Source organism: Anser anser (genome assembly GCF_964211835.1).
Source record: "Anser anser genome assembly, chromosome: 3".
Lineage (NCBI taxonomy): Eukaryota > Metazoa > Chordata > Aves > Anseriformes > Anatidae > Anser > Anser anser.
In genome coordinates this window covers 112,158,661-112,230,749 of record NC_139722.1, presented here as the reverse complement: position 1 = coordinate 112,230,749, position 72,089 = coordinate 112,158,661, and positions in this window count along the sequence as shown.

The following is a 72,089-nucleotide window of genomic DNA, read 5'->3' as shown; positions in this document are numbered from 1 at the left end:
CCCAGTGGTGCCAGTGCCCTCTCTGGACTCACTGCAGTGCATCCCCAGTGGTGCCAGTGCACTCTCTGGACTCAGTGCACTGCAGGCCCAGTGGTGCCAGTGCACTCTCTGGACTCACTGCACTGCATTACCAGTGGTGCCAGTGCACTCTCTGGACTCACTGCAGTGCATCCCCATTAGTGCCATTGCACTCTCTGGAGTCACTGCAGTGCAACCCCAGTGGTGCCAGTGCACTCTCTGGAGTCACTGCAGTGCATCCCCAGTGGTGCCAGTGCACTCTCTGGACTCACTGCACTGCATGCCCAGTGGTGCCAGTGCACTCTCTGGACTCACTGCAGTGCATCCCCAGTGGTGCCAGTGCACTCTCCGGACTCACTGCAGTGCATCCCCTGTGGTGAGAGTGCACTCTCTGGACTCACTGCACTGCATCCCCAGTGGTGCCAGTGCACTCTCTGCACTCACTGCACTGCATCCCCAGTGGTGCCAGGGCACTCTCTGGACTCACTGCACTGCACCCCCATTGGTGCCAGTGTACTCTCTGGACTCACTGCACTGCATCCCCAGTGGTGCTAGGGCACTCTCTGGACTCACTGCAGTGCATCCCCAGTGGTGCCAGTGCACTCTCTGGACTCACTGCACTGCATCCACAGTGGTGCCAGTGCACTCTCTGGACTCACTGCATTGCATCCCCTGTGGTGCCAGTGCGCTCTCTGGACTCACTGCACTGCATCCCCACTGGTGCCAGTGCACTCTCTGGACTCACTGCACTGCATCCCCACTGGTGCCAGTGCAGTCTCTGGACTCACTGCAGTGCATCTCCAGTGGTGCCAGTGCACTCTCTGGACTCACTGCAGTGCATCCCCAGTGGTGCCAGTGCACTCTCTGGACTCACTGCAGTGCATCCCCAGTGGTGCCAGTGAACTCTCTGGACTCACTGCACTGCAACCCCAGAGGTGCCACTAAACTCTCTGGACTCACTGCACTGCATCCCCAGTGGAGCCACTAAACTCTCTGGACTCACTGCAGTGCATCCCCAGTGGTGCCAGTGCACTCTCTGGACTCACTGAAGTGCATCCCCAGTGGTACCAGTGTACTCTCTGGACTCACCGGGGAGCATCCCCGTGGTGCCAGTGCACTCTATGGACTCACTGCACTGCATCCCCAGTGGTGCCAGTGCACTCTCCGGACTCACTGCACTGCATCCCCAGTGGTGCCATTGCACTCTCTGGACTCACTGCACTGCATCCCCAGTGGTGCCAGTGCACTCTCTGGAGTCACTGCAGTGCATCCCCAGTGGTGCCAGTGCACTCTCTGGACTCACTGCAGTGCATCTCCATTGGTGCCAGTGCACTCTCTGGAGTCACTGGGGTGCATCCCCCGTGGTGCCAGTGCACTCTCTGGACTCACTGCAGTGCATCCCCAGTGCTGCCAGTGCACTCTCTGGACTCACTGCACTGCATCCCCAGTGGTGCCAGTGCACTCTCTGGACTCACTGCACTGCATCCCCAGTGGAGCCAGTGCACTCTCTGGACTCACTGCACTGCATCCCCAGTGGTGCCAGTGCACTCTCTGGACTCACTGCACTGCATCCCCAGTGGTGCCAGTGCACTCTCTGTATTCACTGTACTGCATCCCCAGTGGTGCCAGTGCACTCTCTGCAGTTCCTGCACTGCATCCCCTGTGGTGCCAGTGCACTCTCTGGTCTCACTGCACTGCATCCCCAGTGGTGCCAGTGCACCCTCTGGAGTCACTGCAGTGCATCCCCAGTGGTGCCAGTGCACTCTCTGGACTCACTGCACTGCATCCCCAGTGGTGCCAGTGCACTCTCTGGACTCATTGCAGTGCATACCCTGTGGTGCCAGTGCACTCTCTGGACTCACTGCACTGCATCCCCAGTGGTGCCAGTGCACTCTCTGGACTCACTGCACTGCATCCCCAGTGGTGCCAGTGCACTCTCTGGACTCACCGGGGAGCATCCCCAGTGGTGCCAGTGCACTCTATGGACTCACAGCACTGCATCCCCCAGTGGTGCCTGTGCAGTCTCTGGACTCACTGCACTGCATCACCAGTGGTGCCATTGCACTCTCTGGACTCACTGCACTGCATCCCCAGTGGTGCCAGTGCACTCTCTGCAGTCACTGCAGTGCATCCCCAGTGGTGCCAGTGCACTCTCTGGACTCATTGAACTGCATCCAAAGTGGTGCCAGTGCACTCTCTGGACTCACTGGGGTGCATCCCCCGTGGTGCCAGTGCACTCTCTGGACTCACTGCACTGCATTACCAGTGGTGCCTGTGCACTCTCTGGACTCACTGAAGTGCATCCCCAGTGGTGCCAGTGCACTCTCTGGACTGACTGCACTGCATCCCCAGTGGTGACAGTGCACTCTCTGGACTCACTGAAGTGCATCCCCAGTGGTGCCAGTGCACTCTCTGGAGTCACTGCAGTGCATCCCCAGTGGTGCCAGTGCACTCTCTGGAGTCACTGCAGTGCATCCCATTTGGTGCCAGTGCACTCTCTGGACTCACTGCAGTGCATCCCCAGTGGTGCCAGTGCACTCTCTGGAGTAACTGCACTGCATCCCCAGTGGTGCCAGTGCACTCTCTGGACTCACTGCACTGCATCCCCAGTGGTGCCAGTGCACTCTCTGGACTCACTGCAGTGCATCCCCAGTGGTGCCAGTGCACTCTCTGGACTCACTGCACTGCATCCCCAGTGGTGCCAGTGCACTCTCTGGACTCACTGCACTGCATCCCCATTGGTGCCAGGGCACTCTCTGGACTCACTGCACTGCATCCCCAGTGGTGCCAGTGCACTCTCTGGACTCACTGCAGTGCATCCCCAGTGTTGCCAGTGCACTCTCTGGACTCACTGCAGTGCATCCCCAGTGGTGCCAGTGCACTCTCTGGACTCACCGGGGTGCATCCCCAGTGGTGCCAGTGCACTCTCTGGACTCACTGCAGTGCACTGCATCCCCAGTGGTGCCAGTACACTCTCTGGACTCAGTGCAGTGCATCCCCAGTGGTGCCAGTGCACTCTCTGGACTCACTGCAGTGCATCTCCAGTGGTGCCAGTGCACTCTCTGGACTCAGTGCACTGCATGCCCAGCGGTGCCAGTGCACTCTCTGGACTCACTGCACTGCATTACCAGTGGTGCCAGTGCACTCTCTGGACTCTCTGCAGTGCATCCCCAGTGGTGCCAGTGCACTCTATGGACTCACGGCACTGCATCCCCAGTGGTGCCAGTGCACTTTCTGCAGTCACTGCAGTGCATCCCCAGTGGTGCCAGTGCACTCTCTGGACTCACTGCACTGCATCCCAAGTGGTGCCAGTGCACTCTCTGGAGTCACTGTACTGCATCCCCAGTGGTGCCAGTGCACCCTCTGGAGTCACTGCAGTGCATCCCCAGTGGTGCCAGTGCACCCTCTGGAGTCACAGCAGTGCATCCCCAGTGGTGCCAGTGCACTCTCTGGAGTCACTGCAGTGCATCCACAGTGGTGCCAGTGCACTCTCTGGACTCACTGCAGTGCATCCCCAGTGGTGCCAGTGCACTCTCTTAACTCACTGCAGTGCATCTCCATTGGTGCCAGTGCACTCTCTGGTCTCACTGCAGTGCATCCCCAGTGGTGCCAGTGCACCCTCTGGAGTCACTGAAGTGCATCCCCAGTGGTACCAGTGTACTCTCTGGACTCACCGGGGAGCATCCCCGTGGTGCCAGTGCACTCTATGGACTCACTGCACTGCATCCCCTGTGGTGCCAGTGCACTCTCCGGACTCACTGCACTGCATCACCAGTGGTGCCATTGCACTCTCTGGACTCACTGCACTGCATCCCCAGTGGTGCCAGTGAACTCTCTGGACTCACTGCAGTGCATCCCCAGTGGTGCCAGTGCACTCTCTGGACTCACTGAACTGCATCCAAAGTACTGCCAGTGCACTCTCTGGAGTCACCGGGGTGCATCCCCTGTGGTGCCAGTACACTCTCTGGACTCACTGCACTGCATCCCCAGTGGTGCCTGTGCACTCTCTGGACTCACTGCAGTGCATCCCCAGTGCTGCCAGTGCACTCTCTGGACTCACTGCACTGCATCCCCAGTGGTGCCAGTGCGCTCTCTGGACTCACTGCACTGCATCCCCACTGGTGCCAGTGCACTCTCTGGACTCACTGCACTGCATCCCCACTGGTGCCAGTGCAGTCTCTGGACTCACTGCAGTGCATCTCCAGTGGTGCCAGTGCACTCTCTGGACTCACTGCAGTGCATCCCCAGTGGTGCCAGTGCAGTCTCTGGACTCACTGCAGTGCATCTCCAGTGGTGCCAGTGCACTCTCTGGACTCACTGCAGTGCATCCCCAGTGGTGCCAGTGCACTCTCTGGACTCACTGCAGTGCATCCCCAGTGGTGCCAGTGAACTCTCTGGACTCACTGCACTGCAACCCCAGTGGTGCCACTAAACTCTCTGGACTCACTGCACTGCATCCCCAGTGGAGCCACTAAACTCTCTGGACTCACTGCAGTGCATCCCCAGTCGTGCCAGTGCACCCTCTGGAGTCACTGAAGTGCATCCCCAGTGGTACCAGTGTACTCTCTGGACTCACCGGGGAGCATCCCCGTGGTGCCAGTGCACTCTATGGACTCACTGCACTGCATCCCCAGTGGTGCCAGTGCACTCTCCGGACTCACTGCACTGCATCCCCAGTGGTGCCATTGCACTCTCTGGACTCACTGCACTGCATCCCCAGTGGTGCCAGTGCACTCTCTGGAGTCACTGCAGTGCATCCCCAGTGGTGCCAGTGCACTCTCTGGACTCACTGCAGTGCATCTCCATTGGTGCCAGTGCACTCTCTGGAGTCACTGGGGTGCATCCCCCGTGGTGCCAGTGCACTCTCTGGACTCACTGCAGTGCATCCCCAGTGGTGCCAGTGCACTCTCTGGACTCACTGCACTGCATCCCCAGTGGTGCCAGTGCACTCTCTGGACTCACTGCACTGCATCCCCAGTGGAGCCAGTGCACTCTCTGGACTCACTGCACTGCATCCCCAGTGGTGCCAGTGCACTCTCTGGACTCACTGCACTGCATCCCCAGTGGTGCCAGTGCACTCTCTGTATTCACTGTACTGCATCCCCAGTGGTGCCAGTGCACTCTCTGCAGTTCCTGCACTGCATCCCCTGTGGTGCCAGTGCACTCTCTGGTCTCACTGCACTGCATCCCCAGTGGTGCCAGTGCACCCTCTGGAGTCACTGCAGTGCATCCCCAGTGGTGCCAGTGCACTCTCTGGACTCACTGCACTGCATCCCCAGTGGTGCCAGTGCACTCTCTGAACTCATTGCAGTGCATACCCTGTGGTGCCAGTGCACTCTCTGGACTCACTGCACTGCATCCCCAGTGGTGCCAGTGCCCTCTCTGGACTCACTGCAGTGCATCCCCAGTGGTGCCAGTGCACTCTCTGGACTCACCGGGGAGCATCCCCAGTGGTGCCAGTGCACTCTATGGACTCACAGCACTGCATCCCCCAGTGGTGCCTGTGCAGTCTCTGGACTCACTGCACTGCATCACCAGTGGTGCCATTGCACTCTCTGGACTCACTGCACTGCATCCCCAGTGGTGCCAGTGCACTCTCTGCAGTCACTGCAGTGCATCCCCAGTGGTGCCAGTGCACTCTCTGGACTCATTGAACTGCATCCAAAGTGGTGCCAGTGCACTCTCTGGACTCACTGGGGTGCATCCCCCGTGGTGCCAGTGCACTCTCTGGACTCACTGCACTGCATTACCAGTGGTGCCTGTGCACTCTCTGGACTCACTGAAATGCATCCCCATTGGTGCCAGTGCACTCTCTGGACTCACTGCACTGCATCCCCAGTGGTGACAGTGCACTCTCTGGACTCACTGAAGTGCATCCCCAGTGGTGCCAGTGCACTCTCTGGAGTCACTGCAGTGCATCCCCAGTGGTGCCAGTGCACTCTCTGGAGTCACTGCAGTGCATCCCATTTGGTGCCAGTGCACTCTCTGGACTCACTGCAGTGCATCCCCAGTGGTGCCAGTGCACTCTCTGGAGTAACTGCACTGCATCCCCAGTGGTGCCAGTGCACTCTATGGACTCACTGCACTGCATCCCCAGTGGTGCCAGTGCACTCTCTGGACTCACTGCACTGCATCCCCAGTGGTGCCAGTGCACTCTCTGGACTCACTGCACTGCATCCCCATTGGTGCCAGGGCACTCTCTGGACTCACTGCACTGCATCCCCAGTGGTGCCAGTGCACTCTCTGGACTCACTGCAGTGCATCCCCAGTGTTGCCAGTGCACTCTCTGGACTCACTGCAGTGCATCCCCAGTGGTGCCAGTGCACTCTCTGGACTCACCGGGGTGCATCCCCAGTGGTGCCAGGGCACTCTCTGGACTCACTGCAGTGCACTGCATCCCCAGTGGTGCCAGTACACTCTCTGGACTCAGTGCAGTGCATCCCCAGTGGTGCCAGTGCACTCTCTGGACTCACTGCAGTGCATCTCCAGTGGTGCCAGTGCACTCTCTGGACTCAGTGCACTGCATGCCCAGCGGTGCCAGTGCACTCTCTGGACTCACTGCACTGCATTACCAGTGGTGCCAGTGCACTCTCTGGACTCTCTGCAGTGCATCCCCAGTGGTGCCAGTGCACTCTATGGACTCACGGCACTGCATCCCCAGTGGTGCCAGTGCACTCTCTGGAGTCACTGTACTGCATCCCCAGTGGTGCCAGTGCACCCTCTGGAGTCACTGCAGTGCATCCCCAGTGGTGCCAGTGCACCCTCTGGAGTCACAGCAGTGCATCCCCAGTGGTGCCAGTGCACTCTCTGGACTCACTGCAGTGCATCCACAGTGGTGCCAGTGCACTCTCTGGACTCACTGCAGTGCATCCCCAGTGGTGCCAGTGCACTCTCTGGACTCACTGCAGTGCATCTCCATTGGTGCCAGTGCACTCTCTGGTCTCACTGCAGTGCATCCCCAGTGGTGCCAGTGCACCCTCTGGAGTCACTGAAGTGCATCCCCAGTGGTACCAGTGTACTCTCTGGACTCACCGGGGAGCATCCCCGTGGTGCCAGTGCACTCTATGGACTCACGGCACTGCATCCCCAGTGGTGCCAGTGCACTCTCCGGACTCACTGCACTGCATCACCAGTGGTGCCATTGCACTCTCTGGACTCACTGCACTGCATCCCCAGTGGTGCCAGTGAACTCTCTGGACTCACTGCAGTGCATCCCCAGTGGTGCCAGTGCACTCTCTGGACTCACTGAACTGCATCCAAAGTACTGCCAGTGCACTCTCTGGAGTCACCGGGGTGCATCCCCCGTGGTGCCAGTACACTCTCTGGACTCACTGCACTGCATCCCCAGTGGTGCCTGTGCACTCTCTGGACTCACTGCAGTGCATCCCCAGTGCTGCCAGTGCACTCTCTGGACTCACTGCACTGCATCCCCAGTGGTGCCAGTGCACTCTCTGGAGTCACTGCAGTGCATCCCCAGTGGAGCCAGTGCACTCTCTGGACTCACTGCAGTGCATCCCCAGTGGTTCCAGTGCACCCTCTGGAGTCACAGCAGTGCATCCCCAGTGGTGCCAGTGCACTCTCTGGAGTCACTGCAGTGCATCCCCAGTGGTGCCAGTGCACTCTCTGGACTCACTGAAGTGCATTCTCAGTGGTGCCAGTGCACTCTCTGGACTCACTGAACTGCATCCCCAGTGGAGCCACTAAACTCTCTGGACTCACTGCACTGCATCCCCAGTGGTGCCAGTGCACCCTCTGGCGTCACTGCAGTGCATCCCCAGTGGTGCCAGTGCACCCTCTGGAGTCACAGCAGTGCATCCCCAGTGGTGCCAGTGCACTCTCTGGACTCATTGAACTGCATCCAAAGTGTTGCCAGTGCACTCTCTGGACTCACTGGGGTGCATCCCCCGTGGTGCCAGTGCACTCTCTGGACTCACTGCACTGCATTACCAGTGGTGCCTGTGCACTCTCTGGACTCACTGCAGTGCATCCCCAGTGGTGCCAGTGCACTCTCTGGACTCACTGCACTGCATCCCCAGTGGTGCCAGTGCACTCTCTGGAATCACTGCAGTGCATCCCCAGTGGTGCCAGTGCACTCTCTGGACTCACTGCAGTGCATCCCATTTGGTGCCAGTGCACTCTCTGGAGTCACTGCAGTGCATCCCCAATGGTGCCAGTGCACTCTCTGGAGTAACTGCACTGCATCCCCAGTGGTGCCAGTGCACTCTCTGGAGTCACTGCACTGCATCCCCAGTGGTGCCAGTGCACTCTCTGGACTCACTGCAGTGCATCCCCAGTGGTGCCAGTGCACTCTCTGGACTCACTGCACTGCATCCCCAGTGGTGCCAGTGCACTCTCTGGACTCACTGCACTGCATCCCCATTGGTGCCAGGGCACTCTCTGGACTCACTGCACTGCATCCCCAGTGGTGCCAGTGCACTCTCTGGACTCACTGCAGTGCATCCCCAGTGTTGCCACTGCACTCTCTGGACTCACTGCAGTGCATCCCCAGTGGTGCCAGTGCACTCTCTGGACTCACCGGGGTGCATCCCCAGTGGTGCCAGTGCACTCTCTGGACTCACTGCAGTGCACTGCATCCCCAGTGGTGCCAGTACACTCTCTGGACTCACTGCAGTGCATCCCCAGTGGTGCCAGTGCACTCTCTGGACTCAGTGCACTGCATGCCCAGTGGTGCCAGTGCACTCTCTGGACTCACTGCACTGCATTACCAGTGGTGCCAGTGCACTCTCTGGACTCTCTGCAGTGCATCCCCAGTGGTGCCAGTGCACTCTATGGACTCACTGCACTGCATCCCCAGTGGTGCCAGTGCACTTTCTGCAGTCACTGCAGTGCATCCCCAGTGGTGCCAGTGCACTCTATGGACTCACTGAACTGCATCCCAAGTGGTGCCAGTGCACTCTCTGGAGTCACTGCACTGCATCCCCAGTGGTGCCAGTGCACCCTCTGGAGTCACTGCAGTGCATCCCCACTGGTGCCAGTGCACCCTCTGGAGTCACAGCAGTGCATCCCCAGTGGTACCAGTGCACTCTCTGGAGTCACTGCAGTGCATCCACAGTGGTGCCAGTGCACTCTCTGGACTCACTGCAGTGCATCCCCAGTGGTGCCAGTGCACTCTCTGGACTCACTGCAGTGCATCTCCATTTGTGCCAGTGCACTCTCTGGTCTCACTGCAGTGCATCCCCAGTGGTGCCAGTGCACCCTGTGGAGTCACTGAAGTGCATCCCCAGTGGTACCAGTGTACTCTCTGCACTCACCGGGGAGCATCCCCGTGGTGCCAGTGCACTCTATGGACTCACTGCACTGCATCCCCAGTGGTGCCAGTGCACTCTCCGGACTCACTGCACTGCATCCCCAGTGGTGCCAGTGGAGTCTCTGGACTCACTGCACTGCATCCCCAGTGGTGCCAGTGAACTCTCTGGACTCACTGCAGTGCATCCCCAGTGGTGCCAGTGCACTCTCTGGACTCACTGAACTGCATCCAAAGTGCTGCCAGTGCACTCTCTGGAGTCACCGTGGTGCATCCCCCGTTGTGCCAGTGCACTCTCTGGACTCACTGCACTGCATCCCCAGTGGTGCCTGTGCACTCTCTGGACTCACTGCAGTGCATCCCCAGTGCTGCCAGTGCACTCTCTGGACTCACTGCACTGCATCCCCAGTGGTGCCAGTGCACTCTCTGGACTCACTGCAGTGCATCCCCAGTGGAGCCAGTGCTCTCTCTGGACTCACTGCAGTGCATCCCCAGTGGTTCCAGTGCACCCTCTGGAGTCACAGCAGTGCATCCACAGTGGTGCCAGTGCACTCTCTGGAGTCACTGCAGTGCATCCCCAGTGGTGCCAGTGCACTCTCTGGACTCACTGCAGTGCATCCCCTGTGGTGCCAGTGCACTCTCTGGACTCACTGCAGTGCATCCCCAGTGGTGCCAGTGCACTCTCTGGACTCACTGCACTGCATCCCCAGTGGTGCCAGTGCACTCTCTGGACTCACTGCAGTGCATCACCAGTGGTGCCAGTGCACTCTCTGGACTCATGGCAGTGCATCCCCAGTGGTGCCAGGGCACTCTCTGGACTCATTGCACTGCATCCCCAGTGGTGCCATTGCACTCTCTGGACTATCTGCACTGCATCCCCAGTTGTGCCAGTGCACTCTCTGCAGTCACTGCAGTGCATCCCCAGTGGTGCCAGTGCACTCTCTGGACTCACTGAACTGCATCCCAAGTGGTGCCAGTGCACTCTCTGGAGTCACTGCAGTGCATCCCCAGTGGTGCCAGTGCACTCTCTGCAGTCACTGCAGTGCATCCCCAGTGGTGCCAGTGCACTCTCTGGACTCACGGCAGTGCATCCCCAGTGGTGCCAGTGCACTCTTTGCAGTCACTGCAGTGCATCCCCAGTGGTGCCAGTGCACTCTCTGGACTCACGGCAGTGCATCCCCAGTGGTGCCAGGGCACTCTCTGGACTCACTGCCCTGCATCCCCAGTGGTGCCATTGCACTCTCTGTACTCACTGCACTGCATCCCCAGTGGTGCCAGTGCACTCTCTGGATTCACTGCACTGCATCCCCAGTGGTGCCAGTGCATTCTCTGGACTCACTGCAGTGCATCCCCAGTGGTGCCAGTGCACCCTCTGGAGTCACTGCAGTGCATCCCCAGTGGTGCCAGTGCACTCTCTGGACTCACGGCACTGCATCTCCATTGGTGTCAGGGCACTCTCTGGACTCACTGCACTGCATCCCCAGTGGTGACAGTGCACTCTCTGTATTCACTGTACTGCATCCCCAGTGGTGCCATTGCACTCTCTGGACTCACTCAACTGCATCCCCAGTGGTGCCAGTGCACTCTCTGTAGTCACTGCAGTGCATCCCCAGTGGTGCCAGTGCACTCTCTGGACTCATTGAACTGCATCCAAAGTGGTGCCAGTGCACTCTCTGGACTCACTGGGGTGCATCCCCCGTGGTGCCAGTGCACTCTCTGGACTCACTGCACTGCATCCCCAGTGGTGCCAGTGCACTCTCTGGAGTCACTGCACTGCATCCCCAGTGGTGCCAGTGCACTCTCTGGACTCACTGCAGTGCATCCCCAGTGGTGCCAGTGCACTCTCTGGACTCACTGCACTGCATTCCCAGTGGTGCCAGTGCACTCTCTGGACTCACTGCACTGCATCCCCATTGGTGCCAGGGCACTCTCTGGACTCACTGCACTGCATCCCCACTGGTGCCAGTGCACTCTCTGGACTCACTGCAGTGCATCCCCAGTGGTGCCAGTGCACTCTCTGGACTCACTGCAGTGCACTGCATCCCCAGTGGTGCCAGTACACTCTCTGGACTCAGTGCAGTGCATCCCCAGTGGTGCCAGTGCACTCTCTGGACTCACTGCACTGCATCCCCAGTGGTGCCAGTGCACTCTCTGGACTCACTGCAGTGCATCCCCAGTGGTGCCAGTGCACTCTCTGGACTCAGTGCACTGCAGGCCCAGTGGTGCCAGTGCACTCTCTGGACTCACTGCACTGCATTACCAGTGGTGCCAGTGCACTCTCTGGACTCACTGCAGTGCATCCCCATTAGTGCCATTGCACTCTCTGGAGTCAGTGCAGTGCAACCCCAGTGGTGCCAGTGCACTCTCTGGAGTCACTGCACTGCATCCCCAGTGGTGCCAGTGCACTCTCTGGACTCACTGCACTGCATGCCCAGTGGTGCCAGTGCACTCTCTGGACTCACTGCAGTGCATCCCCAGTGGTGCCAGTGCACTCTCTGGACTCACTGCACTGCATCCCCAGTGGTGCCAGTGCACTCTCTGCACTCACTGCACTGCATCCCCAGTGGTGCCAGGGCACTCTCTGGACTCACTGCACTGCACCCCCATTGGTGCCAGTGCACTCTCTGGACTCACTGCACTGCATCCCCACTGGTGCTAGGGCACTCTCTGGACTCACTGCAGTGCATCCCCAGTGGTGCCAGTGCACTCTCTGGACTCACTGCACTGCATCCACAGTGGTGCCAGTGCACTCTCTGGACTCACTGCATTGCATCCCCTGTGGTGCCAGTGCGCTCTCTGGACTCACTGCACTGCATCCCCACTGGTGCCAGTGCACTCTCTGGACTCACTGCACTGCATCCCCACTGGTGTCAGTGCAGTCTCTGGACTCACTGCAGTGCATCTCCAGTGGTGCCAGTGCACTCTCTGGACTCACTGCAGTGCATCCCCAGTGGTGCCAGTGCACTCTCTGGACTCACTGCAGTGCATCCCCAGTGGTGCCAGTGAACTCTCTGGACTCACTGCACTGCAACCCCAGTGGTGCCACTAAACTCTCTGAACTCACTGCACTGCATCCCCAGTGGAGCCACTAAAGTCTCTGGACTCACGGCAGTGCATCACCAGTGGTGCCAGTGCACTCTCTGGACTCACTGCAGTGCATCCCCAGTGGTGCCAGTGCACTCTCTCGACTCACTGCAGTGCATCCCAAGTGGTGACAGTGCACTCTCTGGACTCACTGCACTGCATCCCCAGTGGTGCTAGTGCACTCTCTGGAGTCACTGCAGTGCATCCCCAGTGGTGCCAGTGCACTCTCTGGACTCACTGCACTGCATCCCCAGTGGTGCCAGTGCACTCTCTGGACTCACTGCAGTGCATCCCCTGCGGTGCCAGTGCACTCTCTGGACTCACTGCAGTGCATCCCCACTGGTGCCAGTACACTCTCTGGACTCACTGCACTGCATTCCCAGTGGTGCCAGTGCACTCTCTGGACTCACTGCAGTGCATCCCCAGTGGTGCCAGTGCACTCTCTGGACTCTCGGCAGTGCATCACCAGTGGTGCCAGGGCACTCTCTGCAGTCACTGCAGTGCATCCCCAGTGGTGCCAGTGCACTCTCTGGACTCACTACACTGCATCCCAAGTGGTGCCAGTGCACTCTCTGGACTCACTGCACTGCATCCCCAAGTGGTGCCAGTGCACTCTCTGGACTCACTGCACTGCATTCCCAGTGGTGCCAGTGCACTCTCTGGACTCTCTGCAGTGCATCCCCAGTGGTGCCAGTGCACTCTATGGACTCACGGCACTGCATCCCCAGTGGTGCCAGTGCACTTTCTGCAGTCACTGCACTGCATCCCCAGTGGTGCCAGTGCACTCTCTGGACTCACTGAACTGCATCCCAAGTGGTGCCAGTGCACTCTCTGGAGTCACTGCACTGCATCCCCAGTGGTGCCAGTGCACTCTCCGGACTCACTGCACTGCATCCCCAGTGGTGCCAGTGCACTCTCTGGACTCACTGCAGTGCATCGCCAGTGGTGCCAGTGCACTCTCTGGACTCACTGCACTGCATCCCCAATGGTGCCAGTGCACTCTCTGGACTCACTGCAGTGCATCGCCTGTGGTGCCAGTGCACTCTCTGGACTCACTGCACTGCATCCCCACTGGTGCCAGTGCACTCTCTGGACTCACTGCAGTGCATCCCCAGTGGTGCCAGTGCACTCTCTGGACTCACGGCAGTGCATCCCCAGTGGTGCCAGTGCACTCTCTGGACTCATTGCACTGCATCCCCAGTGGTGCCATTGCACTCTCTGGACTATCTGCACTGCATCCCCAGTGGTGCCAGTGCACTCTCTGCAGTCACTGCAGTGCATCCCCAGTGGTGCCAGTGCACTCTCTGGACTCACTGAACTGCATCCCCAGTGGTGCCAGTGCACTCTCTGGAGTCACTGCACTGCATCCCCAGTGGTGCAAGTGGACTCTCTGGACTCACTGCACTGCATCCCCAGTGGTGCCAGTGCACTCTCTGGACTCACTGCACTGCATCCCCAGTGGTGCCAGTGCACTCTCTGCAGTCACTGCAGTGCATCCCCAGTGGTGCCAGTGCACTCTCTGGACTCACTGCACTGCATCCCCAGTGGTGCCAGTGCACTCTCTGGACTCACTGCAGTGCATCCCCAGTGGTGCCAGGGCACTCTCTGGACTCACTGCCCTGCATCCCCAGTGGTGCCATTGCACTCTCTGTACTCACTGCACTGCATCCCCAGGGGTGCCAGTGCACTCTCTGGACTCACTGCACTGCATCCCCAGTGGTGCCAGTGCATTCTCTGGACTCACTGCAGTGCATCCCCAGTGGTGCCAGTGCACTCTCTGGACTCACTGCAGTGCATCCCCAGTGGTGCCAGTGCACTCTCTGGACTCACGGCAGTGCATCTCCATTGGTGCCAGGGCACTCTCTGGACTCACTGCAGTGCATCCCCAGTGGTGCCATTGCACTCTCTGTATTCACTGTACTGCATCCCCAGTGGTGCCAGTGCACTCTCTGCAGTTCCTGCAGTGCATCCCCTGTGGTGCCAGTGCACTCTCTGGTCTCACTGCAGTGCATCCCCAGTGGTGCCAGTGCACCCTCTGGAGTCACTGCAGTGCATCCCCAGTGGTGCCAGTGCACTCTCTGGACTCACCGGGGTGCATCCCCAGTGGTGCCAGTGCACTCTCTGGACTCATTGCAGTGCATACCCTGTGGTGCCAGTGCACTCTCTGGACTCACTGCACTGCATCCCCAGTGGTGCCAGTGCACTCTCTGGACTCATTGCAGTGCATCCCCAGTTGTACCAGTGCACTCTCTGGACTCACCGGGGAGCATCCCCAGTGGTGCCAGTGCACTCTATGGACTCACAGCACTGCATCCCCGAGTGGTGCCTGTGCAGTCTCTGGACTCACTGCAGTGCATCCCCAGTGGTGCCATTGCACTCTCTGGACTCACTGCAGTGCATCCCCAGTGGTGCCAGTGCACTCTCTGCAGTTACTGCAGTGCATCCCCTGTGGTGCCAGTGCACTCTCTGGACTCACGGCAGTGCATCCCCAGTGGTGCCAGTGCACTCTCTGCAGTCACTGCAGTGCATCCCCAGTGGTGCCAGTGCACTCTCTGGACTCACTGCAGTGCATCCCCAGTGGTGCCAGGGCACTCTCTGGACTCACTGCCCTGCATCCCCAGTGGTGCCATTGCACTCTCTGTACTCACTGCACTGCATGCCCAGTGGTGCCAGTGCACTCTCTGGACTCACTGCACTGCATCCCCAGTGGTGCCACTGCACTCTTTGCAGTCACTGCAGTGCATCACCACTGGTGCCAGTGCACTCTCTGGACTCACGGCAGTGCATCCCCAGTGGTGCCAGGGCACTCTCTGGACTCATTGCCCTGCATCCCCAGTGGTGCCATTGCACTCTCTGGACTCACTGCAGTGCATCCACAGTGGTGCCAGTGCACTCTCTGGACTCACTGAACTGCATCCCCAGTGGTGCCAGTGCATTCTCTGGACTCACTGCAGTGCATCCCCAGTGGTGCCAGTGCACTCTCTGGACTCACTGCAGTGCATCCCCAGTGGTTCCAGTGCACTCTCTGGACTCACGGCAGTGCATCTCCATTGGTGCCAGGGCACTCTCTGGACTCACTGCACTGCATCCCCAGTGGTGACAGTGCACTCTCTGTATTCACTGTACTGCATCCCCAGTGGTGCCAGTGCACTCTCTGCAGTTCCTGCAGTGCATCCCCTGTGGTGCCAGTGCACTCTCTGGTCTCACTGCAGTGCATCCCCAGTGGTGCCAGTGCACCCTCTGGAGTCACTGCAGTGCATCCCCAGTGGTGCCAGTGCACTCTCTGGACTCACCGGGGTGCATCCCCAGTGGTGCCAGTGCACTCTCTGGACTCATTGCAGTGCATACCCTGTGGTGCCAGTGCACTCTCTGGACTCACTGCACTGCATCCCCAGTGGTGCCAGTGGAGTCTCTGGACTCACTGCACTGCATCCCCAGTGGTGCCAGTGGAGTCTCTGGACTCACTGCAGTGCATCCCCAGTGGTACCAGTGCACTCTCTGGACTCACCGGGGAGCATCCCCAGTGGTGCCAGTGCACTCTATGGACTCACAGCACTGCATCCCCCAGTGGTGCCTGTGCAGTCTCTGGACTCACTGCACTGCATCACCAGTGGTGCCATTGCACTCTCTGGACTCACTGCACTGCATCCCCAGTGGTGCCAGTGCACTCTCTGGACTCACTGGGGTGCATCCCCCGTGGTGCCAGTGCACTCTCTGGACGTACTGCACTGCATCCCCAGTGGTGCCAGTGCACTCTCTGGACTCACTGCACTGCATCCCCAGTGGTGCCAGTGCACTCTCTGGACTCACTGCAGTGCATCCCCAGTGGTGCCAGTGCACTCTCTGGACTCACTGCACTGCATCCCCAGTGGTGCCAGTGCACTCTCTGGACTCACTGCACTGCATCCCCAGTGGTGCGAGGGCACTCTCTGGACTCACTGCTGTGCATCCCCAGTGGTGCCATTGCACTCTCTGGACTCACTGCAGTGCATCCCCAGTGTTGCCAGTGCACTCTCTGGACTCACTGCAGTGCATCCCCAGTGGTGCCAGTGCACTCTCTGGACTCACTGCACTGCATGCCCAGTGGTGCCAGTGCACTCTCTGGACTCACTGCACTGCATTACCAGTGGTGCCAGTGCACTCTCTGGACTCACTGCAGTGCATCCCCATTAGTGCCATTGCACTCTCTGGAGTCACTGCAGTGCAACCCCAGTGGTGCCAGTGCACTCTCTGGAGTCACGGCAGTGCATCCCCAGTGGTGCCAGTGCACTCTCTGGACTCACTGCACTGCATGCCCAGTGGTGCCAGTGCACTCTCTGGACTCACTGCAGTGCATCCCCAGTGGTGCCAGTGCACTCTCTGGACTCACTGCAGTGCATCCCCTGTGGTGACAGTGCACTCTCTGGACTCACTGCACTACATCCCCAGTGGTGCCAGTGCACTCTCTGCACTCACTGCACTGCATCCCCAGTGGTGCCAGGGCACTCTCTGGACTCACTGCACTGCACCCCCATTGGTGCCAGTGCACTCTCTGGACTCACTGCACTGCATCCCCACTGGTGCCAGTGCACTCTCTGGACTCACTGCAGTGCATCCCCAGTGCTGCCAGTGCACTCTCTGGACTCACTGCACTGCATCCCCAGTGGTGCCAGTGCACTCTCTGGACTCACTGCAGTGCATCTCCAGTGGTGCCAGTGCACTCTCTGGACGCACTGCACTGCAACCCCAGTGGTGCCACTAAACTCTCTGGACTCACTGCAGTGCATCCCCAGTGGAGCCACTAAACTCTCTGGACTCACTGCACTGCATCCCCAGTGGTGCCAGTGCACTCTCTGGACTATCTGCACTGCATCCCCAGTGGTGCCAGTGCACTCTCTGGACTCACTGCAGTGCATCCCAAGTGGTGCCAGTGCACTCTCTGGACTCACTGCAGTGCATCCCCAGTGGTGCCAGTGCACTCTCTGGACTCACTGCAGTGCATCCCCAGTGGTGCCAGTGCACTCTCTGGACTCACTGCACTGCATCCCCAGTGGTGCCAGTTCACTCTCTGGACTCACTGCAGTGCATCCCCTGTGGTGACAGTGCACTCTCCGGACTCACTGCAGTGCATCCCCAGTGGTGCCAGTGCACTCTCTGGACTCACTGCACTGCATCCCCAGTGGTGCCAGTACACTCTCTGGACTCACTGCTGTGCATCCCCAGTGGTGCCACTGCACTCTCTGGACTCACTGCAGTGCATCCCCAGTGGTGCCAGTGCACTCTCTGGACTCACGGCAGTGCATCCCCAGTGGTGCCAAGGCACTCTCTGCAGTCACTGCAGTGCATCCCCAGTGGTGCCTTTGCACTCTCTGGACTCACTGAACTGAATCCCAAGTGGTGCCAGTGCACTCTCTGGAGTCACTGCACTGCATCCCCAGTTGTTCCCGTGCACTCTCTGGTCTCACTGCACTGCATTACCTCTGGTGCCAGTGCACTCTCTGGACTCACTGCAGTGCATCCCCAGTGGTGCCAGTGCACTCTCTGGACTCACGGCACTGCATTCCCAGTGGTGCCAGTGCACTCTCTGGACTCACTGCACTGCATCCCCTGTGGTGCCAGTGCACTCTCTGGACTCACTGCAGTGCATCACCAGTGGTGCCAGTGCACTCTCTGGTCTCACTGCAGTGCATCCCCAGTGGTGCCAGTGCACCCTCTGGACTCACTGCACTGCATCCCCAGTGGTGCCAGTGCACTCTCTGGACTCACCGGGGTGCATCCCCAGTGGTGCCAGTGCACTCTCTGGACTCACTGCAGTGCATCCCCACTGGTGCCAGGGCACTCTCCGGACTCACTGCAGTGCATCCCCAGTGGTGCCAGGGCACTCTCTGGTCTCACTGCAGTGCATCCCCAGTGGTGCCAGTGCACCCTCTGGAGTCACAGCAGTGCATCCCCAGTGGTGCCAGTGCACTCTCTGGACTCACTGCAGTGCATCCCCAGTGGTGCCAGTGCACTCTCCGGACTCACTGCACTGCATCCCCAGTGGTGCCAGTGCACTCTCCGGACTCACTGCACTGCATTCCCAGTGGTGCCAGTGCACTCTCTGCAGTCACTGCAGTGCATCCCCAGTGGTGCCAGTGCACTCTCTGGACTCACGGCACTGCATCCCCAGTGGTGCCAGTGCACTCTATGCAGTCACTGCAGTGCATCCCCAGTGGTGCCAGTGCACTCTCTGGACTCGCTGAACTGCATCCCAAGTGGTGCCAGTGCACTCTCTGGACTCACTGCACTGCATCCCCAGTGGTGCCAGTGCACTCTCTGGACTCACTGCACTGCATCTCCATTGGTGCCAGTGCACTCTCTGGTCTCACTGCAGTGCATCCCCAGTGGTGCCAGTGCACCCTCTGGAGTCACTGCAGTGCATCCCCAGTGGTGCCAGTGCACTCTCTGGACTCACTGCAGTGCATCCCCAGTGGTGCCAGTGCACTCTCTGGACTCACGGCAGTGCATCCCCAGTGGTGCCAGGGCACTCTCTGGACTCACTGCCCTGCATCCCCAGTGGTGCCATTGCACTCTCTGTACTCACTGCACTGCATCCCCAGTGGTACCAGTGCACTCTCTGGATTCACTGCACTGCATCCCCAGTGGTGCCAGTGCATTCTCTGGACTCACTGCAGTGCATCCCCAGTGGTGCCAGTGCACCCTCTGGAGTCACTGCACTGCATCCCCAGTGGTGCCAGTGCACTCTCTGGACTCACGGCACTGCATCTCCATTGGTGCCAGGGCACTCTCTGGACTCACTGCACTGCATCCCCAGTGGCGACAGTGCACTCTCTGTATTCACTGTACTGCATCCCCAGTGGTGCCATTGCACTCTCTGGACTCACTCAACTGCATCCCCAGTGGTGCCAGTGCACTCTCTGTAGTCACTGCAGTGCATCCCCAGTGGTGCCAGTGCACTCTCTGGACTCATTGAACTGCATCCAAAGTGGTGCCAGTGCACTCTCTGGACTCACTGGGGTGCATCCCCCGTGGTGCCAGTGCACTCTCTGGACTCACTGCACTGCATCCCCAGTGGTGCCAGTGCACTCTCTGGAGTCACTGCACTGCATCCCCAGTGGTGCCAGTGCACTCTCTGGACTCACTGCACTGCATTCCCAGTGGTGCCAGTGCACTCTCTGGACTCACTGCACTGCATCCCCATTGGTGCCAGGGCACTCTCTGGACTCACTGCACTGCATCCCCAGTGGTGCCAGTGCACTCTCTGGACTCACTGCACTGCATCCCCAGTGGTGCCAGTGCACTCTCTGGACTCACTGCAGTGCATCCCCAGTGGTGCCAGTGCACTCTCTGGACTCACTGCACTGCATTCCCAGTGGTGCCAGTGCACTCTCTGGACTCACTGCACTGCATCCCCATTGGTGCCAGGGCACTCTCTGGACTCACTGCACTGCATCCCCAGTGGTGCCAGTGCACTCTCTGGACTCACTGCACTGCATCCCCAGTGGTGCCAGTGCACTCTCTGGACTCACTGCAGTGCATCCCCAGTGGTGCCAGTGCACTCTCTGGACTCACCGGGGTGCATCCCCAGTGGTGCCAGTGCACTCTCTGGACTCACTGCAGTGCACTGCATCCCCAGTGGTGCCAGTACACTCTCTGGACTCAGTGCAGTGCATCCCCAGTGGTGCCAGTGCACTCTCTGGACTCACTGCACTGCATCCCCAGTGGTGCCAGTGCGCTCTCTGGACTCACTGCAGTGCATCCCCAGTGGTGCCAGTGCACTCTCTGGACTCAGTGCACTGCAGGCCCAGTGGTGCCAGTGCACTCTCTGGACTCACTGCACTGCATTACCAGTGGTGCCAGTGCACTCTCTGGACTCACTGCAGTGCATCCCCATTAGTTCCATTGCACTCTCTGGAGTCAGTGCAGTGCAACCCCAGTGGTGCCAGTGCACTCTCTGGAGTCACTGCAGTGCATCCCCAGTGGTGCCAGTGCACTCTCTGGACTCACTGCACTGCATGCCCAGTGGTGCCAGTGCACTCTCTGGACTCACTGCAGTGCATCCCCAGTGGTGCCAGTGCACTCTCTGGACTCACTGTACTGCATCCCCAGTGGTGCCAGTGCACTCTCTGCACTCACTGCACTGCATCCCCAGTGGTGCCAGGGCACTCTCTGGACTCACTGCACTGCACCCCCATTGGTGCCAGTGCACTCTCTGGACTCACTGCACTGCATCCCCACTGGTGCTAGGGCACTCTCTGGACTCACTGCAGTGCATCCCCAGTGGTGCCAGTGCACTCTCTGGACTCACTGCACTGCATCCACAGTGGTGCCAGTGCACTCTCTGGACTCACTGCATTGCATCCCCTGTGGTGCCAGTGCGCTCTCTGGACTCACTGCACTGCATCCCCACTGGTGCCAGTGCACTCTCTGGACTCACTGCACTGCATCCCCACTGGTGTCAGTGCAGTCTCTGGACTCACTGCAGTGCATCTCCAGTGGTGCCAGTGCACTCTCTGGACTCACTGCAGTGCATCCCCAGTGGTGCCAGTGCACTCTCTGGACTCACTGCAGTGCATCCCCAGTGGTGCCAGTGAACTCTCTGGACTCACTGCACTGCAACCCCAGTGGTGCCACTAAACTCTCTGAACTCACTGCACTGCATCCCCAGTGGAGCCACTAAAGTCTCTGGACTCACTGCAGTGCATCACCAGTGGTGCCAGTGCACTCTCTGGACTCACTGCAGTGCATCCCCAGTGGTGCCAGTGCACTCTCTCGACTCACTGCAGTGCATCCCAAGTGGTGACAGTGCACTCTCTGGACTCACTGCAGTGCATCCCCGGTGGTGCCAGTGCACTCTCTCGACTCACTGCAGTGCATCCCAAGTGGTGACAGTGCACTCTCTGGACTCACTGCACTGCATCCCCAGTGGTGCTAGTGCACTCTCTGGAGTCACTGCAGTGCATCCCCAGTGGTGCCAGTGCACTCTCTGGACTCACTGCACTGCATCCCCAGTGGTGCCAGTGCACTCTCTGGACTCACTGCAGTGCATCCCCTGTGGTGCCAGTGCACTCTCTGGACTCACTGCAATGCATCCCCACTGGTGCCAGTACACTCTCTGGACTCACTGCACTGCATTCCCAGTGGTGCCAGTGCACTCTCTGGACTCACTGCAGTGCATCCCCAGTGGTGCCAGTGCACTCTCTGGACTCTCGGCAGTGCATCACCAGTGGTGCCATTGCACTCTCTGCAGTCACTGCAGTGCATCCCCAGTGGTGCCAGTGCACTCTCTGGACTCACTGCACTGCATTCCCAGTGGTGCCAGTGCACTCTCTGGACTCTCTGCAGTGCATCCCCAGTGGTGCCAGTGCACTCTATGGACTCACGGCACTGCATCCCCAGTGGTGCCAGTGCACTTTCTGCAGTCACTGCAGTGCATCCCCAGTGGTGCCAGTGCACTCTCTGGACTCACTGAACTGCATCCCAAGTGGTGCCATTGCACTCTCTGGACTCACTGCACTGCATCCCCAGTGGTGCCAGTGCACTCTCTGGACTCACTGCAGTGCATCGCCAGTGGTGCCAGTGCACTCTCTGGACTCACTGCACTGCATCCCCAGTGGTGCCAGTGCACTCTCTGGACTCACTGCACTGCATCCCCAGTGGTGCCAGTGCACTCTCTGGACTCACTGCACTGCATCCCCACTGGTGCCAGTGCACTCTCTGGACTCACTGCAGTGCATCCCCAGTGGTGCCAGTGCACTCTCTGGACTCACGGCAGTGCATCCCCAGTGGTGCCAGTGCACTCTCTGGACTCATTGCACTGCATCCCCAGTGGTGCCATTGCACTCTCTGGACTATCTGCACTGCATCCCCAGTGGTGCCAGTGCACTCTCTGCAGTCACTGCAGTGCATCCCCAGTGGTGCCAGTGCACTCTCTGGACTCACTGAACTGCATCCCCAGTGGTGCCAGTGCACTCTCTGGAGTCACTGCACTGCATCCCCAGTGGTGCAAGTGGACTCTCTGGACTCACTGCAGTCCATCTCCATTGGTGCCAGTGCACTCTCAAGTCTCACTGCAGTGCATTCCCCAGTGGTGCCAGTGCACCCTCTGGAGTCACTGCAGTGCATCCCCACTGGTGCCAGTGCACTCTCTGCAGTCACTGCAGTGCATCACCAGTGGTGCCAGTGCACTCTCTGGACTCACTGCAGTGCATCCCCAGTGGTGCCAGTGCACTCTCTGGACTCACTGCACTGCATCCCCAGCGGTGCCAGTGCACTCTCTGGACTCACTGCAGTGCATCCCCAGTGGTGCCAGTGCACTCTCTGGACTCACTGCACTGCATCCCCAGTGGTGCCAGTGCACTCTCTGGACTCACGGCAGTGCATCCCCAGTGGTGCCAGGGCACTCTCTGGACTCACTGCCCTGCATCCCCAGTGGTGCCATTGCACTCTCTGTACTCACTGCACTGCATCCCCAGGGGTGCCAGTGCACTCTCTGGACTCACTGCACTGCATCCCCAGTGGTGCCAGTGCATTCTCTGGACTCACTGCAGTGCATCCCCAGTGGTGCCAGTGCACTCTCTGGACTCACTGCAGTGCATTCCCAGTGGTGCCAGTGCACTCTCTGGACTCACGGCAGTGCATCTCCATTGGTGCCAGGGCACTCTCTGGACTCACTGCAGTGCATCCCCAGTGGTGCCATTGCACTCTCTGTATTCACTGTACTGCATCCCCAGTGGTGCCAGTGCACTCTCTGCAGTTCCTGCAGTGCATCCCCTGTGGTGCCAGTGCACTCTCTGGTCTCACTGCAGTGCATCCCCAGTGGTGCCAGTGCACCCTCTGGAGTCACTGCAGTGCATCCCCAGTGGTGCCAGTGCACTCTCTGGACTCACCGGGGTGCATCCCCAGTGGTGCCAGTGCACTCTCTGGACTCATTGCAGTGCATACCCTGTGGTGCCAGTGCACTCTCTGGACTCACTGCACTGCATCCCCAGTGGTGCCAGTGCACTCTCTGGACTCACTGCACTGCATCCCCAGTGGTGCCAGTGCACTCTCTGGACTCACTGCAGTGCATCCCCAGTTGTACCAGTGCACTCTCTGGACTCACCGGGGAGCATCCCCAGTGGTGCCAGTGCACTCTATGGACTCACAGCACTGCATCCCCGAGTGGTGCCTGTGCAGTCTCTGGACTCACTGCACTGCATCCCCAGTGGTGCCATTGCACTCTCTGGACTCACTGCAGTGCATCCCCAGTGGTGCCAGTGCACTCTCTGCAGTCACTGCAGTGCATCCCCTGTGGTGCCAGTGCACTCTCTGGACTCACGGCAGTGCATCCCCAGTGGTGCCAGTGCACTCTCTGCAGTCACTGCAGTGCATCCCCAGTGGTGCCAGTGCACTCTCTGGACTCACGGCAGTGCATCCCCAGTGGTGCCAGGGCACTCTCTGGACTCACTGCCCTGCATCCCCAGTGGTGCCATTGCACTCTCTGTACTCACTGCACTGCATGCCCAGTGGTGCCAGTGCACTCTCTGGACTCACTGCACTGCATCCCCAGTGGTGCCACTGCACTCTCTGCAGTCACTGCAGTGCATCACCACTGGTGCCAGTGCACTCTCTGGACTCACGGCAGTGCATCCCCAGTGGTGCCAGGGCACTCTCTGGACTCATTGCCCTGCATCCCCAGTGGTGCCATTGCACTCTCTGGACTCACAGCAGTGCATCCACAGTGGTGCCAGTGCACTCTCTGGACTCACTGAACTGCATCCCCAGTGGTGCCAGTGCATTCTCTGGACTCACTGCAGTGCATCCCCAGTGGTGCCAGTGCACTCTCTGGACTCACTGCAGTGCATCCCCAGTGGTTCCAGTGCACTCTCTGGACTCACGGCAGTGCATCTCCATTGGTGCCAGGGCACTCTCTGTATTCACTGCACTGCATCCCCAGTGGTGACAGTGCACTCTCTGCAGTTCCTGCAGTGCATCCCCTGTGGTGCCAGTGCACTCTCTGGTCTCACTGCAGTGCATCCCCAGTGGTGCCAGTGCACGCTCCGGACTCACTGCAGTGCATCCCCAGTGGTTCCAGTGCACTCTCTGGACTCACGGCAGTGCATCTCCATTGGTGCCAGGGCACTCTCTGTATTCACTGTACTGCATCCCCAGTGGTGCCAGTGCACTCTCTGCAGTTCCTGCAGTGCATCCCCTGTGGTGCCAGTGCACTCTCTGGTCTCACTGCAGTGCATCCCCAGTGGTGCCAGTGCACCCTCTGGAGTCACTGCAGTGCATCCCCAGTGGTGCCAGTGCACTCTCTGGACTCACCGGGGTGCATCCCCAGTGGTGCCAGTGCACTCTCTGGACTCATTGCAGTGCATACCCTGTGGTGCCAGTGCACTCTCTGGACTCACTGCACTGCATCCCCAGTGGTGCCAGTGCACTCTCTGGACTCACTGCACTGCATCCCCAGTGGTGCCAGTGGAGTCTCTGGACTCACTGCAGTGCATCCCCAGTGGTACCAGTGCACTCTCTGGACTCACCGGGGAGCATCCCCAGTGGTGCCAGTGCACTCTATGGACTCACAGCACTGCATCCCCCAGTGGTGCCTGTGCAGTCTCTGGACTCACTGCACTGCATCACCAGTGGTGCCATTGCACTCTCTGGACTCACTGCACTGCATCCCCAGTGGTGCCAGTGCACTCTCTGTAGTCACTGCAGTGCATCCCCAGTGGTGCCAGTGCACTCTCTGGACTCATTGAACTGCATCCAAAGTGGTGCCAGTGCACTCTCTGGACTCACTGGGGTGCATCCCCCGTGGTGCCAGTGCACTCTCTGGACGTACTGCACTGCATCCCCAGTGGTGCCAGTGCACTCTCTGGAGTCACTGCACTGCATCCCCAGTGGTGCCAGTGCACTCTCTGGACTCACTGCAGTGCATCCCCAGTGGTGCCAGTGCACTCTCAGGACTCACTGCACTGCATGCCCAGTGGTGCCAGTGCACTCTCTGGACTCACTGCACTGCATCCCCATTGGTGCGAGGGCACTCTCTGGACTCACTGCACTGCATCCCCAGTGGTGCCAGTGCACTCTCTGGACTCACTGCAGTGCATCCCCAGTGGTGCCAGTGCACTCTCTGGACTCACTGCACTGCATGCCCAGTGGTGCCAGTGCACTCTCTGGACTCACTGCACTGCATTACCAGTGGTGCCAGTGCAGTCTCTGGACTCACTGCAGTGCATCCCCATTAGTGCCATTGGACTCTCTGGAGTCACTGCAGTGCAACCCCAGTGGTGCCAGTGCACTCTCTGGAGTCACTGCAGTGCATCCCCAGTGGTGCCAGTGCACTCTCTGGACTCACTGCACTGCATGCCCAGTGGTGCCAGTGCACTCTCTGGACTCACTGCAGTGCATCCCCAGTGGTGCCAGTGCACTCTCTGGACTCACTGCACTGCATCCCCTGTGGTGACAGTGCACTCTCTGGACTCACTGCACTGCATCCCCAGTGGTGCCAGTGCACTCTCTGCACTCACTGCACTGCATCCCCAGTGGTGCCAGGGCACTCTCTGGACTCACTGCACTGCACCCCCATTGGTGCCAGTGCACTCTCTGGACTCACTGCACTGCATCCCCACTGGTGCCAGTGCACTCTCTGGACTCACTGCAGTGCATCCCCAGTGGTGCCAGTGCACTCTCTGGAGTCACTGCACTGCATCCCCAGTGGTGCCAGTGCACTCTCTGGACTCACTGCAGTGCATCCCCAGTTGTACCAGTGCACTCTCTGGACTCACCGGGGAGCATCCCCAGTGGTGCCAGTGCACTCTATGGACTCACAGCACTGCATCCCCGAGTGGTGCCTGTGCAGTCTCTGGACTCACTGCACTGCATCCCCAGTGGTGCCATTGCACTCTCTGGACTCACTGCACTGCATCCCCAGTGGTGCCAGTGCACTCTCTGCAGTCACTGCAGTGCATCCCCTGTGGTGCCAGTGCACTCTCTGGACTCACGGCAGTGCATCCCCAGTGGTGCCAGTGCACTCTCTGCAGTCACTGCAGTGCATCCCCAGTGGTGCCAGTGCACTCTCTGGACTCACGGCAGTGCATCCCCAGTGGTGCCAGGGCACTCTCTGGACTCACTGCCCTGCATCCCCAGTGGTGCCATTGCACTCTCTGTACTCACTGCACTGCATGCCCAGTGGTGCCAGTGCACTCTCTGGACTCACTGCACTGCATCCCCAGTGGTGCCACTGCACTCTCTGCAGTCACTGCAGTGCATCACCACTGGTGCCAGTGCACTCTCTGGACTCACGGCAGTGCATCCCCAGTGGTGCCAGGGCACTCTCTGGACTCATTGCCCTGCATCCCCAGTGGTGCCATTGCACTCTCTGGACTCACAGCAGTGCATCCACAGTGGTGCCAGTGCACTCTCTGGACTCACTGAACTGCATCCCCAGTGGTGCCAGTGCATTCTCTGGACTCACTGCAGTGCATCCCCAGTGGTGCCAGTGCACTCTCTGGACTCACTGCAGTGCATCCCCAGTGGTTCCAGTGCACTCTCTGGACTCACGGCAGTGCATCTCCATTGGTGCCAGGGCACTCTCTGGACTCACTGCACTGCATCCCCAGTGGTGACAGTGCACTCTCTGTATTCACTGTACTGCATCCCCAGTGGTGCCAGTGCACTCTCTGCAGTTCCTGCAGTGCATCCCCTGTGGTGCCAGTGCACTCTCTGGTCTCACTGCAGTGCATCCCCAGTGGTGCCAGTGCACTCTCTGGACTCACTGCAGTGCATCCCCAGTGGTGCCAGTGCACTCTCTGGACTCACCGGGGTGCATCCCCAGTGGTGCCAGTGCACTCTCTGGACTCATTGCAGTGCATACCCTGTGGTGCCAGTGCACTCTCTGGACTCACTGCACTGCATCCCCAGTGGTGCCAGTGCACTCTCTGGACTCACTGCACTGCATCCCCAGTGGTGCCAGTGGAGTCTCTGGACTCACTGCAGTGCATCCCCAGTGGTACCAGTGCACTCTCTGGACTCACCGGGGAGCATCCCCAGTGGTGCCAGTGCACTCTATGGACTCACAGCACTGCATCCCCCAGTGGTGCCTGTGCAGTCTCTGGACTCACTACACTGCATCACCAGTGGTGCCATTGCACTCTCTGGACTCACTGCACTGCATCCCCAGTGGTGCCAGTGCACTCTCTGTAGTCACTGCAGTGCATCCCCAGTGGTGCCAGTGCACTCTCTGGACTCATTGAACTGCATCCAAAGTGGTGCCAGTGCACTCTCTGGACTCACTGGGGTGCATCCCCCGTGGTGCCAGTGCACTCTCTGGACGTACTGCACTGCATCCCCAGTGGTGCCAGTGCACTCTCTGGAGTCACTGCACTGCATCCCCAGTGGTGCCAGTGCACTCTCTGGACTCACTGCAGTGCATCCCCAGTGGTGCCAGTGCACTCTCAGGACTCACTGCACTGCATGCCCAGTGGTGCCAGTGCACTCTCTGGACTCACTGCACTGCATCCCCATTGGTGCGAGGGCACTCTCTGGACTCACTGCACTGCATCCCCAGTGGTGCCAGTGCACTCTCTGGACTCACTGCAGTGCATCCCCAGTGGTGCCAGTGCACTCTCTGGACTCACTGCACTGCATGCCCAGTGGTGCCAGTGCACTCTCTGGACTCACTGCACTGCATTACCAGTGGTGCCAGTGCAGTCTCTGGACTCACTGCAGTGCATCCCCATTAGTGCCATTGGACTCTCTGGAGTCACTGCAGTGCAACCCCAGTGGTGCCAGTGCACTCTCTGGAGTCACTGCAGTGCATCCCCAGTGGTGCCAGTGCACTCTCTGGACTCACTGCACTGCATGCCCAGTGGTGCCAGTGCACTCTCTGGACTCACTGCAGTGCATCCCCAGTGGTGCCAGTGCACTCTCTGGACTCACTGCACTGCATCCCCTGTGGTGACAGTGCACTCTCTGGACTCACTGCACTGCATCCCCAGTGGTGCCAGTGCACTCTCTGCACTCACTGCACTGCATCCCCAGTGGTGCCAGGGCACTCTCTGGACTCACTGCACTGCACCCCCATTGGTGCCAGTGCACTCTCTGGACTCACTGCACTGCATCCCCACTGGTGCCAGTGCACTCTCTGGACTCACTGCAGTGCATCCCCAGTGGTGCCAGTGCACTCTCTGGAGTCACTGCACTGCATCCCCAGTGGTGCCAGTGCACTCTCTGGACTCACTGCAGTGCATCTCCAGTGGTGCCAGGGCACTCTCTGGACTCACTGCACTGCAACCCCAGTGGTGCCACTAAACTCTCTGGACTCACTGCAGTGCATCCCCAGTGGAGCCACTAAACTCTCTGGACTCACTGCACTGCATCCCCAGTGGTGCCAGTGCACACTCTGGACTATCTGCACTGCATCCCCAGTGGTGCCAGTGCACTCTCTGGACTCACTGCAGTGCATCCCAAGTGGTGCCAGTGCACTCTCTTGACTCACTGCAGTGCATCCCCAGTGGTGCCAGTGCACTCTCTGGACTCACTGCAGTGCATCCCCAGTGGTGCCAGTTCACTCTCTGGACTCACTGCACTGCATCCCCAGTGGTTCCAGTTCACTCTCTGGACTCACTGCACTGCATCCCCTGTGGTGACAGTGCACTCTCCGGACTCACTGCAGTGCATCCCCAGTGGTGCCAGTGCACTCTCTGGACTCACTGCACTGCATCCCCAGTGGTGCCAGTACACTCTCTGGACTCACTGCTGTGCATCCCCAGTGGTGCCAGTGCACTCTCTGCACTCACTGCAGTGCATCCCCAGTGGTGCCAGTGCACTCTCTGGACTCACGGCAGTGCATCCCCAGTGGTGCCAAGGCACTCTCTGCAGTCACTGCAGTGCATCCCCAGTGGTGCCATTGCACTCTCTGGACTCACTGAACTGAATCCCAAGTGGTGCCAGTGCACTCTCTGGAGTCACTGCACTGCATCCCCAGTTGTTCTCGTGCACTCTCTGGTCTCACTGCACTGCATTACCAGTGGTGCCAGTGCACTCTCTGGACTCACTGCAGTGCATCCCCAGTGGTGCCAGTGCACTCTCTGGACTCACGGCACTGCATTCCCAGTGGTGCCAGTGCACTCTCTGGACTCACTGCACTGCATCCCCAGTGGTGCCAGTGCACTCTCTGGACTCACTGCAGTGCATCACCAGTGGTGCCAGTGCACTCTCTGGTCTCACTGCAGTGCATCCCCAGTGGTGCCAGTGCACCCTCTGGACTCACTGCACTGCATCCCCAGTGGTGCCAGTGCACTCTCTGGACTCACCGGGGTGCATCCCCAGTGGTGCCAGTGCACTCTCTGGACTCACTGCAGTGCATCCCCACTGGTGCCAGGGCACTCTCCGGACTCACTGCAGTGCATCCCCAGTGGTGCCAGGGCACTCTCTGGTCTCACTGCAGTGCATCCCCAGTGGTGCCAGTGCACCCTCTGGAGTCACAGCAGTGCATCCCCAGTGGTGCCAGTGCACTCTCTGGAGTCACTGCAGTTCATCCCCAGTGGTGCCAGTGCACTCTCTGGACTCACTGCAGTGCATCCCCTGTGGTGCCAGTGCACTCTCTGGACTCACTGCACTACATCCCCAGTGGTGCCAGTGCACTCTCTGCACTCAATGCAGTGCATCCCCAGTGGTGCCAGTGCACTCTCTGGACTCACTGCAGTGCATCCCCAGTGGTGCCAGTGCACTCTCTGGACTATCTGCACTGCATCCCCAGTGGTGCCAGTGCACTCTCTCGACTCACTGAACTGCATCCAAAGTGCTGCCAGTGCACTCTCTGGACTCACTGCACTGCATCCCCAGTGGTGCCAGTGCACTCTCTGGACTCACTGCACTGCATCCCCAGTGGTGCCAGTGCACTCTCTGGACTCACGGCAGTGCATCCCTAGTGGTGCCAGTGCACTCTCTGGACTCACTGCACTGCATCCCCAGTGGTGACAGTGCACTCTCTGGACTCACTGCACTGCATCCCCAGTGGTGCCAGTACACTCTCCGGACTCACTGCAGTGCATCCCCAGTCGTGCCAGTGCACTCTCTGGACTCACTGCACTGCATCCCCAGTGGTGCCAGTGCACCCTCTGGAGTCACTGCAGTGCATCCCCACTGGTGCCAGTGCACTCTCTGGACTCACTGCACTGCATCCCCAGTGGTGCCAGTGCACTCTCTGGACTCACTGCATTGCAATCCCAGTGGTGGCAGTGCATTCTCTGGACTCACTGCAGTGCATCCCCAGTGGTGCCAGTGCACTCTCTGGACTCACTGCACTGCAATCCCAGTGGTGGCAGTGCATTCTCTGGACTCACTGCAGTGCATCCCCAGTGGTGACAGTGCACTCTCTGGACTCACTGCACTGCATCCCCAGTGGTGCCAGTGCACTCTCTGGACTCACGGCAGTGCATCCCCAGTGGTGCCAGTGCACTCTCTGCAGTCACAGCAGTGCATTCCCAGTGGTGCCAGTGCACTCTCTGGACTCACGGCAGTGCATCCCCAGTGGTGCCAGGGCACTCTCTGGACTCACTGCCCTGCATCCCCAGTGGTGCCATTGCACTCTCTGTACTCACTGCACTGCATCCCCAGTGGTGCCAGTGCACTCTCTGGACTCAATGCACTGCATCCCCAGTGGTGCCAGTGCATTCTCTGGACTCACTGCAGTGCATCCCCAGTGGTGCCAGTGCACTCTCTGGACTCACTGCAGTGCATCCCCAGTGGTGCCAGTGCACTCTCTGGACTCACGGCAGTGCATCTCCATTGGTGCCAGGGCACTCTCTGGACTCACTGCACTGCATCCCCAGTGGTGCCATTGCACTCTCTGTATTCACTGCAGTGCATCCCCAGTGGTGCCAGTGCACTCTCTGCAGTTCCTGCAGTGCATCCCCTGTGGTGCCAGTGCACCCTCTGGAGTCACTGCAGTGCATCCCCAGTGGTGCCAGTGCACTCTCTGGACTCACTGCACTGCATCCCCAGTGGTGCCAGTGCTCTCTCTGGACTCATTGCAGTGCATACCCTGTGGTGCCAGTGCACTCTCTGGACTCACTGCACTGCATCCCCAGTGGTGCCAGTGCACTCTCTGGACTCACTGCAGTGCATCCCCAGTGCTGCCAGTGGAGTCTCTGCACTCACTGCAGTGCATCCCCAGTGGCACCAGTGCACTCTCTGGACTCACCGGGGAGCATCCCCAGTGGTGCCAGTGCACTCTATGGACTCACAGCACTGCATCCCCCAGTGGTGCCTGTGCAGTCTCTGGACTCACTGCACTGCATCACCAGTGGTGCCATTGCACTCTCTGGACTCACTGCACTGCATCCCCAGTGGTGCCTGTGCACTCTCTGGACTCACTGCAGTGCATCCCATTTGGTGCCAGTGCACTCTCTGGACTCACTGCAGTGCATCCCCAGTGGTGCCAGTGCACTCTCTGGAGTAACTGCACTGCATCCCCAGTGGTGTCAGTGCACTCTCTGGAGTCACTGCACTGCATCCCCAGTGGTGCCAGTGCACTCTCTGGACTCACTGCAGTGCATCCCCAGTGGTGCCAGTGCACTCTCTGGACTCACTGCACTGCATCCCCAGTGGTGCCAGTGCACTCTCTGGACTCACTGCAGTGCATCCCCATTGGTGCCAGGGCACTCTCTGGACTCACTGCACTGCATCCCCAGTGGTGCCAGTGCACTCTCTGGACTCACTGCACTGCATCCCCAGTGGTGCCAGTGCACTCTCTGCACTCACTGCAGTGCATCCCCAGTGGTGCCAGTGCACTCTCTGGACTCACCGGGGTGCATCCCCAGTGGTGCCAGTGCACTCTCTGGACTCACGGCAGTGCATCCCCAGTGGTGCCAGGGCACTCTCTGGACTCACCGGGGTGCATCCCCAGTGGTGCCAGTGCACTCTCTGGACTCACTGCACTGCATCCCCAGTGGTGCCAGTGCACTCTCTGGACTCACTGCAGTGCATCCCCAGTGGTGCCAGTGCACTCTCTGGACTCAGTGCACTGCATGCCCAGTGGTGCCAGTGCACTCTCTGGACTCACTGCACTGCATTACCAGTGGTGCCAGTGCACTCTCTGGACTCACTGCAGTGCATCCCCATTAGTGCCATTGCACTCTCTGGAGTCACTGCAGTGCAACCCCAGTGGTGCCAGTGCACTCTCTGGAGTCACTGCAGTGCATCCCTGTGGTGCCAGTGCACTCTCTGGACTCACTGCACTGCATGCCCAGTGGTGCCAGTGCACTCTCTGCACTCACTGCAGTGCATCCCCAGTGGTGCCAGTGCACTCTCTGGACTCACTGCACTGCACCCCCATTGGTGCCAGTGCACGCTCTGGACTCACTGCACTGCATCCCCACTGGTGCTAGGGCACTCTCTGGACTCACTGCAGTGCATCCCCAGTGGTGCCAGTGCACTCTCTGGACTCACTGGACTGCATCCACAGTGGTGCCAGTGCACTCTCTGGACTCACTGCATTGCATCCCCTGTGGTGCCAGTGCGCTCTCTGGACTCTCTGCACTGCATCCCCAGTGGTGCCAGTGCACTCTCTGGACTCACTGCAGTGCATCCCCAGTGGTGCCAGTGCACTCTCTGGACTCACTGCAGTGCATCCCAAGTGGTGCCAGTGCACTCTCTGGACTCACTGCACTGCATCCCCAGTGGTGCCAGTGCACTCTCTGGACTCACTGCACTGCATCCCCAGTGGTTCCAGTTCACTCTCTGGACTCACTGCACTGCATCCCCTGTGGTGACAGTGCACTCTCCGGACTCACTGCAGTGCATCTCCAGTGGTGCCAGTGCACTCTCTGGACTCACTGCACTGCATCCCCAGTGGTGCCAGTGCACTCTCTGGACTCACTGCTGTGCATCCCCAGTGGTGCCAGTGCACTCTCTGGACTCACTGCAGTGCATCCCAGGTGGTGCCAGTGCACTCTCTGGACTCACGGCAGTGCATCCCCAGTGGTGCCAGGGCACTCTCTGCAGTCACTGCAGTGCATCCCCAGTGGTGCCATTGCACTCTCTGGACTCACTGAACTGAATCCCAATTGGTGCCAGTGCAGTCTCTGGACTCACTGCAGTGCATCCCCAGTTGTGCCAGTGCAGTCTCTGGTCTCCCTGCACTGCATTACCAGTGGTGCCAGTGCACTCTCTGGACTCACTGCAGTGCATCCCCACTGGTGCCAGTGCACTCTCTGGACTCACGGCACTGCATTCCCAGTGGTGCCAGTGCACTCTCTGGACTCACCGGGGTGCATCCCCAGTGGTGCCAGTGCACTCTCTGGACTCACTGCAGTGCATCTCCATTGGTCCCAGTGCACTCTCTGGTCTCACTGCAGTGCATCCCCAGTGGTGCCAGTGCACCCTCTGGACTCACTGCACTGCATCCCCAGTGGTGCCAGTGCACTCTCTGGACTCACCGGGGTGTATCCCCAGTGGTGCCAGTGCACTCTCTGGACTCACTGCAGTGCATCCCCAGTGGTGCCAGGGCACTCTCCGGACTCACTGCAGTGCATCCCCAGTGGTGCCAGGGCACTCTCTGGTCTCACTGCAGTGCATCCCCAGTGGTGCCAGTGCACCCTCTGGAGTCACAGCAGTGCATCCCCAGTGGTGCCAGTGCACTCTCTGGAGTCACTGCAGTTCATCCCCAGTGGTGCCAGTGCACTCTCTGGACTCACTGCAGTGCATCCCCTGTGGTGCCAGTGCACTCTCTGGACTCACTGTACTACATCCCCAGTGGTGCCAGTGCACTCTCTGCACTCACTGCAGTGCATCCCCAGTGGTGCCAGTGCACTCTCTGGACTCACTGCAGTGCATCCCCAGTGGTGCCAGTGAACTCTCTGCACTCACTGAAGTGCATCCCCAGTGGTGCCAGTGCACTCTCTGGACTCACTGCAGTGCATCCCCAGTGGTGCCAGTGCACACTCCGGACTCAATGCACTGCATCCCCAGTGGTGCCAGTGCACTCTCCGGACTCACTGCACTGCATTCCCAGTGGTGCCAGTGCACTCTCTGGTCTCACTGCAGTGCATCCCCAGTGGTGCCAGTGCAATCTCTGGACTCACGGCACTGCATCCCCAGTGGTGCCAGTGCACTCTCTGCAGTCACTGCAGTGCATCCCCAGTGGTGCCAGTGCACTCTCTGGACTCACTGAACTGCATCCCAAGTGGTGCCAGTGCACTCTCTGGACTCACTGCACTGCATCTCCATTGGTGCCAGTGCACTCTCTGGAGTCACTGCAGTGCATCCCCAGTGGTGCCAGTGCACTCTCAGGACTCACTGCAGTGCATCCCCAGTGGTGCCATGGCAATCCCTGGACTCACTGCACTGCATCCCCAGTGGTGCCAGTGCACTCTCTGGACTCACTGCACTGCATCCCCAGTGGTGCCAGTGCACTGTCTGGACTCACTGCACTGCATCCCCATTGGTGCCAGTGCACTCTCTGGACTCACTGAACTGCATCCCAAGTGGTGCCAGTGCACTCACTGGACTCACTGCACTGCATACCCTGTGGTGTCAGTGCACTCTCTGGACTCACTGCACTGCATCCTCAGTGGTGCCAGTACACTCTCTGGACTAACTGCACTGCATCCCCAGTGGTGCCAGTGCACTCTCTGCAATCACTGCAGTGCATCCCCAGTGGTGCCAGTGCACTCTCTGGACTCACTGCACTGCATCCCGAGTGGTGCCACTAAACTCTCTGGACTCACTGCACTGCATCCCCAGTGGAGCCACTAAACTCTCTGGACTCACTGCACTGCATCCCCAGTGGTGCCAGTGCACTCTCTGGACTCACTGCACTGCATCCCCAGTGGTGCCAGTGCACTCTCTCGACTCACTGCAGTGCATCCCCAGTGGTGCCAGTGCGCTCTCTGGACTCACTGCACTGCACCCCAGTGGTGCCAGTGCACTCTCTGGAGTCACAGCACTGCATCCCCAGTGGTGCCAGTGCACTCTCTGGACTCACTGTACTGCATCCCCAGTGGTGCCAGTCCACTCTCCGGACTCACTGCAGTGCATCCCCAGTGGTGCTAGTGCACTCTCTGGAGTCACAGCACTGCATCCCCAGTGGTGACAGTGCACTCTCTGGACTCACTGAAGTGCATCCCCAGTGGTGCCAGTGCACTCTCCGGACTCACTGCAGTGCATCCCCAGTGGTGCCAGTGCACTCTATGGACTCACTGCACTGCATCCCCAGTGGTGCCAGTGCACTCTCTGGACTCACTGCAGTGCATCACCAGTCGTGCCAGTGCACTCTCTGGACTCACTGTACTGCATCCCCAGTGGTGCCAGTGCACTCTCTGGAGTCACAGCACTGCATCCCCAGTGGTGCCAGTGCAATCTCTGGACTCACTGCACTGCATCCCCATTGGTGCCAGTGCACTCTCCGGACTCACTGCAGTGCATCCCCAGTGGTGCCAGTGCAGTCACTGGACTGACTGCACTGCATCCCCAGTGGTGCCAGTGCGCTCTCCGGAGTCACAGCACTGCATCCCCATTGGTGCCAGTGCACTCACTGGACTCACTGTACTGCATCACAGGTGGTGCCAGTGCACTCTCTGGACTCACTGCAGTGAATCCCCGGTGGTGCCAGTGCACTCTCTGGACTCACTGCACTGCATCCCCAGTGGTGCCAGTGCAATCTCTGGACTCACTGCAGAGCATCCCCAGTGGTGCCAGTGCACTCTGTGGACTCACTGTACTGCATCCCCAGTGGTGCCAGTGCACTCTCTGGACTCACTGCAGGGCATCCCCAGTGGTGCCAGTGCACTCTCTGGACTCACTGCACTGCAGCCCCAGTGGTGCCAGTGCACTCTCTGGACTCACTGCAGTGCATCCCCAGTGGTGCCAGTGCACTCACTGAACTGACTGCACTGCATCCCCAGTGGTGCCAGTGCGCTCTCTGGAGTCACAGCACTGAATCCCCAGTGGTGCCAGTGCACTCACAGGACTCACTGTACTGCATCCCCAGTGGTGCCAGTGCACTCTCTGGACTCACTGCAGTGAATCCCCGGTGGTGCCAGTGTACTCTCAGCACTCACTGCACTGCATCCCCAGTGGTGCCAGTGCACTCTCTGGACTCACTGCACTGCATCCCCGGTGGTGCCAATGCACTCTCTGGATTCACTGCACTGCATCCCCAGTGGTGCCAGTGTACTCTCTGGACTCACTGCAGTGCATCCCCAGTGGGGCCAGAGCACTCTCTGGACTCACTGCACTGCATCCCCAGTGGTGCCTGTGCACTCTCTGGACTCACTGCACTGCATCCCCAGTGGTGTCAGTGCACTCTCTGGACTCACTGCAGTGCATCCCCAGTGGTGCCAGTGCATTCTCTGCACTCACTGCACTGCATCCCCACTGCTGCCAGTGCACTCTCTGGACTCACTGCAGTGCATCCCCAGTGGTGCCAGTGCACGCTCTGGACTCACTGCAGTGCATCCCCAGTGGTGCCAGTGCACTCTCTGGACTCACTGCAGTGCATCCCCAGTGGTGCCAGTGCACTCTCTGCAGTTACTGCAGTGCATCCCCTGTGGTGCCAGTGCACTCTCTGGACTCACGGCAGTGCATCCCCAGTGGTGCCAGTGCACTCTCTGCAGTCACTGCAGTGCATCCCCAGTGGTGCCAGTGCACTCTCTGGACTCACGGCAGTGCATCCCCAGTGGTGCCAGGGCACTCTCTGGACTCACTGCCCTGCATCCCCAGTGGTGCCATTGCACTCTCTGTACTCACTGCACTGCATGCCCAGTGGTGCCAGTGCACTCTCTGGACTCACTGCACTGCATCCCCAGTGGTGCCACTGCACTCTTTGCAGTCACTGCAGTGCATCACCACTGGTGCCAGTGCACTCTCTGGACTCACGGCAGTGCATCCCCAGTGGTGCCAGGGCACTCTCTGGACTCATTGCCCTGCATCCCCAGTGGTGCCATTGCACTCTCTGGACTCACTGCAGTGCATCCACAGTGGTGCCAGTGCACTCTCTGGACTCACTGAACTGCATCCCCAGTGGTGCCAGTGCATTCTCTGGACTCACTGCAGTGCATCCCCAGTGGTGCCAGGGCACTCTCTGGACTCACTGCAGTGCATCCCCAGTGGTTCCAGTGCACTCTCTGGACTCACGGCAGTGCATCTCCATTGGTGCCAGGGCACTCTCTGGACTCACTGCACTGCATCCCCAGTGGTGACAGTGCACTCTCTGTATTCACTGTACTGCATCCCCAGTGGTGCCAGTGCACTCTCTGCAGTTCCTGCAGTGCATCCCCTGTGGTGCCAGTGCACTCTCTGGTCTCACTGCAGTGCATCCCCAGTGGTGCCAGTGCACCCTCTGGAGTCACTGCAGTGCATCCCCAGTGGTGCCAGTGCACTCTCTGGACTCACCGGGGTGCATCCCCAGTGGTGCCAGTGCACTCTCTGGACTCATTGCAGTGCATACCCTGTGGTGCCAGTGCACTCTCTGGACTCACTGCACTGCATCCCCAGTGGTGCCAGTGGAGTCTCTGGACTCACTGCACTGCATCCCCAGTGGTGCCAGTGGAGTCTCTGGACTCACTGCAGTGCATCCCCAGTGGTACCAGTGCACTCTCTGGACTCACCGGGGAGCATCCCCAGTGGTGCCAGTGCACTCTATGGACTCACAGCACTGCATCCCCCAGTGGTGCCTGTGCAGTCTCTGGACTCACTGCACTGCATCACCAGTGGTGCCATTGCACTCTCTGGACTCACTGCACTGCATCCCCAGTGGTGCCAGTGCACTCTCTGGACTCACTGGGGTGCATCCCCCGTGGTGCCAGTGCACTCTCTGGACGTACTGCACTGCATCCCCAGTGGTGCCAGTGCACTCTCTGGACTCACTGCACTGCATCCCCAGTGGTGCCAGTGCACTCTCTGGACTCACTGCAGTGCATCCCCAGTGGTGCCAGTGCACTCTCTGGACTCACTGCAGTGCATCCCCAGTGGTGCCAGTGCACTCTCTGGACTCACTGCACTGCATCCCCATTGGTGCGAGGGCACTCTCTGGACTCACTGCTGTGCATCCCCAGTGGTGCCAGTGCACTCTCTGGACTCACTGCAGTGCATCCCCAGTGTTGCCAGTGCACTCTCTGGACTCACTGCAGTGCATCCCCAGTGGTGCCAGTGCACTCTCTGGACTCACTGCACTGCATGCCCAGTGGTGCCAGTGCACTCTCTGGACTCACTGCACTGCATTACCAGTGGTGCCAGTGCACTCTCTGGACTCACTGCAGTGCATCCCCATTAGTGCCATTGCACTCTCTGGAGTCACTGCAGTGCAACCCCAGTGGTGCCAGTGCACTCTCTGGAGTCACTGCAGTGCATCCCCAGTGGTGCCAGTGCACTCTCTGGACTCACTGCACTGCATGCCCAGTGGTGCCAGTGCACTCTCTGGACTCACTGCAGTGCATCCCCAGTGGTGCCAGTGCACTCTCTGGACTCACTGCAGTGCATCCCCTGTGGTGACAGTGCACTCTCTGGACTCACTGCACTACATCCCCAGTGGTGCCAGTGCACTCTCTGCACTCACTGCACTGCATCCCCAGTGGTGCCAGGGCACTCTCTGGACTCACTGCACTGCACCCCCATTGGTGCCAGTGCACTCTCTGGACTCACTGCACTGCATCCCCACTGGTGCCAGTGCACTCTCTGGACTCACTGCAGTGCATCCCCAGTGCTGCCAGTGCACTCTCTGGACTCACTGCACTGCATCCCCAGTGGTGCCAGTGCACTCTCTGGACTCACTGCAGTGCATCTCCAGTGGTGCCAGTGCACTCTCTGGACTCACTGCACTGCAACCCCAGTGGTGCCACTAAACTCTCTGGACTCACTGCAGTGCATCCCCAGTGGAGCCACTAAACTCTCTGGACTCACTGCACTGCATCCCCAGTGGTGCCAGTGCACTCTCTGGACTATCTGCACTGCATCCCCAGTGGTGCCAGTGCACTCTCTGGACTCACTGCAGTGCATCCCAAGTGGTGCCAGTGCACTCTCTGGACTCACTGCAGTGCATCCCCAGTGGTGCCAGTGCACTCTCTGGACTCACTGCAGTGCATCCCCAGTGGTGCCAGTGCACTCTCTGGACTCACTGCACTGCATCCCCAGTGGTGCCAGTTCACTCTCTGGACTCACTGCAGTGCATCCCCTGTGGTGACAGTGCACTCTCCGGACTCACTGCAGTGCATCCCCAGTGGTGCCAGTGCACTCTCTGGACTCACTGCACTGCATCCCCAGTGGTGCCAGTACACTCTCTGGACTCACTGCTGTGCATCCCCAGTGGTGCCAGTGCACTCTCTGGACTCACTGCAGTGCATCCCCAGTGGTGCCAGTGCACTCTCTGGACTCACGGCAGTGCATCCCCAGTGGTGCCAAGGCACTCTCTGCAGTCACTGCAGTGCATCCCCAGTGGTGCCATTGCACTCTCTGGACTCACTGAACTGAATCCCAAGTGGTGCCAGTGCACTCTCTGGAGTCACTGCACTGCATCCCCAGTTGTTCCCGTGCACTCTCTGGTCTCACTGCACTGCATTACCAGTGGTGCCAGTGCACTCTCTGGACTCACTGCAGTGCATCCCCAGTGGTGCCAGTGCACTCTCTGGACTCACGGCACTGCATTCCCAGTGGTGCCAGTGCACTCTCTGGACTCACTGCACTGCATCCCCAGTGGTGCCAGTGCACTCTCTGGACTCACTGCAGTGCATCACCAGTGGTGCCAGTGCACTCTCTGGTCTCACTGCAGTGCATCCCCAGTGGTGCCAGTGCACCCTCTGGACTCACTGCACTGCATCCCCAGTGGTGCCAGTGCACTCTCTGGACTCACCGGGGTGCATCCCCAGTGGTGCCAGTGCACTCTCTGGACTCACTGCAGTGCATCCCCAGTGGTGCCAGTGCACTCTCCGGACTCACTGCAGTGCATCCCCAGTGGTGCCAGGGCACTCTCTGGTCTCACTGCAGTGCATCCCCTGTGGTGCCAGTGCACCCTCTGGAGTCACAGCAGTGCATCCCCAGTGGTGCCAGTGCACTCTCTGGACTCACTGCAGTGCATCCCCAGTGGTGCCAGTGCACTCTCCGGACTCACTGCACTGCATCCCCAGTGGTGACAGTGCACTCTCCGGACTCACTGCACTGCATTCCCAGTGGTGCCAGTGCACTCTCTGCAGTCACTGCAGTGCATCCCCAGTGGTGCCAGTGCACTCTCTGGACTCACGGCACTGCATCCCCAGTGGTGCCAGTGCACTCTATGCAGTCACTGCAGTGCATCCCCAGTGGTGCCAGTGCACTCTCTGGACTCGCTGAACTGCATCCCAAGTGGTGCCAGTGCACTCTCTGGACTCACTGCAGTGCATCCCCAGTGGTGCCAGTGCACTCTCTGGACTCACGGCAGTGCATCCCCAGTGGTGCCAGGGCACTCTCTGGACTCACTGCCCTGCATCCCCAGTGGTGCCATTGCACTCTCTGTACTCACTGCACTGCATCCCCAGTGGTGCCAGTGCACTCTCTGGATTCACTGCACTGCATCCCCAATGGTGCCAGTGCATTCTCTGGACTCACTGCAGTGCATCCCCAGTGGTGCCAGTGCACCCTCTGGAGTCACTGCAGTGCATCCCCAGTGGTGCCAGTGCACTCTCTGGACTCACGGCACTGCATCTCCATTGGTGCCAGGGCACTCTCTGGACTCACTGCACTGCATCCCCAGTGGTGACAGTGCACTCTCTGTATTCACTGCACTGCATCCCCAGTGGTGCCATTGCACTCTCTGGACTCACTCAACTGCATCCCCAGTGGTGCCAGTGCACTCTCTGTAGTCACTGCAGTGCATCCCCAGTGGTGCCAGTGCACTCTCTGGACTCATTGAACTGCATCCAAAGTGGTGCCAGTGCACTCTCTGGACTCACTGGGGTGCATCCCCCGTGGTGCCAGTGCACTCTCTGGACGTAACGCACTGCATCCCCAGTGGTGCCAGTGCACTCTCTGGACTCACTGCACTGCATCCCCAGTGGTGCCAGTGCACTCTCTGGACTCACTGCACTGCATCCCCAGTGGTGCCAGTGCACTCTCTGGACTCACTGCACTGCATGCCCAGTGGTGCCAGTGCACTCTCTGGACTCACTGCACTGCATCCCCATTGGTGCGAGGGCACTCTCTGGACTCACTGCTGTGCATCCCCAGTGGTGCCAGTGCACTCTCTGGACTCACTGCAGTGCATCCCCAGTGTTGCCAGTGCACTCTCTGGACTCACTGCAGTGCATCCCCAGTGGTGCCAGTGCACTCTCTGGACTCACTGCACTGCATGCCCAGTGGTGCCAGTGCACTCTCTGGACTCACTGCACTGCATTACCAGTGGTGCCAGTGCACTCTCTGGACTCACTGCAGTGCATCCCCATTAGTGCCATTGCACTCTCTGGAGTCACTGCAGTGCAACCCCAGTGGTGCCAGTGCACTCTCTGGAGTCACTGCAGTGCATCCCCAGTGGTGCCAGTGCACTCTCTGGACTCACTGCACTGCATGCCCAGTGGTGCCAGTGCACTCTCTGGACTCACTGCAGTGCATCTCCAGTGGTGCCAGTGCACTCTCTGGACTCACTGCACTGCAACCCCAGTGGTGCCACTAAACTCTCTGGACTCACTGCAGTGCATCCCCAGTGGAGCCACTAAACTCTCTGGACTCACTGCACTGCATCCCCAGTGGTGCCAGTGCACTCTCTGGACTCACTGCACTGCATCCCCAGTGGTGCCAGTGCACTCTCTGGACTCACTGCAGTGCATCCCAAGTGGTGCCAGTGCACTCTCTGGACTCACTGCAGTGCATCCCCAGTGGTGCCAGTGCACTCTCTGGACTCACTGCAGTGCATCCCCAGTGGTGCCAGTGCACTCTCTGGACTCACTGCACTGCATCCCCAGTGGTGCCAGTTCACTCTCTGGACTCACTGCAGTGCATCCCCTGTGGTGACAGTGCACTCTCCGGACTCACTGCAGTGCATCCCCAGTGGTGCCAGTGCACTCTCTGGACTCACTGCACTGCATCCCCAGTGGTGCCAGTACACTCTCTGGACTCACTGCTGTGCATACCCAGTGGTGCCAGTGCACTCTCTGGACTCACTGCAGTGCATCCCCAGTGGTGCCAGTGCACTCTCTGGACTCACGGCAGTGCATCCCCAGTGGTGCCAAGGCACTCTCTGCAGTCACTGCAGTGCATCCCCAGTGGTGCCATTGCACTCTCTGGACTCACTGAACTGAATCCCAAGTGGTGCCAGTGCACTCTCTGGAGTCACTGCACTGCATCCCCAGTTGTTCCCGTGCACTCTCTGGTCTCACTGCACTGCATTACCAGTGGTGCCAGTGCACTCTCTGGACTCACTGCAGTGCATCCCCAGTGGTGCCAGTGCACTCTCTGGACTCACGGCACTGCATTCCCAGTGGTGCCAGTGCACTCTCTGGACTCACTGCACTGCATCCCCAGTGGTGCCAGTGCACTCTCTGGACTCACTGCAGTGCATCACCAGTGGTGCCAGTGCACTCTCTGGTCTCACTGCAGTGCATCCCCAGTGGTGCCAGTGCACCCTCTGGACTCACTGCACTGCATCCCCAGTGGTGCCAGTGCACTCTCTGGACTCACCGGGGTGCATCCCCAGTGGTGCCAGTGCACTCTCTGGACTCACTGCAGTGCATCCCCACTGGTGCCAGGGCACTCTCCGGACTCACTGCAGTGCATCCCCAGTGGTGCCAGGGCACTCTCTGGTCTCACTGCAGTGCATCCCCAGTGGTGCCAGTGCACCCTCTGGAGTCACAGCAGTGCATCCCCAGTGGTGCCAGTGCACTCTCTGGACTCACTGCAGTGCATCCCCAGTGGTGCCAGTGCACTCTCCGGACTCACTGCACTGCATCCCCAGTGGTGCCAGTGCACTCTCCGGACTCACTGCACTGCATTCCCAGTGGTGCCAGTGCATTCTCTGCAGTCACTGCAGTGCATCCCCAGTGGTGCCAGTGCACTCTCTGGACTCACGGCACTGCATCCCCAGTGGTGCCAGTGCACTCTATGCAGTCACTGCAGTGCATCCCCAGTGGTGCCAGTGCACTCTCTGGACTCGCTGAACTGCATCCCAAGTGGTGCCAGTGCACTCTCTGGACTCACTGCACTGCATCCCCAGTGGTGCCAGTGCACTCTCTGGACTCACTGCACTGCATCTCCATTGGTGCCAGTGCACTCTCTGGTCTCACTGCAGTGCATCCCCAGTGGTGCCAGTGCACCCTCTGGAGTCACTGCAGTGCATCCCCAGTGGTGCCAGTGCACTCTCTGGACTCACTGCAGTGCATCCCCAGTGGTGCCAGTGCACTCTCTGGACTCACGGCAGTGCATCCCCAGTGGTGCCAGGGCACTCTCTGGACTCACTGCCCTGCATCCCCATTGGTGCCATTGCACTCTCTGTACTCACTGCACTGCATCCCCAGTGGTGCCAGTGCACTCTCTGGATTCACTGCACTGCATCCCCAGTGGTGCCAGTGCATTCTCTGGACTCACTGCAGTGCATCCCCAGTGGTGCCAGTGCACCCTCTGGAGTCACTGCAGTGCATCCCCAGTGGTGCCAGTGCACTCTCTGGACTCACGGCACTGCATCTCCATTGGTGCCAGGGCACTCTCTGGACTCACTGCACTGCATCCCCAGTGGCGACAGTGCACTCTCTGTATTCACTGTACTGCATCCCCAGTGGTGCCATTGCACTCTCTGGACTCACTCAACTGCATCCCCAGTGGTGCCAGTGCACTCTCTGTAGTCACTGCAGTGCATCCCCAGTGGTGCCAGTGCACTCTCTGGACTCATTGAACTGCATCCAAAGTGGTGCCAGTGCACTCTCTGGACTCACTGGGGTGCATCCCCCGTGGTGCCAGTGCACTCTCTGGACTCACTGCACTGCATCCCCAGTGGTGCCAGTGCACTCTCTGGAGTCACTGCACTGCATCCCCAGTGGTGCCAGTGCACTCTCTGGACTCACTGCACTGCATTCCCAGTGGTGCCAGTGCACTCTCTGGACTCACTGCACTGCATCCCCATTGGTGCCAGGGCACTCTCTGGACTCACTGCACTGCATCCCCAGTGGTGCCAGTGCACTCTCTGGACTCACTGCACTGCATCCCCAGTGGTGCCAGTGCACTCTCTGGACTCACTGCAGTGCATCCCCAGTGGTGCCAGTGCACTCTCTGGACTCACTGCACTGCATTCCCAGTGGTGCCAGTGCACTCTCTGGACTCACTGCACTGCATCCCCATTGGTGCCAGGGCACTCTCTGGACTCACTGCACTGCATCCCCAGTGGTGCCAGTGCACTCTCTGGACTCACTGCACTGCATCCCCAGTGGTGCCAGTGCACTCTCTGGACTCACTGCAGTGCATCCCCAGTGGTGCCAGTGCACTCTCTGGACTCACCGGGGTGCATCCCCAGTGGTGCCAGTGCACTCTCTGGACTCACTGCAGTGCACTGCATCCCCAGTGGTGCCAGTACACTCTCTGGACTCAGTGCAGTGCATCCCCAGTGGTGCCAGTGCACTCTCTGGACTCACTGCACTGCATCCCCAGTGGTGCCAGTGCGCTCTCTGGACTCACTGCAGTGCATCCCCAGTGGTGCCAGTGCACTCTCTGGACTCAGTGCACTGCAGGCCCAGTGGTGCCAGTGCACTCTCTGGACTCACTGCACTGCATTACCAGTGGTGCCAGTGCACTCTCTGGACTCACTGCAGTGCATCCCCATTAGTTCCATTGCACTCTCTGGAGTCAGTGCAGTGCAACCCCAGTGGTGCCAGTGCACTCTCTGGAGTCACTGCAGTGCATCCCCAGTGGTGCCAGTGCACTCTCTGGACTCACTGCACTGCATGCCCAGTGGTGCCAGTGCACTCTCTGGACTCACTGCAGTGCATCCCCAGTGGTGCCAGTGCACTCTCTGGACTCACTGTACTGCATCCCCAGTGGTGCCAGTGCACTCTCTGCACTCACTGCACTGCATCCCCAGTGGTGCCAGGGCACTCTCTGGACTCACTGCACTGCACCCCCATTGGTGCCAGTGCACTCTCTGGACTCACTGCACTGCATCCCCACTGGTGCTAGGGCACTCTCTGGACTCACTGCAGTGCATCCCCAGTGGTGCCAGTGCACTCTCTGGACTCACTGCACTGCATCCACAGTGGTGCCAGTGCACTCTCTGGACTCACTGCATTGCATCCCCTGTGGTGCCAGTGCACTCTCTGGACTCACTGCACTGCATCCCCACTGGTGCCAGTGCACTCTCTGGACTCACTGCACTGCATCCCCACTGGTGTCAGTGCAGTCTCTGGACTCACTGCAGTGCATCTCCAGTGGTGCCAGTGCACTCTCTGGACTCACTGCAGTGCATCCCCAGTGGTGCCAGTGCACTCTCTGGACTCACTGCAGTGCATCCCCAGTGGTGCCAGTGAACTCTCTGGACTCACTGCACTGCAACCCCAGTGGTGCCACTAAACTCTCTGAACTCACTGCACTGCATCCCCAGTGGAGCCACTAAAGTCTCTGGACTCACTGCAGTGCATCACCCGTGGTGCCAGTGCACTCTCTGGACTCACTGCAGTGCATCCCCAGTGGTGCCAGTGCACTATCTCGACTCACTGCAGTGCATCCCAAGTGGTGACAGTGCACTCTCTGGACTCACTGCAGTGCATCCCCGGTGGTGCCAGTGCACTCTCTCGACTCACTGCAGTGCATCCCAAGTGGTGACAGTGCACTCTCTGGACTCACTGCACTGCATCCCCAGTGGTGCTAGTGCACTCTCTGGAGTCACTGCAGTGCATCCCCAGTGGTGCCAGTGCACTCTCTGGACTCACTGCACTGCATCCCCAGTGGTGCCAGTGCACTCTCTGGACTCACTGCAGTGCATCCCCTGTGGTGCCAGTGCACTCTCTGGACTCACTGCAATGCATCCCCACTGGTGCCAGTACACTCTCTGGACTCACTGCACTGCATTCCCAGTGGTGCCAGTGCACTCTCTGGACTCACTGCAGTGCATCCCCAGTGGTGCCAGTGCACTCTCTGGACTCTCGGCAGTGCATCACCAGTGGTGCCATTGCACTCTCTGCAGTCACTGCAGTGCATCCCCAGTGGTGCCAGTGCACTCTCTGGACTCACTGCACTGCATTCCCAGTGGTGCCAGTGCACTCTCTGGACTCTCTGCAGTGCATCCCCAGTGGTGCCAGTGCACTCTATGGACTCACGGCACTGCATCCCCAGTGGTGCCAGTGCACTTTCTGCAGTCACTGCAGTGCATCCCCAGTGGTGCCAGTGCACTCTCTGGACTCACTGAACTGCATCCCAAGTGGTGCCATTGCACTCTCTGGACTCACTGCACTGCATCCCCAGTGGTGCCAGTGCACTCTCTGGACTCACTGCAGTGCATCGCCAGTGGTGCCAGTGCACTCTCTGGACTCACTGCACTGCATCCCCAGTGGTGCCAGTGCACTCTCTGGACTCACTGCACTGCATCCCCAGTGGTGCCAGTGCACTCTCTGGACTCACTGCACTGCATCCCCACTGGTGCCAGTGCACTCTCTGGACTCACTGCAGTGCATCCCCAGTGGTGCCAGTGCACTCTCTGGACTCACGGCAGTGCATCCCCAGTGGTGCCAGTGCACTCTCTGGACTCATTGCACTGCATCCCCAGTGGTGCCATTGCACTCTCTGGACTATCTGCACTGCATCCCCAGTGGTGCCAGTGCACTCTCTGCAGTCACTGCAGTGCATCCCCAGTGGTGCCAGTGCACTCTCTGGACTCACTGAACTGCATCCCCAGTGGTGCCAGTGCACTCTCTGGAGTCACTACACTGCATCCCCAGTGGTGCAAGTGGACTCTCTGGACTCACTGCAGTGCATCTCCATTGGTGCCAGTGCACTCTCAAGTCTCACTGCAGTGCATTCCCCAGTGGTGCCAGTGCACCCTCTGGAGTCACTGCAGTGCATCCCCACTGGTGCCAGTGCACTCTCTGCAGTCACTGCAGTGCATCACCAGTGGTGCCAGTGCACTCTCTGGACTCACTGCAGTGCATCCCCAGTGGTGCCAGTGCACTCTCTGGACTCACTGCACTGCATCCCCAGTGGTGCCAGTGCACTCTCTGGACTCACTGCAGTGCATCCCCAGTGGTGCCAGTGCACTCTCTGGACTCACTGCACTGCATCCCCAGTGGTGCCAGTGCACTCTCTGGACTCACGGCAGTGCATCCCCAGTGGTGCCAGTGCACTCTCTGGACTCACTGCCCTGCATCCCCAGTGGTGCCATTGCACTCTCTGTACTCACTGCACTGCATCCCCAGGGGTGCCAGTGCACTCTCTGGACTCACTGCACTGCATCCCCAGTGGTGCCAGTGCATTCTCTGGACTCACTGCAGTGCATCCCCAGTGGTGCCAGTGCACTCTCTGGACTCACTGCAGTGCATCCCCAGTGGTGCCAGTGCACTCTCTGGACTCACGGCAGTGCATCTCCATTGGTGCCAGGGCACTCTCTGGACTCACTGCAGTGCATCCCCAGTGGTGCCATTGCACTCTCTGTATTCACTGTACTGCATCCCCAGTGGTGCCAGTGCACTCTCTGCAGTTCCTGCAGTGCATCCCCTGTGGTGCCAGTGCACTCTCTGGTCTCACTGCAGTGCATCCCCAGTGGTGCCAGTGCACCCTCTGGAGTCACTGCAGTGCATCCCCAGTGGTGCCAGTGCACTCTCTGGACTCACCGGGGTGCATCCCCAGTGGTGCCAGTGCACTCTCTGGACTCATTGCAGTGCATACCCTGTGGTGCCAGTGCACTCTCTGGACTCACTGCACTGCATCCCCAGTGGTGCCAGTGCACTCTCTGGACTCACTGCACTGCATCCCCAGTGGTGCCAGTGCACTCTCTGGACTCACTGCAGTGCATCCCCAGTTGTACCAGTGCACTCTCTGGACTCACCGGGGAGCATCCCCAGTGGTGCCAGTGCACTCTATGGACTCACAGCACTGCATCCCCGAGTGGTGCCTGTGCAGTCTCTGGACTCACTGCACTGCATCCCCAGTGGTGCCATTGCACTCTCTGGACTCACTGCAGTGCATCCCCAGTGGTGCCAGTGCACTCTCTGCAGTCACTGCAGTGCATCCCCTGTGGTGCCAGTGCACTCTCTGGACTCACGGCAGTGCATCCCCAGTGGTGCCAGTGCACTCTCTGCAGTCACTGCAGTGCATCCCCAGTGGTGCCAGTGCACTCTCTGGACTCACGGCAGTGCATCCCCAGTGGTGCCAGGGCACTCTCTGGACTCACTGCCCTGCATCCCCAGTGGTGCCATTGCACTCTCTGTACTCACTGCACTGCATGCCCAGTGGTGCCAGTGCACTCTCTGGACTCACTGCACTGCATCCCCAGTGGTGCCACTGCACTCTCTGCAGTCACTGCAGTGCATCACCACTGGTGCCAGTGCACTCTCTGGACTCACGGCAGTGCATCCCCAGTGGTGCCAGGGCACTCTCTGGACTCATTGCCCTGCATCCCCAGTGGTGCCATTGCACTCTCTGGACTCACAGCAGTGCATCCACAGTGGTGCCAGTGCACTCTCTGGACTCACTGAACTGCATCCCCAGTGGTGCCAGTGCATTCTCTGGACTCACTGCAGTGCATCCCCAGTGGTGCCAGTGCACTCTCTGGACTCACTGCAGTGCATCCCCAGTGGTTCCAGTGCACTCTCTGGACTCACGGCAGTGCATCTCCATTGGTGCCAGGGCACTCTCTGGACTCACTGCAGTGCATCCCCAGTGGTGACAGTGCACTCTCTGTATTCACTGTACTGCATCCCCAGTGGTGCCAGTGCACTCTCTGCAGTTCCTGCAGTGCATCCCCTGTGGTGCCAGTGCACTCTCTGGTCTCACTGCAGTGCATCCCCAGTGGTGCCAGTGCACCCTCTGGAGTCACTGCAGTGCATCCCCAGTGGTGCCAGTGCACTCTCTGGACTCACCGGGGTGCATCCCCAGTGGTGCCAGTGCACTCTCTGGACTCATTGCAGTGCATACCCTGTGGTGCCAGTGCACTCTCTCGACTCACTGCACTGCATCCCCAGTGGTGCCAGTGCACTCTCTGGACTCACTGCACTGCATCCCCAGTGGTGCCAGTGGAGTCTCTGGACTCACTGCAGTGCATCCCCAGTGGTACCAGTGCACTCTCTGGACTCACCGGGGAGCATCCCCAGTGGTGCCAGTGCACTCTATGGACTCACAGCACTGCATCCCCCAGTGGTGCCTGTGCAGTCTCTGGACTCACTGCACTGCATCACCAGTGGTGCCATTGCACTCTCTGGACTCACTGCACTGCATCCCCAGTGGTGCCAGTGCACTCTCTGTAGTCACTGCAGTGCATCCCCAGTGGTGCCAGTGCACTCTCTGGACTCATTCAACTGCATCCAAAGTGGTGCCAGTGCACTCTCTGGACTCACTGGGGTGCATCCCCCGTGGTGCCAGTGCACTCTCTGGACGTACTGCACTGCATCCCCAGTGGTGCCAGTGCACTCTCTGGAGTCACTGCACTGCATCCCCAGTGGTGCCAGTGCACTCTCTGGACTCACTGCAGTGCATCCCCAGTGGTGCCAGTGCACTCTCAGGACTCACTGCACTGCATGCCCAGTGGTGCCAGTGCACTCTCTGGACTCACTGCACTGCATCCCCATTGGTGCGAGGGCACTCTCTGGACTCACTGCACTGCATCCCCTGTGGTGCCAGTGCACTCTCTGGACTCACTGCAGTGCATCCCCAGTGGTGCCAGTGCACTCTCTGGACTCACTGCACTGCATGCCCAGTGGTGCCAGTGCACTCTCTGGACTCACTGCACTGCATTACCAGTGGTGCCAGTGCAGTCTCTGGACTCACTGCAGTGCATCCCCATTAGTGCCATTGGACTCTCTGGAGTCACTGCAGTGCAACCCCAGTGGTGCCAGTGCACTCTCTGGAGTCACTGCAGTGCATCCCCAGTGGTGCCAGTGCACTCTCTGGACTCACTGCACTGCATGCCCAGTGGTGCCAGTGCACTCTCTGGACTCACTGCAGTGCATCCCCAGTGGTGCCAGTGCACTCTCTGGACTCACTGCACTGCATCCCCTGTGGTGACAGTGCACTCTCTGGACTCACTGCACTGCATCCCCAGTGGTGCCAGTGCACTCTCTGCACTCACTGCACTGCATCCCCAGTGGTGCCAGGGCACTCTCTGGACTCACTGCACTGCACCCCCATTGGTGCCAGTGCACTCTCTGGACTCACTGCACTGCATCCCCACTGGTGCCAGTGCACTCTCTGGACTCACTGCAGTGCATCCCCAGTGGTGCCAGTGCACTCTCTGGAGTCACTGCACTGCATCCCCAGTGGTGCCAGTGCACTCTCTGGACTCACTGCAGTGCATCTCCAGTGGTGCCAGGGCACTCTCTGGACTCACTGCACTGCAACCCCAGTGGTGCCACTAAACTCTCTGGACTCACTGCAGTGCATCCCCAGTGGAGCCACTAAACTCTCTGGACTCACTGCACTGCATCCCCAGTGGTGCCAGTGCACACTCTGGACTATCTGAACTGCATCCCCAGTGGTGCCAGTGCACTCTCTGGACTCACTGCAGTGCATCCCAAGTGGTGCCAGTGCACTCTCTTGACTCACTGCAGTGCATCCCCAGTGGTGCCAGTGCACTCTCTGGACTCACTGCAGTGCATCCCCAGTGGTGCCAGTTCACTCTCTGGACTCACTGCACTGCATCCCCAGTGGTGCCAGTTCACTCTCTGGACTCACTGCACTGCATCCCCTGTGGTGACAGTGCACTCTCCGGACTCACTGCAGTGCATCCCCAGTGGTGCCAGTGCACTCTCTGGACTCACTGCACTGCATCCCCAGTGGTGCCAGTACACTCTCTGGACTCACTGCTGTGCATCCCCAGTGGTGCCAGTGCACTCTCTGCACTCACTGCAGTGCATCCCCAGTGGTGCCAGTGCACTCTCTGGACTCACGGCAGTGCATCCCCAGTGGTGCCAAGGCACTCTCTGCAGTCACTGCAGTGCATCCCCAGTGGTGCCATTGCACTCTCTGGACTCACTGAACTGAATCCCCAGTGGTGCCAGTGCACTCTCTGGAGTCACTGCACTGCATCCCCAGTTGTTCTCGTGCACTCTCTGGTCTCACTGCACTGCATTACCAGTGGTGCCAGTGCACTCTCTGGAATCACTGCAGTGCATCCCCAGTGGTGCCAGTGCACTCTCTGGACTCACGGCACTGCATTCCCAGTGGTGCCAGTGCACTCTCTGGACTCACTGCACTGCATCCCCAGTGGTGCCAGTGCACTCTCTGGACTCACTGCAGTGCATCACCAGTGGTGCCAGTGCACTCTCTGGTCTCACTGCAGTGCATCCCCAGTGGTGCCAGTGCACCCTCTGGACTCACTGCACTGCATCCCCAGTGGTGCCAGTGCACTCTCTGGACTCACCGGGGTGCATCCCCAGTGGTGCCAGTGCACTCTCTGGACTCACTGCAGTGCATCCCCACTGGTGCCAGGGCACTCTCCGGACTCACTGCAGTGCATCCCCAGTGGTGCCAGGGCACTCTCTGGTCTCACTGCAGTGCATCCCCAGTGGTGCCAGTGCACCCTCTGGAGTCACAGCAGTGCATCCCCAGTGGTGCCAGTGCACTCTCTGGAGTCACTGCAGTTCATCCCCAGTGGTGCCAGTGCACTCTCTGGACTCACTGCAGTGCATCCCCTGTGGTGCCAGTGCACTCTCTGGACTCACTGCACTACATCCCCAGTGGTGCCAGTGCACTCTCTGCACTCAATGCAGTGCATCCCCAGTGGTGCCAGTGCACTCTCTGGACTCACTGCAGTGCATCCCCAGTGGTGCCAGTGCACTCTCTGGACTATCTGCACTGCATCCCCAGTGGTGCCAGTGCACTCTCTCGACTCACTGCAGTGCATCCCACGTGGTGCCAGTGCACTCTCTGGACTCACTGCACTGCATCCCCAGTGGTGCCAGTGCACTCTCTGGACTCACTGCACTGCATCCCCAGTGGTGCCAGTGCACTCTCTGGACTCACGGCAGTGCATCCCTAGTGGTGCCAGTGCACTCTCTGGACTCACTGCACTGCATCCCCAGTGGTGACAGTGCACTCTCTGGACTCACTGAAGTGCATCCCCAGTGGTGCCAGTACACTCTCCGGACTCACTGCAGTGCATCCCCAGTCGTGCCAGTGCACTCTCTGGACTCACTGCACTGCATCCCCAGTGGTGCCAGTGCACCCTCTGGAGTCACTGCAGTGCATCCCCACTGGTGCCAGTGCACTCTCTGCAGTCACTGCAGTGCATCCCCAGTGGTGCCAGTGCACTCTCTGGACTCACTGCACTGCATCCCCAGTGGTGCCAGTGCACTCTCTGGACTCACTACATTGCAATCCCAGTGGTGGCAGTGCATTCTCTGGACTCACTGCAGTGCATCCCCAGTGGTGCCAGTGCACTCTCTGGACTCACTGCACTGCAATCCCAGTGGTGGCAGTGCATTCTCTGGACTCACTGCAGTGCATCCCCAGTGGTGACAGTGCACTCTCTGGACTCACTGCACTGCATCCCCAGTGGTGCCAGTGCACTCTCTGGACTCACGGCAGTGCATCCCCAGTGGTGCCAGTGCACTCTCTGCAGTCACAGCAGTGCATTCCCAGTGGTGCCAGTGCACTCTCTGGACTCACGGCAGTGCATCCCCAGTGGTGCCAGGGCACTCTCTGGACTCACTGCCCTGCATCCCCAGTGGTGCCATTGCACTCTCTGTACTCACTGCACTGCATCCCCAGTGGTGCCAGTGCACTCTCTGGACTCAATGCACTGCATCCCCAGTGGTGCCAGTGCATTCTCTGGACTCACTGCAGTGCATCCCCAGTGGTGCCAGTGCACTCTCTGGACTCACTGCAGTGCATCCCCAGTGGTGCCAGTGCACTCTCTGGACTCACGGCAGTGCATCTCCATTGGTGCCAGGGCACTCTCTGGACTCACTGCACTGCATCCCCAGTGGTGCCAGTGCACTCTCTGTATTCACTGCAGTGCATCCCCAGTGGTGCCAGTGCACTCTCTGCAGTTCCTGCAGTGCATCCCCTGTGGTGCCAGTGCACTCTCTGGTCTCACTGCTGTGCATCCCCAGTGGTGCCAGTGCACCCTCTGGAGTCACTGCAGTGCATCCCCAGTGGTGCCAGTGCACTCTCTGGACTCACTGCACTGCATCCCCAGTGGTGCCAGTGCTCTCTCTGGACTCATTGCAGTGCATACCCTGTGGTGCCAGTGCACTCTCTGGACTCACTGCACTGCATCCCCAGTGGTGCCAGTGCACTCTCTGGACTCACTGCAGTGCATCCCCAGTGCTGCCAGTGGAGTCTCTGCACTCACTGCAGTGCATCCCCAGTGGCACCAGTGCACTCTCTGGACTCACCGGGGAGCATCCCCAGTGGTGCCAGTGCACTCTATGGACTCACAGCACTGCATCCCCCAGTGGTGCCTGTGCAGTCTCTGGACTCACTGCACTGCATCACCAGTGGTGCCATTGCACTCTCTGGACTCACTGCACTGCATCCCCAGTGGTGCCTGTGCACTCTCTGGACTCACTGCAGTGCATCCCATTTGGTGCCAGTGCACTCTCTGGACTCACTGCAGTGCATCCCCAGTGGTGCCAGTGCACTCTCTGGAGTAACTGCACTGCATCCCCAGTGGTGTCAGTGCACTCTCTGGAGTCACTGCACTGCATCCCCAGTGGTGCCAGTGCACTCTCTGGACTCACTGCAGTGCATCCCCAGTGGTGCCAGTGCACTCTCTGGACTCACTGCACTGCATCCCCAGTGGTGCCAGTGCACTCTCTGGACTCACTGCAGTGCATCCCCATTGGTGCCAGGGCACTCTCTGGACTCACTGCACTGCATCCCCAGTGGTGCCAGTGCACTCTCTGGACTCACTGCACTGCATCCCCAGTGGTGCCAGTGCACTCTCTGCACTCACTGCAGTGCATCCCCAGTGGTGCCAGTGCACTCTCTGGACTCACCGGGGTGCATCCCCAGTGGTGCCAGTGCACTCTCTGGACTCACGGCAGTGCATCCCCAGTGGTGCCAGGGCACTCTCTGGACTCACCGGGGTGCATCCCCAGTGGTGCCAGTGCACTCTCTGGACTCACTGCACTGCATCCCCAGTGGTGCCAGTGCACTCTCTGGACTCACTGCAGTGCATCCCCAGTGGTGCCAGTGCACTCTCTGGACTCAGTGCACTGCATGCCCAGTGGTGCCAGTGCACTCTCTGGACTCACTGCACTGCATTACCAGTGGTGCCAGTGCACTCTCTGGACTCACTGCAGTGCATCCCCATTAGTGCCATTGCACTCTCTGGAGTCACTGCAGTGCAACCCCAGTGGTGCCAGTGCACTCTCTGGAGTCACTGCAGTGCATCCCTGTGGTGCCAGTGCACTCTCTGGACTCACTGCACTGCATGCCCAGTGGTGCCAGTGCACTCTCTGCACTCACTGCAGTGCATCCCCAGTGGTGCCAGTGCACTCTCTGGACTCACTGCACTGCACCCCCATTGGTGCCAGTGCACGCTCTGGACTCACTGCACTGCATCCCCACTGGTGCTAGGGCACTCTCTGGACTCACTGCAGTGCATCCCCAGTGGTGCCAGTGCACTCTCTGGACTCACTGCACTGCATCCACAGTGGTGCCAGTGCACTCTCTGGACTCACTGCATTGCATCCCCTGTGGTGCCAGTGCGCTCTCTGGACTCTCTGCACTGCATCCCCAGTGGTGCCAGTGCACTCTCTGGACTCACTGCAGTGCATCCCCAGTGGTGCCAGTGCACTCTCTGGACTCACTGCAGTGCATCCCAAGTGGTGCCAGTGCACTCTCTGGACTCACTGCACTGCATCCCCAGTGGTGCCAGTGCACTCTCTGGACTCACTGCACTGCATCCCCAGTGGTTCCAGTTCACTCTCTGGACTCACTGCACTGCATCCCCTGTGGTGACAGTGCACTCTCCGGACTCACTGCAGTGCATCTCCAGTGGTGCCAGTGCACTCTCTGGACTCACTGCACTGCATCCCCAGTGGTGCCAGTGCACTCTCTGGACTCACTGCTGTGCATCCCCAGTGGTGCCAGTGCACTCTCTGGACTCACTGCAGTGCATCCCAGGTGGTGCCAGTGCACTCTCTGGACTCACGGCAGTGCATCCCCAGTGGTGCCAGGGCACTCTCTGCAGTCACTGCAGTGCATCCCCAGTGGTGCCATTGCACTCTCTGGACTCACTGAACTGAATCCCAATTGGTGCCAGTGCAGTCTCTGGACTCACTGCAGTGCATCCCCAGTTGTGCCAGTGCAGTCTCTGGTCTCCCTGCACTGCATTACCAGTGGTGCCAGTGCACTCTCTGGACTCACTGCAGTGCATCCCCACTGGTGCCAGTGCACTCTCTGGACTCACGGCACTGCATTCCCAGTGGTGCCAGTGCACTCTCTGGACTCACCGGGGTGCATCCCCAGTGGTGCCAGTGCACTCTCTGGACTCACTGCAGTGCATCTCCATTGGTCCCAGTGCACTCTCTGGTCTCACTGCAGTGCATCCCCAGTGGTGCCAGTGCACCCTCTGGACTCACTGCACTGCATCCCCAGTGGTGCCAGTGCACTCTCTGGACTCACCGGGGTGTATCCCCAGTGGTGCCAGTGCACTCTCTGGACTCACTGCAGTGCATCCCCAGTGGTGCCAGGGCACTCTCCGGACTCACTGCAGTGCATCCCCAGTGGTGCCAGGGCACTCTCTGGTCTCACTGCAGTGCATCCCCAGTGGTGCCAGTGCACCCTCTGGAGTCACAGCAGTGCATCCCCAGTGGTGCCAGTGCACTCTCTGGAGTCACTGCAGTTCATCCCCAGTGGTGCCAGTGCACTCTCTGGACTCACTGCAGTGCATCCCCTGTGGTGCCAGTGCACTCTCTGGACTCACTGTACTACATCCCCAGTGGTGCCAGTGCACTCTCTGCACTCACTGCAGTGCATCCCCAGTGGTGCCAGTGAACTCTCTGCACTCACTGAAGTGCATCCCAAGTGGTGACAGTGCACTCTCTGGACTCACTGCAGTGCATCCCCGGTGGTGCCAGTGCACTCTCTCGACTCACTGCAGTGCATCCCAAGTGGTGACAGTGCACTCTCTGGACTCACTGCACTGCATCCCCAGTGGTGCTAGTGCACTCTCTGGAGTCACTGCAGTGCATCCCCAGTGGTGCCAGTGCACTCTCTGGACTCACTGCACTGCATCCCCAGTGGTGCCAGTGCACTCTCTGGACTCACTGCAGTGCATCCCCTGTGGTGCCAGTGCACTCTCTGGACTCACTGCAATGCATCCCCACTGGTGCCAGTACACTCTCTGGACTCACTGCACTGCATTCCCAGTGGTGCCAGTGCACTCTCTGGACTCACTGCAGTGCATCCCCAGTGGTGCCAGTGCACTCTCTGGACTCTCGGCAGTGCATCACCAGTGGTGCCATTGCACTCTCTGCAGTCACTGCAGTGCATCCCCAGTGGTGCCAGTGCACTCTCTGGACTCACTGCACTGCATTCCCAGTGGTGCCAGTGCACTCTCTGGACTCTCTGCAGTGCATCCCCAGTGGTGCCAGTGCACTCTATGGACTCACGGCACTGCATCCCCAGTGGTGCCAGTGCACTTTCTGCAGTCACTGCAGTGCATCCCCAGTGGTGCCAGTGCACTCTCTGGACTCACTGAACTGCATCCCAAGTGGTGCCATTGCACTCTCTGGACTCACTGCACTGCATCCCCAGTGGTGCCAGTGCACTCTCTGGACTCACTGCAGTGCATCGCCAGTGGTGCCAGTGCACTCTCTGGACTCACTGCACTGCATCCCCAGTGGTGCCAGTGCACTCTCTGGACTCACTGCACTGCATCCCCAGTGGTGCCAGTGCACTCTCTGGACTCACTGCACTGCATCCCCACTGGTGCCAGTGCACTCTCTGGACTCACTGCAGTGCATCCCCAGTGGTGCCAGTGCACTCTCTGGACTCACGGCAGTGCATCCCCAGTGGTGCCAGTGCACTCTCTGGACTCATTGCACTGCATCCCCAGTGGTGCCATTGCACTCTCTGGACTATCTGCACTGCATCCCCAGTGGTGCCAGTGCACTCTCTGCAGTCACTGCAGTGCATCCCCAGTGGTGCCAGTGCACTCTCTGGACTCACTGAACTGCATCCCCAGTGGTGCCAGTGCACTCTCTGGAGTCACTGCACTGCATCCCCAGTGGTGCAAGTGGACTCTCTGGACTCACTGCAGTGCATCTCCATTGGTGCCAGTGCACTCTCAAGTCTCACTGCAGTGCATTCCCCAGTGGTGCCAGTGCACCCTCTGGAGTCACTGCAGTGCATCCCCACTGGTGCCAGTGCACTCTCTGCAGTCACTGCAGTGCATCACCAGTGGTGCCAGTGCACTCTCTGGACTCACTGCAGTGCATCCCCAGTGGTGCCAGTGCACTCTCTGGACTCACTGCACTGCATCCCCAGTGGTGCCAGTGCACTCTCTGGACTCACTGCAGTGCATCCCCAGTGGTGCCAGTGCACTCTCTGGACTCACTGCACTGCATCCCCAGTGGTGCCAGTGCACTCTCTGGACTCACGGCAGTGCATCCCCAGTGGTGCCAGGGCACTCTCTGGACTCACTGCAGTGCATCCCCAGTGGTGCCAGTGCACTCTCTGGACTCACTGCAGTGCATTCCCAGTGGTGCCAGTGCACTCTCTGGACTCACGGCAGTGCATCTCCATTGGTGCCAGGGCACTCTCTGGACTCACTGCAGTGCATCCCCAGTGGTGCCATTGCACTCTCTGTATTCACTGTACTGCATCCCCAGTGGTGCCAGTGCACTCTCTGCAGTTCCTGCAGTGCATCCCCTGTGGTGCCAGTGCACTCTCTGGTCTCACTGCAGTGCATCCCCAGTGGTGCCAGTGCACCCTCTGGAGTCACTGCAGTGCATCCCCAGTGGTGCCAGTGCACTCTCTGGACTCACCGGGGTGCATCCCCAGTGGTGCCAGTGCACTCTCTGGACTCATTGCAGTGCATACCCTGTGGTGCCAGTGCACTCTCTGGACTCACTGCACTGCATCCCCAGTGGTGCCAGTGCACTCTCTGGACTCACTGCACTGCATCCCCAGTGGTGCCAGTGCACTCTCTGGACTCACTGCAGTGCATCCCCAGTTGTACCAGTGCACTCTCTGGACTCACCGGGGAGCATCCCCAGTGGTGCCAGTGCACTCTATGGACTCACAGCACTGCATCCCCGAGTGGTGCCTGTGCAGTCTCTGGACTCACTGCACTGCATCCCCAGTGGTGCCATTGCACTCTCTGGACTCACTGCAGTGCATCCCCAGTGGTGCCAGTGCACTCTCTGCAGTCACTGCAGTGCATCCCCTGTGGTGCCAGTGCACTCTCTGGACTCACGGCAGTGCATCCCCAGTGGTGCCAGTGCACTCTCTGCAGTCACTGCAGTGCATCCCCAGTGGTGCCAGTGCACTCTCTGGACTCACGGCAGTGCATCCCCAGTGGTGCCAGGGCACTCTCTGGACTCACTGCCCTGCATCCCCAGTGGTGCCATTGCACTCTCTGTACTCACTGCACTGCATGCCCAGTGGTGCCAGTGCACTCTCTGGACTCACTGCACTGCATCCCCAGTGGTGCCACTGCACTCTCTGCAGTCACTGCAGTGCATCACCACTGGTGCCAGTGCACTCTCTGGACTCACGGCAGTGCATCCCCAGTGGTGCCAGGGCACTCTCTGGACTCATTGCCCTGCATCCCCAGTGGTGCCATTGCACTCTCTGGACTCACAGCAGTGCATCCACAGTGGTGCCAGTGCACTCTCTGGACTCACTGAACTGCATCCCCAGTGGTGCCAGTGCATTCTCTGGACTCACTGCAGTGCATCCCCAGTGGTGCCAGTGCACTCTCTGGACTCACTGCAGTGCATCCCCAGTGGTTCCAGTGCACTCTCTGGACTCACGGCAGTGCATCTCCATTGGTGCCAGGGCACTCTCTGGACTCACTGCACTGCATCCCCAGTGGTGACAGTGCACTCTCTGTATTCACTGTACTGCATCCCCAGTGGTGCCAGTGCACTCTCTGCAGTTCCTGCAGTGCATCCCCTGTGGTGCCAGTGCACTCTCTGGTCTCACTGCAGTGCATCCCCAGTGGTGCCAGTGCACCCTCTGGAGTCACTGCAGTGCATCCCCAGTGGTGCCAGTGCACTCTCTGGACTCACCGGGGTGCATCCCCAGTGGTGCCAGTGCACTCTCTGGACTCATTGCAGTGCATACCCTGTGGTGCCAGTGCACTCTCTGGACTCACTGCACTGCATCCCCAGTGGTGCCAGTGCACTCTCTGGACTCACTGCACTGCATCCCCAGTGGTGCCAGTGGAGTCTCTGGACTCACTGCAGTGCATCCCCAGTGGTACCAGTGCACTCTCTGGACTCACCGGGGAGCATCCCCAGTGGTGCCAGTGCACTCTATGGACTCACAGCACTGCATCCCCCAGTGGTGCCTGTGCAGTCTCTGGACTCACTGCACTGCATCACCAGTGGTGCCATTGCACTCTCTGGACTCACTGCACTGCATCCCCAGTGGTGCCAGTGCACTCTCTGTAGTCACTGCAGTGCATCCCCAGTGGTGCCAGTGCACTCTCTGGACTCATTGAACTGCATCCAAAGTGGTGCCAGTGCACTCTCTGGACTCACTGGGGTGCATCCCCCGTGGTGCCAGTGCACTCTCTGGACGTACTGCACTGCATCCCCAGTGGTGCCAGTGCACTCTCTGGAGTCACTGCACTGCATCCCCAGTGGTGCCAGTGCACTCTCTGGACTCACTGCAGTGCATCCCCAGTGGTGCCAGTGCACTCTCAGGACTCACTGCACTGCATGCCCAGTGGTGCCAGTGCACTCTCTGGACTCACTGCACTGCATCCCCATTGGTGCGAGGGCACTCTCTGGACTCACTGCACTGCATCCCCAGTGGTGCCAGTGCACTCTCTGGACTCACTGCAGTGCATCCCCAGTGGTGCCAGTGCACTCTCTGGACTCACTGCACTGCATGCCCAGTGGTGCCAGTGCACTCTCTGGACTCACTGCACTGCATTACCAGTGGTGCCAGTGCAGTCTCTGGACTCACTGCAGTGCATCCCCATTAGTGCCATTGGACTCTCTGGAGTCACTGCAGTGCAACCCCAGTGGTGCCAGTGCACTCTCTGGAGTCACTGCAGTGCATCCCCAGTGGTGCCAGTGCACTCTCTGGACTCACTGCACTGCATGCCCAGTGGTGCCAGTGCACTCTCTGGACTCACTGCAGTGCATCCCCAGTGGTGCCAGTGCACTCTCTGGACTCACTGCACTGCATCCCCTGTGGTGACAGTGCACTCTCTGGACTCACTGCACTGCATCCCCAGTGGTGCCAGTGCACTCTCTGCACTCACTGCACTGCATCCCCAGTGGTGCCAGGGCACTCTCTGGACTCACTGCACTGCACCCCCATTGGTGCCAGTGCACTCTCTGGACTCACTGCACTGCATCCCCACTGGTGCCAGTGCACTCTCTGGACTCACTGCAGTGCATCCCCAGTGGTGCCAGTGCACTCTCTGGAGTCACTGCACTGCATCCCCAGTGGTGCCAGTGCACTCTCTGGACTCACTGCAGTGCATCTCCAGTGGTGCCAGGGCACTCTCTGGACTCACTGCACTGCAACCCCAGTGGTGCCACTAAACTCTCTGGACTCACTGCAGTGCATCCCCAGTGGAGCCACTAAACTCTCTGGACTCACTGCACTGCATCCCCAGTGGTGCCAGTGCACACTCTGGACTATCTGCACTGCATCCCCAGTGGTGCCAGTGCACTCTCTGGACTCACTGCAGTGCATCCCAAGTGGTGCCAGTGCACTCTCTTGACTCACTGCAGTGCATCCCCAGTGGTGCCAGTGCACTCTCTGGACTCACTGCAGTGCATCCCCAGTGGTGCCAGTTCACTCTCTGGACTCACTGCACTGCATCCCCAGTGGTGCCAGTTCACTCTCTGGACTCACTGCACTGCATCCCCTGTGGTGACAGTGCACTCTCCGGACTCACTGCAGTGCATCCCCAGTGGTGCCAGTGCACTCTCTGGACTCACTGCACTGCATCCCCAGTGGTGCCAGTACACTCTCTGGACTCACTGCTGTGCATCCCCAGTGGTGCCAGTGCACTCTCTGCACTCACTGCAGTGCATCCCCAGTGGTGCCAGTGCACTCTCTGGACTCACGGCAGTGCATCCCCAGTGGTGCCAAGGCACTCTCTGCAGTCACTGCATTGCATCCCCAGTGGTGCCATTGCACTCTCTGGACTCACTGAACTGAATCCCAAGTGGTGCCAGTGCACTCTCTGGAGTCACTGCACTGCATCCCCAGTTGTTCTCGTGCACTCTCTGGACTCACTGCAGTGCATCCCCGGTGGTGCCAGTGCACTCTCTGGACTCACTGCAGTGCATCCCCAGTGGTGCCAGTGCACTCTCTGGACTCACGGCACTGCATTCCCAGTGGTGCCAGTGCACTCTCTGGACTCACTGCACTGCATCCCCAGTGGTGCCAGTGCACTCTCTGGACTCACTGCAGTGCATCACCAGTGGTGCCAGTGCACTCTCTGGTCTCACTGCAGTGCATCCCCAGTGGTGCCAGTGCACCCTCTGGACTCACTGCACTGCATCCCCAGTGGTGCCAGTGCACTCTCTGGACTCACCGGGGTGCATCCCCAGTGGTGCCAGTGCACTCTCTGGACTCACTGCAGTGCATCCCCACTGGTGCCAGGGCACTCTCCGGACTCACTGCAGTGCATCCCCAGTGGTGCCAGGGCACTCTCTGGTCTCACTGCAGTGCATCCCCAGTGGTGCCAGTGCACCCTCTGGAGTCACAGCAGTGCATCCCCAGTGGTGCCAGTGCACTCTCTGGAGTCACTGCAGTTCATCCCCAGTGGTGCCAGTGCACTCTCTGGACTCACTGCAGTGCATCCCCTGTGGTGCCAGTGCACTCTCTGGACTCACTGCACTACATCCCCAGTGGTGCCAGTGCACTCTCTGCACTCAATGCAGTGCATCCCCAGTGGTGCCAGTGCACTCTCTGGACTCACTGCAGTGCATCCCCAGTGGTGCCAGTGCACTCTCTGGACTATCTGCACTGCATCCCCAGTGGTGCCAGTGCACTCTCTCGACTCACTGAACTGCATCCAAAGTGCTGCCAGTGCACTCTCTGGACTCACTGCACTGCATCCCCAGTGGTGCCAGTGCACTCTCTGGACTCACTGCACTGCATCCCCAGTGGTGCCAGTGCACTCTCTGGACTCACGGCAGTGCATCCCTAGTGGTGCCAGTGCACTCTCTGGACTCACTGCACTGCATCCCCAGTGGTGACAGTGCACTCTCTGGACTCACTGAAGTGCATCCCCAGTGGTGCCAGTACACTCTCCGGACTCACTGCAGTGCATCCCCAGTCGTGCCAGTGCACTCTCTGGACTCACTGCACTGCATCCCCAGTGGTGCCAGTGCACCCTCTGGAGTCACTGCAGTGCATCCCCACTGGTGCCAGTGCACTCTCTGCAGTCACTGCAGTGCATCCCCAGTGGTGCCAGTGCACTCTCTGGACTCACTGCACTGCATCCCCAGTGGTGCCAGTGCACTCTCTGGACTCACTGCATTGCAATCCCAGTGGTGGCAGTGCATTCTCTGGACTCACTGCAGTGCATCCCCAGTGGTGCCAGTGCACTCTCTGGACTCACTGCACTGCAATCCCAGTGGTGGCAGTGCATTCTCTGGACTCACTGCAGTGCATCCCCAGTGGTGACAGTGCACTCTCTGGACTCACTGAACTGCATCCCCAGTGGTGCCAGTGCACTCTCTGGACTCACGGCAGTGCATCCCCAGTGGTGCCAGTGCACTCTCTGCAGTCACAGCGGTGCATTCCCAGTGGTGCCAGTGCACTCTCTGGACTCACGGCAGTGCATCCCCAGTGGTGCCAGGGCACTCTCTGGACTCACTGCCCTGCATCCCCAGTGGTGCCATTGCACTCTCTGTACTCACTGCACTGCATCCCCAGTGGTGCCAGTGCACTCTCTGGACTCAATGCACTGCATCCCCAGTGGTGCCAGTGCATTCTCTGGACTCACTGCAGTGCATCCCCAGTGGTGCCAGTGCACTCTCTGGACTCACTGCAGTGCATCCCCAGTGGTGCCAGTGCACTCTCTGGACTCACGGCAGTGCATCTCCATTGGTGCCAGGGCACTCTCTGGACTCACTACACTGCATCCCCAGTGGTGCCATTGCACTCTCTGTATTCACTGCAGTGCATCCCCAGTGGTGCCAGTGCACTCTCTGCAGTTCCTGCAGTGCATCCCCTGTGGTGCCAGTGCACCCTCTGGAGTCACTGCAGTGCATCCCCAGTGGTGCCAGTGCACTCTCTGGACTCACTGCACTGCATCCCCAGTGGTGCCAGTGCTCTCTCTGGACTCATTGCAGTGCATACCCTGTGGTGCCAGTGCACTCTCTGGACTCACTGCACTGCATCCCCAGTGGTGCCAGTGCACTCTCTGGACTCACTGCAGTGCATCCCCAGTGCTGCCAGTGGAGTCTCTGCACTCACTGCAGTGCATCCCCAGTGGCACCAGTGCACTCTCTGGACTCACCGGGGAGCATCCCCAGTGGTGCCAGTGCACTCTATGGACTCACAGCACTGCATCCCCCAGTGGTGCCTGTGCAGTCTCTGGACTCACTGCACTGCATCACCAGTGGTGCCATTGCACTCTCTGGACTCACTGCACTGCATCCCCAGTGGTGCCTGTGCACTCTCTGGACTCACTGCAGTGCATCCCATTTGGTGCCAGTGCACTCTCTGGACTCACTGCAGTGCATCCCCAGTGGTGCCAGTGCACTCTCTGGAGTAACTGCACTGCATCCCCAGTGGTGTCAGTGCACTCTCTGGAGTCACTGCACTGCATCCCCAGTGGTGCCAGTGCACTCTCTGGACTCACTGCAGTGCATCCCCAGTGGTGCCAGTGCACTCTCTGGACTCACTGCACTGCATCCCCAGTGGTGCCAGTGCACTCTCTGGACTCACTGCAGTGCATCCCCATTGGTGCCAGGGCACTCTCTGGACTCACTGCACTGCATCCCCAGTGGTGCCAGTGCACTCTCTGGACTCACTGCACTGCATCCCCAGTGGTGCCAGTGCACTCTCTGCACTCACTGCAGTGCATCCCCAGTGGTGCCAGTGCACTCTCTGGACTCACCGGGGTGCATCCCCAGTGGTGCCAGTGCACTCTCTGGACTCACGGCAGTGCATCCCCAGTGGTGCCAGGGCACTCTCTGGACTCACCGGGGTGCATCCCCAGTGGTGCCAGTGCACTCTCTGGACTCACTGCACTGCATCCCCAGTGGTGCCAGTGCACTCTCTGGACTCACTGCAGTGCATCCCCAGTGGTGCCAGTGCACTCTCTGGACTCAGTGCACTGCATGCCCAGTGGTGCCAGTGCACTCTCTGGACTCACTGCACTGCATTACCAGTGGTGCCAGTGCACTCTCTGGACTCACTGCAGTGCATCCCCATTAGTGCCATTGCACTCTCTGGAGTCACTGCAGTGCAACCCCAGTGGTGCCAGTGCACTCTCTGGAGTCACTGCAGTGCATCCCTGTGGTGCCAGTGCACTCTCTGGACTCACTGCACTGCATGCCCAGTGGTGCCAGTGCACTCTCTGCACTCACTGCAGTGCATCCCCAGTGGTGCCAGTGCACTCTCTGGACTCACTGCACTGCACCCCCATTGGTGCCAGTGCACGCTCTGGACTCACTGCACTGCATCCCCACTGGTGCTAGGGCACTCTCTGGACTCACTGCAGTGCATCCCCAGTGGTGCCAGTGCACTCTCTGGACTCACTGCACTGCATCCACAGTGGTGCCAGTGCACTCTCTGGACTCACTGCATTGCATCCCCTGTGGTGCCAGTGCGCTCTCTGGACTCTCTGCACTGCATCCCCAGTGGTGCCAGTGCACTCTCTGGACTCACTGCAGTGCATCCCCAGTGGTGCCAGTGCACTCTCTGGACTCACTGCAGTGCATCCCAAGTGGTGCCAGTGCACTCTCTGGACTCACTGCACTGCATCCCCAGTGGTGCCAGTGCACTCTCTGGACTCACTGCACTGCATCCCCAGTGGTTCCAGTTCACTCTCTGGACTCACTGCACTGCATCCCCTGTGGTGACAGTGCACTCTCCGGACTCACTGCAGTGCATCTCCAGTGGTGCCAGTGCACTCTCTGGACTCACTGCACTGCATCCCCAGTGGTGCCAGTGCACTCTCTGGACTCACTGCTGTGCATCCCCAGTGGTGCCAGTGCACTCTCTGGACTCACTGCAGTGCATCCCAGGTGGTGCCAGTGCACTCTCTGGACTCACGGCAGTGCATCCCCAGTGGTGCCAGGGCACTCTCTGCAGTCACTGCAGTGCATCCCCAGTGGTGCCATTGCACTCTCTGGACTCACTGAACTGAATCCCAATTGGTGCCAGTGCAGTCTCTAGACTCACTGCAGTGCATCCCCAGTTGTGCCAGTGCAGTCTCTGGTCTCCCTGCACTGCATTACCAGTGGTGCCAGTGCACTCTCTGGACTCACTGCAGTGCATCCCCACTGGTGCCAGTGCACTCTCTGGACTCACGGCACTGCATTCCCAGTGGTGCCAGTGCACTCTCTGGACTCACCGGGGTGCATCCCCAGTGGTGCCAGTGCACTCTCTGGACTCACTGCAGTGCATCTCCATTGGTCCCAGTGCACTCTCTGGTCTCACTGCAGTGCATCCCCAGTGGTGCCAGTGCACCCTCTGGACTCACTGCACTGCATCCCCAGTGGTGCCAGTGCACTCTCTGGACTCACCGGGGTGTATCCCCAGTGGTGCCAGTGCACTCTCTGGACTCACTGCAGTGCATCCCCAGTGGTGCCAGGGCACTCTCCGGACTCACTGCAGTGCATCCCCAGTGGTGCCAGGGCACTCTCTGGTCTCACTGCAGTGCATCCCCAGTGGTGCCAGTGCACCCTCTGGAGTCACAGCAGTGCATCCCCAGTGGTGCCAGTGCACTCTCTGGAGTCACTGCAGTTCATCCCCAGTGGTGCCAGTGCACTCTCTGGACTCACTGCAGTGCATCCCCTGTGGTGCCAGTGCACTCTCTGGACTCACTGTACTACATCCCCAGTGGTGCCAGTGCACTCTCTGCACTCACTGCAGTGCATCCCCAGTGGTGCCAGTGCACTCTCTGGACTCACTGCAGTGCATCCCCAGTGGTGCCAGTGAACTCTCTGCACTCACTGAAGTGCATCCCCAGTGGTGCCAGTGCACTCTCTGGACTCACTGCAGTGCATCCCCAGTGGTGCCAGTGCACACTCCGGACTCAATGCACTGCATCCCCAGTGGTGCCAGTGCACTCTCCGGACTCACTGCACTGCATTCCCAGTGGTGCCAGTGCACTCTCTGGTCTCACTGCAGTGCATCCCCAGTGGTGCCAGTGCAATCTCTGGACTCACGGCACTGCATCCCCAGTGGTGCCAGTGCACTCTCTGCAGTCACTGCAGTGCATCCCCAGTGGTGCCAGTGCACTCTCTGGACTCACTGAACTGCATCCCAAGTGGTGCCAGTGCACTCTCTGGACTCACTGCACTGCATCTCCATTGGTGCCAGTGCACTCTCTGGAGTCACTGCAGTGCATCCCCAGTGGTGCCAGTGCACTCTCTGGACTCACTGCAGTGCATCCCCAGTGGTGCCATGGCAATCCCTGGACTCACTGCACTGCATCCCCAGTGGTGCCAGTGCACTCTCTGGACTCACTGCACTGCATCCCCAGTGGTGCCAGTGCACTGTATGGACTCACTGCACTGCATCCCCATTGGTGCCAGTGCACTCTCTGGACTCACTGAACTGCATCCCAAGTGGTGCCAGTGCACTCACTGGACTCACTGCACTGCATCCCCTGTGGTGTCAGTGCACTCTCTGGACTCACTGCACTGCATCCTCAGTGGTGCCAGTACACTCCCTGGACTAACTGCACTGCATCCCCAGTGGTGCCAGGGTACTCTCTGCAATCACTGCAGTGCATCCCCAGTGGTGCCAGTGCACTCTCTGGACTCACTGCACTGCATCCCGAGTGGTGCCACTAAACTCTCTGGACTCACTGCACTGCATCCCCAGTGGAGCCACTAAACTCTCTGGACTCACTGCACTGCATCCCCAGTGGTGCCAGTGCACTCTCTGGACTCACTGCACTGCATCCCCAGTGGTGCCAGTGCACTCTCTCGACTCACTGCAGTGCATCCCCAGTGGTGCCAGTGCGCTCTCTGGACTCACTGCACTGCACCCCAGTGGTGCCAGTGCACTCTCTGGAGTCACAGCACTGCATCCCCAGTGGTGCCAGTGCACTCTCTGGACTCACTGTACTGCATCCCCAGTGGTGCCAGTCCACTCTCCGGACTCACTGCAGTGCATCCCCAGTGGTGCTAGTGCACTCTCTGGAGTCACAGCACTGCATCCCCAGTGGTGACAGTGCACTCTCTGGACTCACTGAAGTGCATCCCCAGTGGTGCCAGTGCACTCTCCGGACTCACTGCAGTGCATCCCCAGTGGTGCCAGTGCACTCTCTGGACTCACTGCACTGCATCCCCAGTGGTGCCAGTGCACTCTCTGGACTCACTGCAGTGCATCACCAGTCGTGCCAGTGCACTCTCTGGACTCACTGTACTGCATCCCCAGTGGTGCCAGTGCACTCTCTGGAGTCACAGCACTGCATCCCCAGTGGTGCCAGTGCAATCTCTGGACTCACTGCACTGCATCCCCATTGGTGCCAGTGCACTCTCCGGACTCACTGCAGTGCATCCCCAGTGGTGCCAGTGCAGTCACTGGACTGACTGCACTGCATCCCCAGTGGTGCCAGTGCGCTCTCCGGAGTCACAGCACTGCATCCCCATTGGTGCCAGTGCACTCACTGGACTCACTGTACTGCATCACAGGTGGTGCCAGTGCACTCTCTGGACTCACTGCAGTGAATCCCCGGTGGTGCCAGTGCACTCTCTGGACTCACTGCACTGCATCCCCAGTGGTGCCAGTGCAATCTCTGGACTCACTGCAGAGCATCCCCAGTGGTGCCAGTGCACTCTGTGGACTCACTGTACTGCATCCCCAGTGGTGCCAGTGCACTCTCTGGACTCACTGCAGGGCATCCCCAGTGGTGCCAGTGCACTCTCTGGACTCACTGCACTGCAGCCCCAGTGGTGCCAGTGCACTCTCTGGACTCACTGCAGTGCATCCCCAGTGGTGCCAGTGCACTCACTGAACTGACTGCACTGCATCCCCAGTGGTGCCAGTGCGCTCTCTGGAGTCACAGCACTGAATCCCCAGTGGTGCCAGTGCACTCACAGGACTCACTGTACTGCATCCCCAGTGGTGTCAGTGCACTCTCTGGACTCACTGCAGTGAATCCCCGGTGGTGCCAGTGTACTCTCAGCACTCACTGCACTGCATCCCCAGTGGTGCCAGTGCACTCTCTGGACTCACTGCACTGCATCCCCGGTGGTGCCAATGCACTCTCTGGATTCACTGCACTGCATCCCCAGTGGTGCCAGTGTACTCTCTGGACTCACTGCAGTGCATCCCCAGTGGGGCCAGAGCACTCTCTGGACTCACTGCACTGCATCCCCAGTGGTGCCTGTGCACTCTCTGGACTCACTGCACTGCATCCCCAGTGGTGTCAGTGCACTCTCTGGACTCACTGCAGTGCATCCCCAGTGGTGCCAGTGCATTCTCTGCACTCACTGCACTGCATCCCCACTGCTGCCAGTGCACTCTCTGGACTCACTGCAGTGCATCCCCAGTGGTGCCAGTGCACGCTCTGGACTCACTGCAGTGCATCCCCAGTGGTGCCAGTGCACTCTCTGGACTCACTGCAGTGCATCCCCAGTGGTGCCAGTGCACTCTCTGCAGTTACTGCAGTGCATCCCCTGTGGTGCCAGTGCACTCTCTGGACTCACGGCAGTGCATCCCCAGTGGTGCCAGTGCACTCTCTGCAGTCACTGCAGTGCATCCCCAGTGGTGCCAGTGCACTCTCTGGACTCACGGCAGTGCATCCCCAGTGGTGCCAGGGCACTCTCTGGACTCACTGCCCTGCATCCCCAGTGGTGCCATTGCACTCTCTGTACTCACTGCACTGCATGCCCAGTGGTGCCAGTGCACTCTCTGGACTCACTGCACTGCATCCCCAGTGGTGCCACTGCACTCTTTGCAGTCACTGCAGTGCATCACCACTGGTGCCAGTGCACTCTCTGGACTCACGGCAGTGCATCCCCAGTGGTGCCAGGGCACTCTCTGGACTCATTGCCCTGCATCCCCAGTGGTGCCATTGCACTCTCTGGACTCACTGCAGTGCATCCACAGTGGTGCCAGTGCACTCTCTGGACTCACTGAACTGCATCCCCAGTGGTGCCAGTGCATTCTCTGGACTCACTGCAGTGCATCCCCAGTGGTGCCAGTGCACTCTCTGGACTCACTGCAGTGCATCCCCAGTGGTTCCAGTGCACTCTCTGGACTCACGGCAGTGCATCTCCATTGGTGCCAGGGCACTCTCTGGACTCACTGCACTGCATCCCCAGTGGTGACAGTGCACTCTCTGTATTCACTGTACTGCATCCCCAGTGGTGCCAGTGCACTCTCTGCAGTTCCTGCAGTGCATCCCCTGTGGTGCCAGTGCACTCTCTGGTCTCACTGCAGTGCATCCCCAGTGGTGCCAGTGCACCCTCTGGAGTCACTGCAGTGCATCCCCAGTGGTGCCAGTGCACTCTCTGGACTCACCGGGGTGCATCCCCAGTGGTGCCAGTGCACTCTCTGGACTCATTGCAGTGCATACCCTGTGGTGCCAGTGCACTCTCTGGACTCACTGCACTGCATCCCCAGTGGTGCCAGTGGAGTCTCTGGACTCACTGCAGTGCATCCCCAGTGGTACCAGTGCACTCTCTGGACTCACCGGGGAGCATCCCCAGTGGTGCCAGTGCACTCTATGGACTCACAGCACTGCATCCCCCAGTGGTGCCTGTGCAGTCTCTGGACTCACTGCACTGCATCACCAGTGGTGCCATTGCACTCTCTGGACTCACTGCACTGCATCCCCAGTGGTGCCAGTGCACTCTCTGGACTCACTGGGGTGCATCCCCCGTGGTGCCAGTGCACTCTCTGGACGTACTGCACTGCATCCCCAGTGGTGCCAGTGCACTCTCTGGACTCACTGCACTGCATCCCCAGTGGTGCCAGTGCACTCTCTGGACTCACTGCAGTGCATCCCCAGTGGTGCCAGTGCACTCTCTGGACTCACTGCAGTGCATCCCCAGTGGTGCCAGTGCACTCTCTGGACTCACTGCACTGCATCCCCATTGGTGCGAGGGCACTCTCTGGACTCACTGCTGTGCATCCCCAGTGGTGCCAGTGCACTCTCTGGACTCACTGCAGTGCATCCCCAGTGTTGCCAGTGCACTCTCTGGACTCACTGCAGTGCATCCCCAGTGGTGCCAGTGCACTCTCTGGACTCACTGCACTGCATGCCCAGTGGTGCCAGTGCACTCTCTGGACTCACTGCACTGCATTACCAGTGGTGCCAGTGCACTCTCTGGACTCACTGCAGTGCATCCCCATTAGTGCCATTGCACTCTCTGGAGTCACTGCAGTGCAACCCCAGTGGTGCCAGTGCACTCTCTGGAGTCACTGCAGTGCATCCCCAGTGGTGCCAGTGCACTCTCTGGACTCACTGCACTGCATGCCCAGTGGTGCCAGTGCACTCTCTGGACTCACTGCAGTGCATCCCCAGTGGTGCCAGTGCACTCTCTGGACTCACTGCAGTGCATCCCCTGTGGTGACAGTGCACTCTCTGGACTCACTGCACTACATCCCCAGTGGTGCCAGTGCACTCTCTGCACTCACTGCACTGCATCCCCAGTGGTGCCAGGGCACTCTCTGGACTCACTGCACTGCACCCCCATTGGTGCCAGTGCACTCTCTGGACTCACTGCACTGCATCCCCACTGGTGCCAGTGCACTCTCTGGACTCACTGCAGTGCATCCCCAGTGCTGCCAGTGCACTCTCTGGACTCACTGCACTGCATCCCCAGTGGTGCCAGTGCACTCTCTGGACTCACTGCAGTGCATCTCCAGTGGTGCCAGTGCACTCTCTGGACTCACTGCACTGCAACCCCAGTGGTGCCACTAAACTCTCTGGACTCACTGCAGTGCATCCCCAGTGGAGCCACTAAACTCTCTGGACTCACTGCACTGCATCCCCAGTGGTGCCAGTGCACTCTCTGGACTATCTGCACTGCATCCCCAGTGGTGCCAGTGCACTCTCTGGACTCACTGCAGTGCATCCCAAGTGGTGCCAGTGCTCTCTCTGGACTCACTGCAGTGCATCCCCAGTGGTGCCAGTGCACTCTCTGGACTCACTGCAGTGCATCCCCAGTGGTGCCAGTGCACTCTCTGGACTCACTGCACTGCATCCCCAGTGGTGCCAGTTCACTCTCTGGACTCACTGCAGTGCATCCCCTGTGGTGACAGTGCACTCTCCGGACTCACTGCAGTGCATCCCCAGTGGTGCCAGTGCACTCTC